This window comes from Biomphalaria glabrata, chromosome 9 (assembly GCF_947242115.1).
Source record: "Biomphalaria glabrata chromosome 9, xgBioGlab47.1, whole genome shotgun sequence".
NCBI classification, from domain to species: Eukaryota; Metazoa; Mollusca; class Gastropoda; family Planorbidae; genus Biomphalaria; species Biomphalaria glabrata.
In genome coordinates, this window is record NC_074719.1 from 3,772,971 (window position 1) to 3,835,718 (window position 62,748).

Consider the following 62,748-nt stretch of genomic DNA (forward strand, 5'->3'; position numbering starts at 1 on the left):
TTTTTCTGATGCAGTGTTGACATAGACTCACAACCCATAGAGACAGAGCTGGATCATGTTGTTGACACGTTTGAAAATGATGATCAGTCTACTGGAAATTTCAATGATTCAGCCAACATATCTGCAACTGAGAGAAAATTAGGCTACAAACAAAATGTTGCGCCACTAGCAACTGATAAACTTCTTTATCTTCTCCTAGTTCATCTTTATGCTGCATAAACTGTTTAAAAAGCACTCTATCTTTGACATCTAAGAGACAAAGAGGCTTTACTAATCCCTTTGAAGTTTATTGTACTCAATGCGACGAAGTTGTTTGGTAGGATTAGACGTCACAAAAAGCTGCAAATGCTTTTTTTTTTCACGTCAACCCAAAAAGAAGTGTTCTTGCATGTAAAGAGAGTGGTATTAACTTTGCTAAATCGTCCTCCTTTTGTGGAGGTATATCAATTAATCAGCATTTGTACCTGAAAACATTTTTGAATTTATCAAAAAAAAAAAAAATTAAGCACTTCTTGAAGCAGCAGCAAAAAGCATGAATAAAGCAGCTTATTTTGTCAAAACCAAAGTAACTAGACCTTTTCATGATAGGGCTAGTTTAACAGGCAGTACTTTGATAACTCTCTCTTTTGATGGCACCTGGTGTCGTGCGCGCGTAAAGTTTTCTTTGTATTTAATATTGGTGTTTTAGCGAATAGGAAGTAGTTTCTTGTAAGTGTGTTTTGTTGTCTAGAATATTGTGTATGTGTGTGTTTACGTCATCCTTAGTTCCCGCAAGAGAGAAAGAGTTTTTTTTTGCTAGCTGGGTAGCTGTTTTTTTTTGTTTCCCCGTTGTAAGGGGTGTTAGGCTTTGGGCTATGGGAAAGTGTGTCGCCTTTCCGCCCTTGGAGTTGTATAGTAACTATTGTTGTTGAGGTGTAGGGAATTGATGTTCTTTAGGGCGCCGAGATGGAGTGTGAGCGTGATAGGTGTGTTATTGAAACTTATTGGTGTGATATTGGACTAATTATTAATTAAATGCTAACATCAATGAAAGTGATTTATATGTAACTATGTTGTTAACTTACAATTATGTATTATTAAATATTGTTCCTGTTGACAACTGGTGTTATTCACTAAATGCTCAGTTGAATAACTTTTATTCAATGTTCGTAGTTTACATGCTATTACCTTTAGGTTCTTGCGTTACACTGCTCAGGCTAGGGATACGGGACCGTAATATCATACCCTAACCAATCTGTTATTCCACCCTTGCACCTGGCACAAAAGAGGACACTCATCACATTTTGGTATCGAAGCCGTCATTGAGTTTGACACAGGACTTATGCTTGATGTGGAAATTATTTCCAACTATTGCAAAGGATGCGAATATACCCCACATCATACATTACCATACTATACTCAGTGCAAAAATAACCATAAAAACTATTGGCAGAAAAATGTTGAATGGTCTTCAAATGCAAAAGGAAGCAAAGGCTGCTAGCAAGATTGTTCAGCAATCAGTGGACGAACATCAGCTTGTTTACGGGACAATGATTTGCGGTGGTGACTCTAAATCACACACTTCTATAAACAAGCATTCAGGATATGATGTTGCAAGTTTGAAAGAAGACTGCATTAACCATATATCCAAGTGCATGTTTAATGCCTTGAAGTCTTTGAAATACAAACACAATAAGGAGCTAAACTACAAATTAACAAAGCCAAAAATAGAAAAACTTACCAACACGTATTCAGAAAATGTGTAACTTTATGCTCCTGACGTTGATAAAATGAAGCTAGGTGTGTTAGGAGTTTTTTTTTTACTAATTAGATGCCAGTGCATAGATACTGTCAAGATGGAGAAACCTCCTGGTGCCATTATAAAAGAGCTCTGGCATTAAAAACAACAGCCAAGAAACCACACACCGACTTTTACTCATGAAGCTGGAGAACTCATCTACCCAATAGTAAAGAGACCTATTGATCCTCAGCTACTAGAGCGATGTGCTGAAATGAGCACACACACACTATGCCAATGTACGTTTTCACTCTACAATACGGCGAAGATGCCAAAAGTCTAACTTTGCATCTTTTCAAACTGTTCTGAGGGCATTCTTTCTGGCAGTGTTAACATTTAACGATGGCCCTGAAGGACTATGTTCATTATACCAAACACTGAACATTGACTGGACTGTTAAAAATGAACTGTTTGATGAGAAAAAAAAAAAACAAGCAGAAAAGATCAACTTAGCTCAACGCAAAATGTCAGGAGCTATGAAATGGAAAAGGAGACATTTTTAAAAAACACCAACAAGAAACGAAACAAAGGAAAACGTTTGCAAGCGGACAATTTAATGATTAAACAAATGTTTGTCTATCTTTTTATTAATTAAATTTAAGAAAAAAAAAAGATTGCCAAGTGATCAGATGATGAAATTAATGTATTTTATTATGATTAAATCTTTATTAGCTTTTTTTCTTAAAATGTACTTTTTGCTGACTCCCCCCTCCCTGTAGAAAATAAAAGGCTGGATGAATACCTCCCAGCTAGAAAACTAGTGAATGGTTGGAGATGCAGAAGGCGTATTCAGATGCAGTCTTTTATGCATCATGCCACTAGACTATCTGATAAAGCTGGCCTCTCCACCAACCGACAAAACATTCAACGCTTTCATCCCCTTCACCTTGGTGTTGCCCAACGACCCCAGACATACGATTGAAACTAGTAGACCCTAACGCCAATAAGCTAAATCGTTCATCTAACGATCTTCAAATTCTAGCATTGGAAACCATTAATACCTTCAAGCCCAGTGCTATTTTCGCATACACTGATGGGTCGGCATCGATAGATTCTGGAAGAGCAGGCTATGGCTCTCACTCAGTCAAAATCTTTGGACCATGTGGTAGTGTTTACAGTTTTGATGCGGAGACCATGGCAGTCTGTGAAGCCTTAAAGGTCATTGACTCTCAACTCGGCGAGGGACATTTGAGGGTAACACAGATTGTTGAGGTCACTGACTCAAAATCTGTACTACAGGCTTTGCAAAGCCCCGGACCATGGCCCCCCAATATCGACACTGTCATCATGGCTTCAAATAACATTAAACAACACTATGGCACCCCTGTAATAATGCAGTGGGTGCCGAGTCACATAGGTGTGACTGGCAACACTGTTGCAGACTCCTTGTCCCACCAGGGAGGGCAAATTCCACCCACTGAACAGGATGTAAGTTTTCATCATGCCCTGGCTATAATTAAAAAAACAGAAATGGAAAAGTGGTTTGAGTGCTAAGACAAGTCCCAAAAAGCCCGTGGAGTCTGGGAGCGCATGAGGCGCCCTGACCGCACTTCCCCGTGGTGGAGGCTCTCCAGGCCTGAGCAAGCTATTATAGCACAGTGCAGGACAGGCCATTGTCCTGTTGGCTCATATTTCTCACGGCTATGGCCAAAATTTGATCAACGGTGCTTCCGCTGCGGGGAAGAAGAGGAAACCGTGCCTCATATTCTGTTTGACTGCCCCAGACTTGCTGATCTCCGTCTCGACAGGTCTGGGAAACCCAAAATTCTCGACCTGTATGGCGACATTTATGCACTACGCAAGCAGGGTTTCGGTCCAGGGCTTTTGCAAGAGAGGATTTTAGCCTCTCAAGCCCTCACTCAAATGGAGTTTGATGATGATGATGATGATTGAAAATCTTATTAAAATTTTAATTTCCCTTCCGAAACATCGCAATAGTTTTAAGTTTCTATAATCGATTGAATCGGATGTTTATCTATTTATAGTGAGAGAAAATAAGAATTCCAGAAAAATTAAATACCGTTAATTAAACTTTTGGGATGGTCTCGTATGAAAATTAGATGTACCATAGCCTTGTGTAGAGATTTTCAAACCATACTTTGGTGTTAGGAAGTTGTTTTCCTTAAATTCGGAACATATCATTAACGAGCATTAGATTTTCTAACGTTTAAGCTAGAAAACTAAATGTAGTGTAAGAGAGAAGTGTGATTTAACATAAATAGATTTAAAATATTTTTCATTAAAATCTAAAACAACCAAATTTTTGTAAATGAGAAGAAGATTATTTGTTTTATTTATTAGAAGTGGGATTTCAAACAGTTATTTGACGTTAGTAGATTTTTCCAATAAAATTCGGAACATTTTTGGCGACGATTTGTAAGAAAATTAAAGTAATGTAGGTCGATTTCTTTTTCAAAACAAAACAAAATCTGGAACATTCTTTACAAATTAAAAAGCTTTGTTATAATTCGGCAAAAAATTAATTGTAAAATAAGTCTAAAAAGCGATTTTCAATAATCGTATCTTGTAAATTAATATCTTATTTTAAAACTCTAAACAACCCATTGTCGATATTTTTGAAAAAATAAAGTCCTTTGACATAAATTTGTTTTAAAGTTGAAAATACGGAACAATTTGATATCGATAATAAACTATAGTGAAGTATTGTCAAAGACTATAAGTGTAATATTAGTCAATCATGCAATTTTAAACAAACATTTGACATAATTTATTTTTTATAAAACAATATTTGTAACAAATTTATTCGTTAATGAACTATAAGTCAGTATAGAGATTTTCATTTAGCATTTATATACTATTTACATTTAAAAAAACGGAACAACTTATTAATGATCATGTGTTTTTGCAACGTTTATGCATAGAAATTAAATGTAATATAAGTTAGAAGAGCAAACAAACATTCGTTGGCATTGATTTGTTTTTCACAAAATATCCGGAACAATCTAACACAGATACTTAAAACTATTGCAATATTTCTGAAGGAACATTAAAGGTTAAATCAGATTTTCAATAGCCTTTAGTGTTGTTTTTTTTTAAATCTAAACTTCACGGACAGACCGACCGACAGACAACACGCACATAAGCCTCTTTTATTCTGATGGGGGCACTAAACAAAAATATATAAAATCTGATTATTTAAAAAATTTTGAGATAACTGATAGCAACATATCTTGCAGACACTTGTCACGCTACTGCACGAAAGTCGCTGCATAAAAAGTCCATTTCCAAAAATGTCTTAACATAGTGTAACATTGCCTCCCTTGCATTTACGTAATTGTTTTAGAATCGGTGTAATTTTATAAAAAAATCACTTGCATAATTAATTTTGTAAATTAAACGGTTTGCTTTTAGAAAAGCAAAAGTAGCAGTTTCACCTAAACTTTTCAAGTCCCATCGCATGGTGAAATAATATTTTTCATTTTTCTTCTAGTTTTCGAGATCTCAGTGGGACAGACAGACAGACAGACATATAGCACAAACCTACTACGTGGACCGCTAATACTGAAGACAAATCTTGTTGAAATTCAATGTTGCTTTATTGTATTCTAATTTTGAAATATTATAAAGACTAATGCGGCATAGATTGCACGTACAAGGTGTGTGGTTGATAAAGACCTACGACTAGAGAGTACAGAGGATGTGGTTACATTACCTTCTCTTCGTTGCTTAGTTCTTTGTTTCTATAATGTTTTACATGTTTTCGGATGTTCCTTCAGAGTTGAAGATAGTTTACTTCCTAGTCCAAACCTCCCGCAGGACGACGGGGGATGGGAGCGGGCAGGGTTTGAACCCGGGACCATCGATAAATCTGAACGACAGTCCAGCGCGCAAACCGCTTTATTCTGTTTAATCTTTGCTAATAGTTTTTGGATCCCCTTTTTTTATACTTATATATCTCATGTGTTGTCAACCCTTTCTTCGTGCTCCATCTCAGTTCCTTGGAAAATGACTTTTGATAGTGAGTCATGTCTTACAATATGACCAAACCAGCTCAGTTTTTTTGTCTCATCACAGTATTGAGGAGATCCTCCTTTTCCTTTTTCTCTCTATTTCTTGTTAGTTTGACACTAGGTATTTCAATGAGTCAACTTCTTCTACTTTTAAGCCATTCAACTGTATGCCACAACTCGTAAATCTCCACCATAAGACTAGTATTTAGCTATTTTCTGCACTGATTTTCCATACCAACTGCTCTAGCTGCAGCATCCAGTTTTAAATTAAGATATTCTACTTGGTCTGAATTTTCTCCAATAAGGTCTATATCATATGCAAACCAGAGATTGGAAATAGACCGCCCATTTATGGTCATGCTAGGAGTAAGTCCTTTTAGAGTTTCCATCATAATATGCTCTAGAAATAGGCTAAAGGAGGCGGGGGGGGGGGGGGGGAGAATGCATCCTTGCCGCAGTCCCATGGATGTCCTAAAACTTAATCATTTAATAACAATAAAGAATGTTCATATACAAAATGTACTAAGGTAAGGGGAGATAAGTCTTGTGTAGTGCATTCGTCGATATGAAATGTAACTTTAATTCATGCACATGTCATTTCTACCTTTTAAGCTAAGTGTGTACTATAAAACTTTTTTTTCAAGTAGAAATAGAGGTGGAGATTATTATGTTTAAAACACAAGAAGAAGCACTGGTAGCCACGAAAGAAGTGGGACTGTAATGATTGACGACTTAATGTTGAACGCGAAAGAGTAAAAAGTCAAATCATGTCAAATCATAGTCTCCTCGTGGGGTGGAGAAATGATGACGGTGTACTGGGTTATTGAGGTCTGTGCATATTTATGCTGTCAGCTGACTTAGCCTATATATGGCGTAATAAGTTTCTACTTTCCACAAGAAAGATTTGGGTAGCCAAAGTCACTCGGGTTGTCTAGTGAGAGAAAGAAAAGTCTGAAGTGCAATAGATACATTGACACAAGTGTAAGCTGGTGTTCATTTAGCTTGCTTCATCTTGGACTTCAAAGGCTTTTTGTGGTATAACTCTAATACAAACACATATATCTCTAATACAAACATGTATACCTCAAAAACAAACACGCATATCTATAGTAAAAACACATATGCCTGTAATACTAACACATATATCTCTAGTACAAACACGTATACCTCTAATACAAACACGTATAACTTTAGTACAAACACATATACGGTATACATCTAAGAAACACGTATATCTCTAGTACAAACACATAAACTTCTAATACAAACACGTATACCACTAGTGCGAAGACAGATACAATTTTATGACGGTGTTAAGTTGAAATTAAGCTAGAATTTAAGTTGTTACCAGGAGTAACAAGTCTACTACTTGTTCAGCCTCGGTACGTGACGTTCTGATGCAGCGATTTTTGGCGCGACCGTCTTGGCGCATCTATATTGACGCAAGGGACTTTGGCGCGAGATATTCTGGTTCTATTTTAATTTAAAAACACGTAACTTTCTAATAAAGTTTGTTTTTTTCACAGTACAATATTATTGTATGTATAGTATGAGCTCTATGATCTATCCCCATCCACCCAATTGTATTTTGATAAAGGTTTTGATTATTTCATAAATATATAATAAGTCTGATTCCTACCTGAGACAATAGTAGTGACATGCTTCCCTCTCCACCCTAGATTATATGTGACATCTGCCAAGTGTATAATGCATAATGTTATCAATGATACATAATGATATCAATGATAAATAATAATATCAATGATGCATAATGGTATCAATGATACATAATGATATCAATGATAAATAATAATATCAATGATGCATAATGATATCAATGATACATAATGATATCAATGATACATAATAATATCAATGATACATAATAATATCAATTATACATAATGATATCAATGATACATAATAATATCAATGATAAATAATAATATCAATGATGCATAATGATATCAATGATACATAATAATATCAATGATACATAATATCAATGATATTAAATGATATCACTAATACATAATGATATCAATGATACATAATTGTTTCAATGATACATAATGATATCAATGATACATAATGATATCAATGATACATAATGATATCAATGATACATACATACATATATATATATATATATCCTCCTTCGTAATCGAAGATGAGCAGATTTCTCATTTCCTATGGACTCGAAGATGGCTATAAAGTCCAATCCTCGCTTTAAAAAGCCGGCAGAATATGTGGATTGGGTGGTTTTTGTCAGTTGCAGATGGACCTGCTTCTTCGCTCTGCTTTCTGTTGGTTCGGTGCTCTTTCACCCTGGCCACTCTTCTTGCTTCAAATCTCGAGACTCCGAGACTCACAGCTTCTCGCCATGAGCAGCGATCTAGAGCTAGTGCTTCCCAGCCGTGAATGTCGATAACATTGGAGATGAGAATGTGGCTTGCGCGATGAAAATGCTGGATCCAGTGTCCAGACAACTGGAGCTTGTTTGGGGTGCAGTGGATGACCAGTGTGCTCTACATGTCCCACAATGCTCCAAAACGTTCCACGGCGTTTGCTATGTGACGGCCTGAGCTAGTATCTGGTGAAACTATGGTCTCTGTCCACCACAGAATGATATCAATGATACATAATGATATCAATGATACATAATGATATCAATGATACATAATGATATCAATGATATATATTGATATATAATGATACATAATGATATCAATGATACATAATGATATCAATGATATATATTGATATATAATGATACATAATGATATCAATGATATATATTGATATATAATGATACATAATGATATCAATGATATATATTGATATATAATGATACATAATGATATCAATGATACATAATGATATCAATGATACATAATGATATCAATGATACATAATGATATCAATGATACATAATGATATCAATGATACATAATGATATCAATGATACATAATGATATCAATGACCTAGAGAAACCAGAACGAAACGGAATAGAATAGATGACGATGTAAGATAAACTAATATGATATTGTTTTTTGCTTTATGAAAATATATTTTACTTACATTTTAACAAAATAATAATAATTGAATTTTTCAAGTTTTTAATTGTGTATGTTCAAACTAGCTAAAAAAGTTACCAATCAAAATGTCGGCACGGTTGTGACGCAGTACTTGGGGAACAGAAATGTGTAGTGCCCTGGTACACTAAATGGTGTACATTAACACATTAGTTTCTTGTGTCAAAGTTCGAATTCGCGCCCCCTCCATGCGAGGAGAGAAAGAAAAAAAAAATCTTTTGGGCTAATAAAATTAACAATTCAAAGTGTCTCTGATGATGTGGTCGTTACAATACCATGCTTTAGAAGGGAGGGAAAAAAAACATCATAAGTCTACAACATTTTAACCCAGACTAGCACGGGAAATGAGCTAGTAGGCTTATAAAATAGAATTAAAAGCAACAAATAATGTATGATCGTTCAAAACATGCTCGATTTCTTGTTGTAAGGAAACATGTGTGATTGGAACACGAAACAGAGAGATTGCAACGTCTCACTTCCTGGAGACTTTTTGAGATTACTGGAGCATTTAGAGATTACTGGAGCATTTAGAGATTACTAAGAGTTTAAAAGACTACTGATAATAACACTTGATTGAAAATATATTATGTTGTAAATATCATTTCCACGGGAGATAACAGCTCTTCGCATTAATTTTCGCGACTTAAAGAGAAGATTTACTGTTACCATTTCTATTAATTACATGAACATTTTGATATGAGAGGTATTTGGAATTGTGAACATTAATCTGGCTACTATTGGCTTCCTTTCAAACACGATGTTTCGTTAACATCGGTCATAGACGCCATAGATAATCCTCAAACGTAACATAACTAGATCTAAGCTTTGTCTTTTTTTTAAATAGACTGTTAAAACAAAGATTTGAATAGACTCTTCTAGAACGCAAGATTTTAATAGCCCCTAAACCACAAAATTTAAATAAACCCTACTAGACCAAAAAATTGGAATAAACCCTGCTAAACCATAAAATTTGAATAGACCCTGCTGGACCACAAAATTTGAATAGGCTCTTCTAGACTACAAGATTTGAATAGGATGGCTGCCTGGTCGTGCAGTTTGCGCGCTGGACTGTCGTTCGGATTTATCGACGGACGAGGGTTCAAACCATGCCCGCTCCCATCCAGCGTCGTCCTGCGGGAGGTTTGGACTAGGAAGTAAACTATCTTCAACTCTGAAGGAACATCCTAATTATGTAAAACAAAAACAAAACAATAGGCTCAGCTAGACTACAAGATTTGAATAGGCCCTGCTAGACTACAAGATTTGAATAGGCCCTGCTAGACTACAAGATTTGAATAGGCTCAGCTAGACTACAAGATTTGAATAGGCCCTGCTAGACTACAAGATTTGAATAGGCTCTGCTAGACTACAAGATTTGAATAGGCCCTGCTAGACTACAAGATTTGAATAGGCCCTGCTAGACTACAAGATTTGAATTGGCTCTGCTAGACTACAAGATTTGAATAGGCCCTGCTAGACTACAAGATTTGAATAGGCTCTGATAGACTACAAGATTTGAATAAGCCCTGTTAGACTACAAGATTTGAATAGGCTCTGATAGACTACAAGATTTGAATAGGCTCTGCTAGACTACAAGATTTGAATAGGCCCTGCTAGACTACAAGATTTGAATAGGCCCTGCTAGACTACAAGATTTGAATAGGCCCTGCTAGACTACAAGATTTGAATAGGCCCTGCTAGACTACAAGATTTGAATAGGCCCTGCTAGACTACAAGATTTGAATAGGCCCTGCTAGACTACAAGATTTGAATAGGCTCTGATAGACTACAAGATTTGAATAAGCCCTGTTAGACTACAAGATTTGAATAGGCTCTGATAGACTACAAGATTTGAATAGGCTCTGCTAGACTACAAGATTTGAATAGGCCCTGCTAGAATACAAGATTTGAATAGGCCCTGCTAGACTACAAGATTTGAATAGGCCCTGCTAGACTACAAGATTTGAATAGGCCCTGCTAGACTACAAGATTTGAATAGGCCCTGCTAGACTACAAGATTTGAATAGGCCCTGCTAGACTACAAGATTTGAATAGGCCCTGCTAGACTACAAGATTTGAATAGGCCCTGCTAGACTACAAGATTTGAATAGGCCCTGCTAGACTACAAGATTTGAATAGGCCCTGCTAGACTACAAGATTTTAATAGACTCTGCTAGACTACAAGATTTGAATAGGCTCTGATAGACTACAAGATTTGAATAGGCCCTGTTAGACTACAAGATTTGAATAGGCTCTGATAGACTACAAGATTTGAATAGGCTCTGATAGACTACAAGATTTGAATAGGCCCTGCTAGACTACAAGATTTGAATAAGCTCTGCTAGACTACAAGATTTGAATAGGCTCTGATAGACTACAAGATTTGAATAGGCCCTGCTAGACTACAAGATTTGAATAAGCCCTGCTAGACTACAAGATTTGAATAGGCTCTGATAGACTACAAGATTTGAATAGGCCCTGCTAGACTACAAGATTTGAATAAGCTCTGCTAGACTACAAGATTTGAATAGGCTCTGCTAGACTACAAGATTTGAATAGGCCCTGCTAGACTACAAGATTTGAATAGGCTCTGCTAGACTACAAGATTTGAATAGGCTCTGCTAGACTACAAGATTTGAATAGACTCTGCTAGACTACAAGATTTGAATAGACACTTTGAGTTTAAAATGTTTGAGAATAATAAGCTAGAATGATGAAATTATCGGCATTTGTTTTTTTTTTTTTCCACATCATCATTCTAATGTTTAATGTCAGCGGCTTCATCGTTATCTTCACCATTATCTTCGTCAAGTAATATCATCAGCCATATTCACTTAATAGAAACAACTTTCAAGCAAAAGCAGTAAGCCTGAACTAAAAGCAGTAGACCTAAAATAAAAGCAGTAGACCTAAAATAAAAGCAGTAGACCTAAAATAAGAGCAGTAGACCTAAAATAAGAGCAGTAGACCTGATCTAAGAGCAGTAGACCTAAAATAAGAGCAGTAGCCTGATGTAAGAGCAGTAGACCTAAAATAAGAGCAGTAGACCTAAAATAAGTGCAGTAGTCTGATCTAAGAGCAGTAGACCTAAAATAAGAGCAGTAGACCTAAAATAAGAGCAGTAGACCTAAAATAAGAGCAGTAGACCTAAAATAAGAGCAGTAGCCTGATGTAAGAGCAGTAGACCTAAAATAAGAGCAGTAGACCTAAAATAAGAGCAGTAGACCTGATCTAAGAGCAGTAGACCTAAAATAAGAGCAGTAGACCTAAAATAAGAGCACTAGACCTAAAATAAGAGCAGTAGCCTGATGTAAGAACATTAGACCTAAAATAAGAGCAGTAGACCTAAAATAAGAGCAGTAGCCTGATGTAAGAGCAGTAGACCTTAAATAAGAGCAGTAGACCTAAAATAAGAGCAGTAGACCTGATCTAAAAGCAGTAGACCTGATCTAAGAGCAGTAGACCTAAAATAAGAGCAGTAGACCTAAAATAAGAGCAGTAGACCTAAAATAAGAGCAGTAGCCTGAAGTAAGAACATTAGACCTAAAATAAGAGCAGTAGACCTATACTAAGAGCAGTAGACCTAAAATAAGAGCAATAGACCTAAAATAAGAGCAGTAGACCTGATCTAAGAGCAGTAGACCTAAAATAAGAGCAGTAGACCTAAAATGAGAGCAGTAGCCTGATGTAAGAGCAGTAGACCTAAAATAAGAGCAGTATACCTAAAATAAGAGCAGTAGACCTGATCTAAGAGCAGTTGACCTAAAATAAGAGCAGTAGACCTAAAATAAGAGCAGTAGACCTAAAATAAGAGCAGTAGCCTGATGTAAGAACATTAGACCTAAAATAAGAGCAGTAGACCTATAATAAGAGCAGTAGACCTAAAATAAGAGCAATAGACCTAAAATAAGAGCAGTAGACCTAAAATAAGAGCAGTTGACCTAAAATAAGAGCAGTAACCTGATGTAAGAACATTAGACCTAAAATAAGAGCAGTAGACCTATAATAAGAGCAGTAGACCTAAAATAAGAGCAGTATACCTAAAATAAGAGCAGTAGACCTGATCTAAGAGCAGTTGACCTAAAATAAGAGCAGTAGACCTAAAATAAGAGCAGTAGACCTAAAATAAGAGCAGTAGACCTAAAATAAGAGCAGTAGCCTGATGTAAGAACATTAGACCTAAAATAAGAGCAGTAGACCTATAATAAGAGCAGTAGACCTAAAATAAGAGCAATAGACCTAAAATAAGAGCAGTAGACCTAAAATAAGAGCAGTTGACCTAAAATAAGAGCAGTAACCTGATGTAAGAACATTAGACCTAAAATAAGAGCAGTAGACCTATAATAAGAGCAGTAGACCTAAAATAAGAGCAGTAGACCTGATCTAAGAGCAGTAGACCTGATCTAAGAGCAGTAGACCTAAAATAAGAGCAGTAGACCTAAAATAAGAGCAGTAGACCTAAAATAAGAGCAGTAGCCTGATGTAAGAGCAGTAGACCTAAAATAAGAGCAGTGGACCTGATGTAAGAGCAGTAGACCTAAAAAAAGAGAAATAGACCTAAAATAAGAGCAGTAGACCTGATCTAAGAGCAGTAGACCTAAAATAAGAGCAGTAGACCTAAAATAAGTGCAGTTTACCTGATCTTAGAGCAGTTGACCTAAAATAAGAGCAGTAGCCTGATCTAAGAGCAGTAGACCTAAAATAAGAGCAGTGGACCTGATCTAAGAGCAGTAGACCTGATCTAAGAGCAGTAGATCTAAAATTAGAGCAGTGGACCTGACATGAACATACTAAAATATAGTCCATTCATTTTATATTTTAATCAAATTAACCTTCAAATATGTTTTTTTTTTTTCTTAAGCCTTTTACTTACTCTCGTTCGCTATAGCTGCGACTTAGCAGCCTACAATAGCTCGATATCGCGCGTTTATTACATTGGACACTACCGATATGTTACGCATGCGGCGAACAGAAAACTTACATGTCTTAATTAGGGCGATGATCTACAAATTAGCTCCATTCATAATATTTTTATATTCACGCATTCTCTTTACTAATAACATTATTTTGTTTAATTGTTTGAAATACACAATATCATTGATACGCAGATTAAGACCCGCGGGCCTATTTGGCTAGTCTAATATAAAATACTGAGACTAGGAGTTTACCAGATTGGTTAAAATGTTTCCTTCTTTATTAGAGATATAACTAGGTAATTTTTGTCTAGTTTTAGGGCCCATTGGTTGTGGGAGGGACATTAAGCATACACTACGGTCTTGGCCATGATCTAAGGAACATTTATGCCAAGTTTTATCAAGATTGGTCAAATAGTTTTGATTTTTATTCCGGACATGCCACTAGCGGATCCAGAACTTTGGAGTGGGGAGGGGGGGATTTTTTTCAAAACCCTAACCCCTAACCCCAGTAAACTCTAACCCAGCAGGGCCGGTCTTGGGCCACTGCCACCTATGCGGTCGCAGTGGGCCCGGCGCTTTCATAGGCGCCGCGCTAATTCAGGGTGTAATTGTTTAATTGCAAAATGTAGGCTATACGAAAAATTTATGGAAATCTGAATTTATTAAAATCTCACGAAAACTCATAAAAATCTCCTGAAAATTAGACAAAATTGGCGGAAAACGCCAATCCTATGCGCGATATAAGAAAAAAAAAAGGCATTGTCAGCTTTCATGTAATAAAATGTAATAATCGGGCTAATTTTCACCTGAATCGGAAGTTCCAATACTTTATTTACTTTTATAGTCACTGACATATAAATATGCCATAGGTTGCAAGGTACGTAAAGTAAAGTTAATTTGATCGCAATTTTGTACTTAGTAAAGAATGAATAAAATTCAAAGTCGATTTTTTTTCTAATACAAAATCTTAATTTTCACTTATTATCCTTACTCCCACTCAGACTAGGCACCGCGCAATCAGTTTTGCATAGGACCCGCAATTGTTAGGACCGGCCCTCTACCCTCGCTGGCTGGAGAGTTTGTGGACCTTCTCAGAATGTAAATCCTAAACTTAGAAATAAAGGGCGATTTTTATATTTGTTTGTCTAATTGTTAGAAGTTTTCAAAAGGTACACTGGTTATTAACTCTTTATCTCCGTAATTATTTTCCACGTACCTCCTGACGGAATTATTAATTTAATCCGATTGCAGTGCACTAACATGTTCTAATTATAATGGCATAACTTTTTTATTTACAATCATAGAATAATGTTTTTGATATTGAATAAAAGGAAAATGAATGTTCTTTTTAGATATTACAAAATCAAGTGTATAAATTGAAGTGTTATTTTTTTTTTGTTTTACGAAAAGTAAAAATGAAAATCTGAAAACTCACCAATGGACGACAAATAATTTAATCCAAGTCACATAAAAAGATCATTTCTATTCCAAACTGAATTAAATGCTATTGTTTTATAATCAAATTACTGAAGCTGGCCGTGACCAACCAGTGGAGAATCAAGGGGAAAAAAATTCTTTTGAAGTCGCCTTGGAGGCTTGGACACTAGTCATTGAAACTCCCACCTGAGGAAAGGAAAAGGTATTACGTAACGGGAGACAGGGCGGAAACTAATTGGGAGAAAGATGAAATATAGGTCATTACGACGTACGATATTCCAGGGGAGTGTATCAATGAGAGAATAAAACTTATACCAGACTCGAATGACTCGAATACATTTTTATACGCACTTTGTAAATTTCTCGGACATTTTTCACTACTATGGATTGTTTTGTTGAAAGATTTAAATCATCATCTTCTGGTTAGTTAATAATTTGAAAAATCTTTTGATAGTTTGTTAAATATACTCTAATTTTTACTATCAAAGCAAATAACTAGTCATTTTCGTAAGAATGCTTTGGCGTCCTTGCAATAACAGAATAATAAAATAAGCAGTGAATCATTAAACAAACAGTGAAATTGCGACATTATATTATATATTTCTATTAAAAAAAGCGATATTTTAGCAAAGTTTATCGGGTTTGTTTTTTTTGTTTTTTTTTTGTTTTTGTTTGTTTTTTAGCCTCAATCAGTTGTGAAACGTCTAGTGTTGATAGTTGTACTGCTAACATCAGTGAAGTCAGAGTTGATGTTAAAGAAAAATGCAGCGCAAGTAGTACTTTAAACATTGTTGAAGACCGAGTTACTACTATGGAAAAAAGTTCTAGCATACACGAAAATGACATCGGACTCCATATTGGCTAAAAAAAAAAAAAAATCGGCCCCTGAAGTGGTCCACCCCGCAGGCTTCAATATTTTCAGAAAGAACATCCAAATGAAATTATATCAAAGACAAATGAGAGATTAGAATTGAGAAAGAAGGTTGATCTTGTGTAGTGCCCCAACGGTACAGCAGACCAAAGGATAGGTGCAAGTGAATGCAAAGTTAGATTTGAACCTGGCCTAAATAGTTCCCCTTTCAGACCTTGTGGTCTATATGGCAGATGATGTAAAGATCATCTTTTTTTTTGGCCTACGGTTAACGAGGGTGTCATGTAGCCAGCACAACGACCAACTTTTCCCCAACTAATATCAGGTACCCATTGGAGCTGAGTGGACTCAGAGGCTCCTAAGGATTCCGAAGTTGAAAATCCCAGTCTTTACCAGGATTCGAACCCGGGGCCCCCGGTTCGGAAGCCAAGCGCTTTACCGCTCAGCTACCGCGCCTCTCCTGGCCTAACTGAAGTCTTATAATTGATGTTATTGTTTTGAAAATGCTCAATGTCTTATTCGAATGCTCAAAAAAAAAAAGGAAACATTTTCACAATAAAAAGAAAATTTACGAAAATGAAGTTTACAAGATTACTATTCGTTTTAATTACTAATTAGCTTTTTCTCTTTAAAAAACTGCTTGCATAACTGATTTTAAAAATTAGATTTTTCGCTTTCAGAAAAAAAAAAGTAGCCGTTGCATCAGAACTTTGAATGGTCTAAAATATTGTAATGTCGGATTTTCAATATATTTTCTAGTTTACGAGATCTAAACGGGACGAACGGACAGACGGACAAACATTTCACACAAAACTAATAGCGTCTTTTCCCCTTTCGGGGGCCGCTAAAAACAACCTTTGATGACAACAAGAAATAAAATTCTTTGGAGCAAACCTTGGAAGCCAGACAGAGACTATCCGTTTCTGTTTTCAGCCCACAACAAAAACAATAAAACTGAAAAAAAAAAAACGGTATCTTTTTAAAGCCACCTGAAAAACTGGTTTAACTTTTTCACATGTCGAACAAGGTTTATATTGTAAATAAATTTTGAGCTTTGAAGACCGACTGTGGAGGCATTAGCCATCAAACGCCACTACAGAAACTTGTGAAAAAAATTCTGATAACTTTTGCTGAACTTTTAGGCAAAGACGATGACCTCATTACTCACGAGCAACACAATTATCAGAAAAAAGCTGTGCAAAGGGGACCTTATTTTATGAGAGCATATCTCAATCCCTCTGTTGATGTTGTAAATTCAAATTAACTCAGCACGTCTTGCACAAATTAAAGAAAATAGAGAAAGGTTAAAACCTTATCATCCAAATCCATCATTCTGTTAGGAAGACAAAATATTCCTATACGTGGACACAGGGATTATGGGAAACTATTATGTGATTCTGACAATGAAGAGAGTTTAGAAAGTGTGGATGAAAAACCTGCAGATCATCAAACAAATTTTAATAAAAATGAATTTAATAGAGTTGCTGAAATTCCGGGTTGATGCAGGTGATCAGGTCCTTGAGAAACATTTGAAATCATCAGCGTCAAACGCCACAATCATTAGCAAGACCAGTCAAAATGAACTACTATCACTTATGGGAATAAACACCATCGTACAAAGGGTTCAAGAAAACATTTTGTTTTCCGTTTTGCTGGATGAACCCACGGATGTTTCAGGCTTTGAGCAATTGTCAAGGAGCTTCGATATATTTTAAACGGAGAAACTCGCCGCGAATATTTCGTTGCGTTTGTAGATGCCTTAGAATATGCCTACAGTCAATCAACAGTTGATACAGAACCAAAATTAGCTGGAAACGTTTTGTCAGAAAGGGTATTACAATTATTGAAAGATTTATCTTTGGATATAAGATTCTGCATTGGTTGTGGAACTGCTGGATGTTCTGTCATGTCTACCCAATCATGTGACGCTGCTGCAGAGATATCAAAGCAGGCTACATCATGTACCCATTGCATCTGTGCCAATCATTGCTTAAACCTGAGTTTGTCAAAAACGTCTGATGCTCAGGCAGTGTGTAATGCAATGGGTACAATTAAACAAGTCGCTTCTTTTTTTTTGTTTTTCGAGCTTGGGCAAAAAAGAAGTTTTTTTTTACAAAGACAACTCTTTCAAGTCGACAATGAAAGTTCAAGAAACACATTAATGCCACTTTGTGAGACACGTTGGGTTGAACGCCATGATTCTGTTATTAGCTTTAGACAGTCGTTAGGTAATATTGTTGCTGCTTTAGAAAATGTTGCCAAATGGCATGAGCGAGACTCAGCATCAAAGGCAAAGAATTTAGCAACAGCCTTATTAAGAGTCAGAATTTATAATAACATTATACTCCATTTCAGATATCTTAGTTTTAACCAGGGCCGGTCTTAGCCCACTGCAACCTATGCGGTCGCAGTGGGCCCCGCTCTTTCACAGGCCCCGCGCTAATCGTAAGTGTACATTATTAAATTAAAACATTATAACTTATATATAATAACAGGGTTGCCACGGCTTCCTGATTTTTATGAAATCTCCTGAAAAGGCAAAATATACGAAAAACTCCTTGAAATCTCCTGAAATTATTAAAATCTCCTGAAAATGGACGATATTGTCATTTTGGGGGCGCCAATAAATAAAAGCAGCAGTGCGGGCTTTCATTTATTAAAAATTTATTGCAAAGACGAAAGTATTTTCTAACTAAAATAATCTTAATTTTGACATTATGCTTATCCATACCCAGATTAGGCCCCGCGCAATCCGTTTTGCTTAGGGCCCCGCAATTGCTAGGACCGGCCCTGGTTTTAACGCAGCCACTTAGTTAAACATTTGCAGGCAGAAAATGTTGATTTACTGCAAGCTGCCGAACATATCAAAAGAATTGTAGAAATTTAAAAGAACGAATGCAGAATTTCATGCACTGTTTGCTAAAGCTACGGTAGCCGCGATGAAATTAGAAGTGGAATTTAAAATTCCAAGACAGGCCAGCAGAGAAATAAACCGTGTTAACATTGACACCCTTTCAGTAGAGGAATACTACAGAATAGCAATTTATATTCCTATAATTGAAAGCATGATTTCTGACTTGTTCTCAAGGTTCGTCAAACCGCAAGTTTCAGCCAATATGCCTTGGTCGCTTAATACCAAAGGTACTTATAATAACAGATGTCAGTGAAACATCATTCTCATTCATAAATGATTCTGTCAATCGGTATTTTGGTTTAATCCCAGAACTGAAATGTACATGATCTTAAAGCGGCAACAGATCTTGTACACACAAAAATACAACTATGGAAACAGTATTGGGTAACGAGCTCACATAGGATACATAAAACAGCTATAGAAGCCCCTCAATTCGTGTAGCCGTCATCTGTATCCATGTGTTTATAACTTCTTAGTTATTTTTTTGTGTGCACTTTGCCTGTTTCAGTGGCGACGGCGGAAAGATCATTTTCAACTTTAAGACATTTCAAAACATGGATGCCTGGGGACATGCTAACCGGTCTGATACTAATGCATACACATCGTGACATTGTTACAGATATTGATTCTATCATCACTATTTTCGTGGAAAAAAAATCAAGGAAAAGAACTTATGTCTTGTAGATTAAATGTATGCATACATGTGAAGTCAAAGAATTTATTCAGACATAATTTTTGCATTGAACATTTTTTATTTTGTAATTATGTATATACTATATAATACTCTTTACATTATTTTTTCCCCCTACCAAAAAAAAAAAAGAAATATTTATTTAGTTTATTGCAAGTTGTATTATTTCAATGTTCGATTTTACTTTAACTCTTTCTCTCCTAACTGACGATACCAACGTTGATTCCATCAGAATGTGATAAATAATTAAGGAGAGAAAGAGTTAATGAGAAAAAGAAACATTGAGTTGTTTTGAAAGGACATAAAATCTTATGAATACAGTTTTTAAAACGCAAACTCACTCGTCTGTGCCGTTCTTTTATTTAACGCACTGTGAAATATAAACTATGGATATTATGAGCACATCATAGACATGAGCTATTATAACATTTAGTGTAAGGAGATACAGAGACGAGGGTTAAATATGACAGGCGATCACACCTTAACTAGTCTAGATAATACCAAAATAACTTCACGTCTGATCTCTCGCCCTATGCATTTCTTCTTTTTTTGTAGAAGAAAAACATTTTTTCTGTGTTGGTAATGAACACAAGGTTTACATATATTTTTTGTATATTAAGTAGTGTTTCATTTTTAAAAGACATCTTTTATTACTCCACAGCCCTCTCTCCGAGGATTCTCCCTCATCGCTCTTAACCTTTTTCTCCAATGTAGCATGACGGAGAGATTCTCGCCTCTCCCCCCCCCCCACCACCACCACTACTTTGATCTGAAGGTGGCTAATGGGCTGGTAATCTGCTACATATTCATCAGCTATACACGATAGTTGTTAGAAAATGGAAAGTAGTGAATCATGAGAATGGACTTTTAAAATTACAATACCATACTTCACATTTTTTTTTTTAAAGATTTCTAACTAAATATTTCTATAAATTGCAAATTCTGCCATTTTAGGCCCGAAAACAAACAAAAAAATCTCCTCCTTTAGGCTTCAGTAGGTAGAAACGTACAATTGCACCTTTCCGCCCCCTCCACCAAACCCGCCAGTTAGAGGAAAGGTTTGCAAGTCTGCCAGCACGGTATTTTTATCCTAAAGTACTTTTAATTCACAATGGAGAGTAATCAGAGCGGGGCGGTGCAGGCCCTCTTTTTTTATCTTTATCAAGGACTCCTTCATTTCTTAACACTTTGTAGTCTTGCAGATATGGTCCACACAAAGCATTCATGATCTGGAGGGGCGGGGTTGATACATACTACATAGAAAAGTTAAAATCTAGTTAAGTAGTGTATTATATTGTCGACCATATTTACTTACATTTATACATAGAGTAAAAATTTTCCAAAAAAAAAAAAAAAAGAAATTTCAACGATCGTCCCCACCCCAACAGTGTTACAGACACGGCCAACATACTAGAACGGAAGGGACAATATAAGAATAAGGTAATAGATAGACAAGTTGCAATATCATATAGATAATGGAGTCATTTCGTTAACAAACAAGGATTTCTGCACAAAATTAAACCGCCCCCTCCACCCGAATGTTATGGTTGGGGGGGGGGCGATATATGCTTACCATAAAGGGGGAAGGTGCGGCATAATATAAAATTGGTAACAATAATAATAACTAGTATGTATAATTAAGAATTCAAAAAAATTTTGAAAACAATTCTTATTATTTTTCTATAAAATCCGCGGGGTCTGCCGAGGGGGAGGGGGAGATACATTTGGTATAAATAAGGAGTTAAAAAAAAGAAAGACAAATATAGAAATATTTTTTTAAACAAAGCTTATATAAAAGAAAAGAACTCCACATTTACAGCAATATTTATCTTTCATGCTCTTGCACATTGTTCCTAGCTTCATGTTTTTACACAATCCATATATCTATATTTATTGCAACTAAAATATTGCCACTATACAGCAGATGTGTAAAATTAATAAGCTTCAGTTGGAATTTAAAAAGAAATATATATATATAAAGTATCATTAGTACGACTATAATAGACCCCTGTTACTAAAAGTCAGTTACAGAGAAATTGTCGGCAGCAGAGACTCCTCGAATTCTGACTCTATCAGACATGATTGCCACCTTGACGAGGAGGAAGTAATGTTCCAGGTCTGTCAAAGTCTCAGTTGACATTGCATGACCTAAAGTTCACGTCATGCTAAGAGTTTAAAAGACACGTGGAATTCCTGATGTAGAAAACAGGAAGTAGAATGAATAAAGGTGACTTTGAGTCAAGTCAGTCAGTCGAGTGGTATACTTTGGACCGGGTGGTCAAGTAATATTTTGGTCCAGGACGGACAGTAGCGACTTAGAAAAGTCTGTAGTAATTTCAGTTAGAAAGTAACTTGTGGGCAGTTGTTGCCAGTGGTCTTTTTGAGACATGTATTAGCTAATCTTTTGTTATAAACCTGGTGGTGGCACAGATGGGGGTAGTGGTGTGCGTGTGTAGTCAGCCGACGTAAATCGCCCCAGGGCAGCGCTAGAGGAGCGCTCAACCGTGACGAGTTACGACGGTCAGCCGAGACGAGTGTCAACATGACGGTTCTAGAGGGATCGGCGTCGTGAACAGAGCTCAGGAGCGTCACGAGGGATGTAGTCGTCTGACCACACAGAATGGTCGAGCGACGTTCTGTCCGGTTTTAGAAGGCCAGCAGGGACCCTATATAAAGAGCGAGGGTATCAGAGACGCGAGTCAGTCACAACTTCCCGATCTACAGTTCGGTACTACGGCTCAGTACAAGTCCGAGACGAGACAGAGAGACCAGTCGGTACGGCTATTAACGGAGAGATATTTGTACAGTCTTGGTGTTACGTGCTGCCAATTGTACAATATTGGCTGTTATTTATTGACATTAAACTATTACGTTATTTTGAAGCCCGGAGTAGTCAAGTTCTTTAACTTGTGGTGTCGCGTGGTGCACTTTACAGAGAGCCTGGATAGGGAGATTCGTAACACTATATTTCTGCACAGTGTTACCCAATGAGATGCGGACGTGATTTGTAATCTTGAAGCTTTTACGTGTTAGATACATTTGATACCGCTGTTATGCGGATAGGATAGTTTATTATTTCTTGACTTGTAGCACTAACAAGGAGTGCAGTATTATTATTATGTTGTAAAATAAACTTTATATTTATCTTCTGAAAGGGACTTAAGCATGGGCGCAGCCAGGATTTTTTTTCGGGGGGGGGGTATTTGGGGGGTGGATTTTTTTCTCTCCCCCCCCCCTAGAAATTTTTTTAATATGTATTTATGTGTGTGTGTGTGTGCACATAATCTTTATTACATTCTTACCCTTCATTCTTTCGGAAGACGTTGCATCTTTGTGCCTTAGAATACGTTCTTCCATGAGTTAGTGGAAAAATTGTAGATTCCCTGCCATTACTAGCAAGGAGGTCTGGGGAGCGCTAGCGCGAGGCGAAGCCCCGCCGCCAAGCACTATTTCTGGTATTGAAAGCCAACAAAATGCATATTCTGAGGTATCTACAGTGCATTTTCCTGCTATTAAAAAGTTTTATTTCAAAAACCTAATGTGCTATTCTTACTTAGACCCTCCCGCGCCGTTCGGCGCATTTGCTGTCAAGCTGTTTCCATAAAAATCTGTTACTGGTAAAGTTTGAAGCCTCTTCCCACCTGCCATGAGGACCTCCATGAATGAGTGGCGTCAAGTTGTACTAGGATATCATTGCAATTCTTCTTATGCGTAATTCATTTTGTCGGAGAACATGTCCCGCAAACCTCATGCGTCGTTCTCTCACAATCTTACTAAGGGGTCGACTACCAGTTCGGCATAGGATTTCCTTGATTTAAACCCGATCTCTAAAACTGACTCCTAAAATCTGTCTTAGCCATCTTTGTTGAGCCACATTTAGTGTTTTTCAATTTCGGCAGATGACTATTCACTGCAGTTTATTAATGGAGCCCTGCCACTGGTAAAAATGTGTAACCTCTCTTGAATACGCTCTTGGAATTAAGTGACTGTAGTTTGCTTTAGATTTTATATCGAAAAGAGAAGTTTTATCATCAAAATCATCTGTTGGGGGTTTTCCACCTCAAAATGCTTTGTAGAGGGATCTTATACTCAAAACCATCTGGAGGGGTTTTAAACTTTTAAAAAGTCATCTGTAGAAGAGGGGTTTAAACTCAAAACCCCCGATTGTATTGGCTACGCTCAAATAATTTTAGTGTGTAATTTGCTTTTTTTTATATTGAAGAGGTATTTTTAGCATCAAACCCCTCTGCATGGGGGTTTAAACTCAGAACCCCTTTTGGCAACGCTCATAGCATTTTGAATGCGTAATTTGCTTTTTTTCTTACACTGGAGATGTACTTTTTAGCCTCAATCCCCCTGGCGGGGGGTCTAAACTCAAAATCCCTTTGGCTACGCTCATAGATTTTAGAGTGAGTAATTTGCTTTTATTTATATTGAAGATGTACTTTTTAGCTCCAAACTCCACTGGAGGGGAGTTTAAACTCAAAACCCCTTTGACTACACTCATAACATTTTGAGTGTATAATTTGCTTTGTTTTTATTATTAATTAAAGAAGTATTTTTTACCTTCAAACCCTGCTGAAGGGGGGGGGGGGTTTAAACTCAAAACTGAGTCAAAACCCATTTACCTACGCTCATAACATTTTGAGTGCGTAATTAGCTTTTTTTTTATATTGAGAGGGGGTTTATCGTAAATTTTAGAGGGGGTTTCAAAATCAAAATCTTCCTTAACTGTGCTCTTGGAATTAGGGGATATTCGTTTGCATTTTTGTTTGTTTTGTTTTATAGAAGAGGGGGAGTTAACTGCAAAAAAAAAAAGGTAGGGGGTTTAAAACTCAAAACTTCTGGTAGGGGTTTTTAAACTCGAACCCTCTGGTAGGGGTTTTAAACTCGAACCCCCCCTGATAGGGGGTTTTAAACTCAAAACCCCTTTGGTTGTGCTGGGGCAAGTGATGGTTTAGTATTAAAATCTCACCTAGAATAAACAAAATCAAAGCAAAAAAAAATTAGTCACTAAATTCCGATCCCCCCCCCAACCCCCCCCCCCCCCGGGGGGGATTTCATTTCGGGGGGGGGGGGGTTGAACCCCAACCCGCCCCCCTGGCTACGCACATGGGTCACTTAAGTCATTTTGTAGTGTATATAATTGTCACTTGTTAAGAGTACTCCATGAAGCAAGAACCCGGCATTCCACGACATTCGCATTCTGCAACATTACAGCATTCAACGTCATTTACAAGGTCTCAAGGGAGGCAATCAAGACTTGTCAAACAAAGGGAAGGGAAAATAAAGTATGATATTAACCTTGACCTTTCTTTTGGAACGCTTGCTGCAGTCTAACCCACAAACATGCCGGAAGTGCTGGAATAAAGGTCTTTGAAATGTTTCTTGTCGTTCATAAGAAAATGTTGTGTTTTTTTTTAAAGATATATTCATCTAATCTATATTATCATTAGTATCAAATAATATGTTAATTTAAAGAAATAAAATATTTAAAAAAAAGGCGGCAATCTTATATATAACCCAATAAAGAGGCCAATAGCCCTATTATTGTAACAAAGAAAAATAGCAAAAGTCCAAGGATTCCTAGGATGTAAACAACTCCACAGCTGACGTCAAAATCTAAAAAGCTGAGGTATTCTAAAAAAACGAAAACTTGTTTTGCCCTTTGCGATATTAGACAGCTATGGCTTGACTCCCTTTAATAAGAATAGGAGGAGGAAGGGGGTGGGTTGGTTGTTGATAGGGGAGGTAGCCATGGAGCAGAACTTGCGATACCTTCACCATTTTGTCTCTATGTTCCAGGACACAAGATATTTCTGTTCACGGCGTACTACGTCACAGCCTCTCCACCATTTCGCTCTACGTTATCGTAGCATTCGTTTAACCCTAAGCCTGGATGGACAGTTTGAGTCTCAACAATTAACACATTGGAATTTAAAATCGTATTTCATAATGTAAGAAAAAGACTTCATATAATACCACTTTTTTTTTTCTTCATTGTGCCGTTCATTAGATTAGCTTCCGTGTATAATTATTTTTCTTATTTTAGTCCATCTATTAAAGCATAAAATTATAAATGCGGCAATACTTACTATGTCATTATACTGGTTATCGTTATAAACAAATGTTGTTAGCTATGTTATTATTGTTTTCTAGTTAAACTTAGTAGGTCTGTTCAAAATATATTATACAAAAGAAAGTGAGTTTTTTTTTTTATACTTTTATATATGTAAAGACCCAAACCCGAAATCGGCCTATTCTGGATCTGACCATTATTGTTTCACTTGACCGGGCAATAGTGATGGGAAATAAACTAAACTAAACATAAGTTTCAACTATAATAAAGTAGTTTAACCAAAAGTTTATCACCAATTTAAAAAATCAGTTAAACTAAACTAAATAAACAACCTTTCCTAACTTTTTTTTTTTTCTTTTCTGGGGGATGCGGGGGGGGGGGGGGGGGAGAGGGATGTAGGATCTAGACTTTGCTAATCATTCGACATTATTATTAAATCTTTCTCCTTAATAAAGTCAGTTAAGTAGGATTATCTTCATAAACGCACCATAAAATTTGGGAAAAAAAAATATATATCTGAATAAATACGTGTCATGTGTTTGTATTTTGCCTTGATTTAAATTCTTTTATTTTATTATTATATTATTATATAACACAAAAATCTTGCTGTAAGGTTAAAGTTAAAAACAAAAAAGCTCATAAAAGAAATAAATCTAGAACTCCACATTTAGATCTAAACTAAAGATATGAAAACGAAATTCCTTGACTTTAGACAAGACATTAGACAAGACAATAGACAAGACATTAGACAAGACATTAGACAAGACATTAGACAAGACATTAGACAAGACATTAGACAAGACATTAGACAAGACATTAGACAAGACATTAGACAAGACATTAGACAAGACATTAGACAAGACATTAGACAAGACATTAGACAAGACATTAGACAAGACATTAGACAAGACATTAGACAAGACATTAGACAAGACATTAGACAAGACATTAGACAAGACATTAGACAAGACATTAGACAAGACATTAGACAAGACATTAGACAAATGTAACTAGACTATCTTAGTGTAAAGATAGATCTACGTACATATGCTTGACAATAGCAGAGTTTAAGTCATTGATTAACATGTATGACTAGATTGACACATGAAATGCGTTGGACGTAATCATCTTCATTTTTGAAGTCACGTCTGCAATAATGAAGATGATATACTTGATAACCATGCCAATGTGTGTATTTTCTTGTCTGACCACTCAACATACACTACTGCATAGCGCGAAAGAAAAAAACACAGGGTGGTCTTTTCATCATGGACTATACACTACATTAAGGTGGCCCGACAAAATAGCGCCGGTAAAAAAGCGCCGACTAAATAGCGCCGACAAAATAGCGCGAAATGTTCCATCAAATAGCGCAAGACATGTGTGTATGATGTGTATAAAAGTACTGGGTTTTAGTTAAGTGAAGGTCCTAAGCAGCATTTTTCGTTAAGGTCTCTAACTTTTTCAATATGAATAGATCTAATAGTATGCCATATTTGTAGAGAAAATTAGTATTTTATCTCATTTTACTTTTTCATCATTTTTTAAATTGCGTAACAATTATTTTGAAATGTAGTGACCCCGTTCAAGGTTTAAACATATGATGTTATATGTTATAGCATAATCAGAAATTTTGATTATCTGCGGCATCTCTCTTTGATCAAACCAGGGAGTCTCTTTCTGCAACATTGGCAAACTTAGGTGTGTCAGGATTAGTTAAGCTGGCAATCTTTATTCTTATCTGTAAATACTGCCTTCGAAGAACTTAATGATACTCTGACAGATGTTGTAGAGAATTTGTATGACTTTTGGGAGAACAAATATATCGGTCGTCAGAGAGTGACTCTAAGATTTCTGATAGCATAATGGAATGTCAGAGAACGAGTATAGAACAATCAACCAAGAACAAACAATTCAGTGGAGGTATGAAACCAGCTGTCTATTGACGGTCATCACCCTAATGTGTACAAGTTCATCTCTCACTTCCTCTGAGAACAGGAGAACACTGAGAACAAGATTCTGAGGCTGGAGAACGAAGTAAAGCCGCAAGCAAAACAAAGTACCTCCAACTTGATAGATGTCTTGCAGCTATAGTTCAAATGTAGGGAAATAAGCCACTGATGGAGTTTCTGACATTGCATACAATTTAACTTTGTGAAAGTATGCATGTGTATGAGTGTGTAAATCTGACAAGTATGGAAGTATATCAGCGTGTTTTTGAGGTGCATTTATGGAATATAAATAAATGATATATTTAGAAATTATTTCTTTTAGCTTTTACTTTTTGCATAATGTTTGCATATTTATGTTTAAGATATCTAAAGTGTTTCCTACTGAAATATAGCGAGAACATAAAAACAAAGTATTGGCTCTATTTATATTTTACCATACCTAACTAGTTTTTGCAAAGGAATGATTAAATATTTCTCCGCGCTACTTTGTCAGCGCTTAAAAGTACATCCTATTTTGTCGGGGAACACAACAGTACACTAGGTCTACAGGTACACGCCAATCTGACCAGGTTGTTAAAAACAGTCGAACACACAGCCTATTTACTTATCGTCAGGGAGGGTCTGTAACTATTTAGTGTAAAGGTAGACCTAGGTACATTCTTGACTAACTAGACCAATGCGTTATTTTCTTGTCTGACCACTGCGATCGATTGCCTAACTTTTACCTAGTAATTAATAAATAATAAACGTTAAAATACAAAAGAAAAGTAATAATTTTTCCCACATTGAAAAAGGTGCCTGTACACCGTACCGCTGCGTACCATCAGAAAAAAAGCACTTCAAGATAATTGTATGACCATAGACTTATATATTATATCTAGACTGGAAACCGGAAATAAATCGATTCACAGACCTATATATATATAGTTTTTTATGTACGTAAACTCTTTTTTCAGGTTTTAAGGGGAGTCGCCCCAATCAATCTTTTCTGTCTTAGAAAAGTAATGATCTTTAGTTTACAAAGTTTAGAAATAATGCAAAATCATTTCTCGGATATTCACGCAAATATATGAAACAAAGCAAGAAAGCCATTTCCTGTTTGTTTCCATTGAGAAGTTTCAAAAATCCTAGATCGAAATAATTCATGTTGATTTAAATCATCTTATGTAAATTTAAATAGATCGATTACATAGATCTTTACTAGATTATGTATCGAAACATTGCAAAATAATAATTATTAGACGAGAGTACTCTTATTTTTGATGTTCAATTACTAGATCTAGATCTAAAAATTAAATTATATGTTACATAGGTTAGGGTTGAAAAAAAGACAACTTTACATCTTTTAACTACTTTACAAAACAACGCCTTGAACCAACTTTCTAAAAAATTTTCACATTTTTTGTAGTGTTAAAAAATCTCCATGTCCAGTCTAGAGTAGTATATATAAGTCTATGGGTATGACATACTGGCGAATCGTTCAACTTTAGTGTTTTTCTAAATGCCATTTGAAAATAATTACAAGCGTTTCTAAATCAGCCAAGAAAACAATCAATGAATGCGAATAGTACTAGATAGTATACTGTTATGGAATGGCTATTGTAAAAAAATTTAAAAGATTTAAAAGAAAAAAATATTTTAGTTTTTAGAACTACAAAGGAATTTTTCAACATTGCTAATTTCACTATGAAACTAATTTATTAGAGTCCCCGCAATGAGAAAAGTCTTTATTAACGTTGTGTAAATTCCTGTGCTATTTCAAAATGCTTTATTGTGCCGATAATTTTTAGTTTGTTGGCAGCTTTTTACAAAGCTTATTTCAACTCACTCTGTCTGTCTGTCTGTCTGTCTGGCCAAAAGTTTGCGCACGTTATTTCTCCGACACCCAAACTCGGATTAAGCTGAATTTTTTTTACTTTTACCTGATAGCAAAAGAATAGATTAAAAAAAAACAATTAGTTAATTAATTAGTGGTAGTAAATTACTGTATTTGGTATCCCAAACAAGAGAAAGAAATAGTATTTGACTGAAATGCTGATATAAAGTCCCCTTTATATTTGGCTGCCGTCTAAGGCTTAGTGAACACAAACATAAAATAGAAAAAAATAGATAATTATACCATCTTTCATGTTCATAGACTCTTCGCTAGCAGAGTGGTTACCGCGTTGGCTGAATGCTTTAGCCCAAACGTTAGAGTCCAGGTATTTCTCTTTATGAAAATAAAATATTCATTTTAAAAGCGATCACCCAAATACATCGTTTTATTTTCCTCTTTCCAACTGGCCCAGACAAGTGATAGGATCATAGCGTATTGAGAACGCTTAAATCATAAAATTGCGCTAAACAAAAACAATTGGAAAAAAAAATTCTAATCGCGAAGATTTATTATTGTTAGTCTATAGATCTATAACAAATTTAATTACATGACTGATCCAAACCTATATATAATGTAGAAATGTAATCTTTGTTGTTTTTAAAGTATTTTTAGCAGCCCCCGTAAGGGTTTGTGGAAATGCCCGTCTGTCCGTCTGTCACACTCAGATTTCAAAAACTAGAAGAGATATGAAAAATATTATTCCACCATCCGGTGCGGCTTGAAAAGTTTAGGTGCAACGATTACTTTTGCTTTTCTAAAAGCAAACCGTTTAATTTATAAAATTAATTATGCAAGCGATTTTTTTGAAAAAAATACACCAATTCTAAAACAATTACATAAATGTAAGGGAGGCAATGTTACACTATGTTAACACAAAGAGGTAATTTGTTGTGTATTTTTTGTATCATCAAGTCAAATATATTTATAAAATGTTCAAGAAATGTTCACAACAAATATAAATATTAGTTAAAAGTGTTTTTTCTGGTCAACTAGCTGCTAAAATTAGAAGAAAACATTTATGTTTGTTTATAAAGGCAAATAATGTACTTTGTATGTAAATATCATGCACATTTTTTAAAATGGACTTTTTATGCATCGACTTTTGTGCAGTAGCGTGACAAGTATCTTGAAGTCGTGGTGCTATCAGTTGTCTCAAAATTTTTTAAATAATCAGATTGTATATATATTTTTTTAGTGCCATCAGAATAAAAGAGGCTTATGTGCGTGTTGTCTGTCGGTCGGTCTGTCCGTCACGTTTAGATAAAAAACAATTCTAAAAGCTATTGAAAATCTGATTTACCCTTTAATGTTCCTCCCGTAACATCTCAATAGTTTTAAGTATCTAAAATTGATTGTTTCGGATGTTTTTGTGCAAAACTAATCAACGCCAACGAATGTTTGTTTGCTCTTCTAACCTATATTACATTTAATTTCCATGATAGAAAGCTGCAAAAACACATTATCTTTATATAAATAGCATATAAATGCTAAATCAAAAACTCTATACTGACAGTTATATTTCATAAACTGTAAAAATCTTCCGGATATTGTTTTATAAAAAATGAATTATGACAAATGATTGTTTGAAATCGTATAATTGACTAATATTACACTTATATTCTTTGACTATAGTTTGATTACCGATATCAAATTGTTTTGTATTTTCATCTTTAAACAAATTATAAACAAAAATATCGACAATTGGTTGTTCAGGGCTTTAAAAAAAGGAAAGTAATTTACTAGAAACGATTATTGAAAATCACTTTATTTTACATTTTATTTTCTTGCTTAAACATAACAAAATTTTTTTAATCGATAAAGAATGTTCCGGATTTTGTTTTGAAAAGAAATCGAAATTCATTATTTACATTTTCTTACAACTTCCAAATCCAAAGTATGGTATGAAAATTTCTCCACAAGGCTGTGGTACATCTAATGTTTATGCGAGACCATCACAAAATTTTAATTAATGGTATTACATTTATCTGGAATTCTCTTTTTCTCTTACTATTTATACAAACATCCGGAACAAGCTATTATATATACTTAAATCTATTGCGTTCATACTTAAAACTATTGCGATGTTTGAAACGAAAATTATAGGTTAATCAAATTTTCAATCATCATCATCATCAATAAACTCCATTTGAGTGAGGGCTTGAGAGGTCTAAATCCTCTTTTGCAAAAGCCCTGGACAGAAAATTTTCAATAACATTTAGTTTTTTTTTTATAATAACGACGGACAGACAGACTGACAGACAAAACGCACAAAAAAATGCGGCTTTAATCCTATTTAAATAAATTCTATTAGAACTCTGCACCAATGTCTATGAACCCTCGTATAATATCCCGTGTTAATAAAGACATTTTTTTTGCCCTAGCCTATTGTGACGTAATGGATTTTTTTTTCTTTGACGTCATCGGAATGGATTTTTTAAATGTAATACTAAAAAACTCTTTATGTCTATGAACCCTCGAAAAATTGCTTGCATTGATGAAGGCATTTATTAGTCTAACTAGGCCGTGTGACGTAGTGGATTTGTTTTCTTTGACGTCATATGGAATTAATTATTTAAATGAAATGATAAAGGAACTCCTGAAATTATGTGTGAAACACAAACTCAAATTCGGCCCCGAAGTTGTCCTCACCATGATTTGATCACGGGACTTCCAGTTCCAAGTGCTTTACCCCTCAGCCACAGCATTTCCATAGATTCATTTAGCATACACTTATCCATACATTCAAAATTAATAACATGTTACAATGTAATAAAAAGAAACTAAAAAAAAAAAAGATTTATTCTTCTAACAAAATTAGATAAATTGGCAACACGAAAAAAAAAATCTTGAACTTCTTTAAGCTACAATTGCGTAGACAGTTTAGACTTCCATCACTTTAGCCGGATCAGCAACAGTTCTTCTTCCTGTCTTATTGCAACATGGCTTCTCATGTGTTCAATGGTGCTCTCATGCGCACCATCAGTGTGGCGCGGGTGCGAAGTTACAACAATATATAAATAGTTGCAAGCTTTTTTCTGTAGCTTTGTTTTGATTTTTGCCCCTTCGTTTTCTAACCATGGCCACGGCTTCACATATATTTCGTGGAGTCAACAGGTCTTTCAATGTGGTCGAAATTTTCACATCAGGTAACTTTATTTTTATCAGTCGCATATTTTTTGGAAAATGTCATCGATGAAACTGTTGCTCTCGAACTTCGCAAGATGGCTGTAAGCTTTATTTACAAACATTGGGATAACTATGGCGACGCCCTGTCCGTTGTTCTTACAGAAGGACAGTCATACACTCTGCTCGACAATACGCTGCCTACATGAATACTTCCGGCGTTTATGGTGGCGAGGCTGAAATTGTGACGATGTCTCAAATACTTCCCGCTACTATCACTATTCACTTCCGAGAACGTCCGCATGACCCTCCTCGAGCTTGAAATTTGGGTCAAGCGTCTCTCCATATCCCTTCTATTTGGCCGTTGTATTCACCGCAACGTAATGGAGTGTAAAAGTATGGCAGCTGTTACCTTACAAACTGTCCTTATTCCCCGGATATCTTTGACTTCATCAGATTCAAATTTGCATTTAACCTTTACGCGCAGACAATATCCTGTTAGATTAGCCTTTGCCATGACAATTAAAAAAAGCACAAGGCCAAACGTTGAAAAACATATGCCTGTATCTTCCAAAACCTGTTTTCAGTCCTGGACAATTGTATGTTGCTCTCTCCAGAGTTCCTTCTTTTCATTCACTCACAGTCGTTTACCAAAACCCACCCCATTTGGACAACTGTGTTTTTCTGGAAGCGTTCACGCGTCACTAAATGGCGGCGTATGCTACGCCTTGGGTTGACTAGTACGTTTATGATAGATGTGATCGATAAGATATAAATTTAACCGTTCCGACTTATGGAATCGCATTGTCGTAGACGTGTTGAAATGCCAGATTAAATGTAATTTTTTGAATTTATTATTACAGAGACCTCTTGTGAATGTATTAACGTCTAAATCTTAGAGGATGATACGATGTCATTTAATTTTAAAAATTACATTATGGTTATTTGATTTATATTCTAATATGGCTTTATACATTGAATTGAATTGTAAAAAAATGATAGAATGTATAGTTATTAAATTACTGACCCCTATTCTCGAATATCGCGCTTTCTTTGATACATTACTAATCAGTTTGAGAAACGATGGTCTAAAATTAATTAAAACAAAATAGATATGAGACTATTTATGTGTGTGTACATTTAAAAATTCATGCAGAAAGACCAGTTTACCAGCAAAATATTTTAAACATCCTATTAAAATAAAAAAGCTTATCCAAGGAGGATCTCAATAATGAGGAAGTTATTTCCCCTATTCGATATCGAACAAGATATCGAACAAAATAATTAATTGCTAATAATCAACTTACTAATTAATTAATTTCTTATTGATTCATGTTTGTCAAATACATTTTAAAAATTTGTTAAAGTCTCAAATTGTTTGGATAAAGATTACAATCATCTAAGGGGACCACACCCAATATATTTAGCCATATCTGTGAATACTGAAGGATTAATTCCCTTCTTGGTATCAAACAAAATAATTAAATAATTAATTACCAGTAATTTACTGACGAATTATTTGTTTTTTAGCATCCCCCGAAAGGGGAAAAGACGCTATTAGTTTTGTGTGAAATGTCTGTCCGTCTGTCCGTCTGTCCGTCCGTTTAGATCTCATAAACTAGAAAAGATATTGAAAATCCGACTTCACAATATTTTAGACCATTCAAAGTTCTGATGCAACGGCTACTTTTGTTTTTTCCTGAAAGCGAAAATTCTAATTTTTAAAATTAATTATGCAAGCAGTTTTTTAAAGAGAAAAAGCTAATTAGTATGCATTATAAGTTAGACCTAATTTAAAACGAATAGTAATCTTATACACCCGACTCGGGCAGAGTAATCTAAATTTAGGGCACCTATGTAGCACGGAAAACTAACTCCTAGATATCCCTTCCCCCCCCCCCCCCCACTGGTCCACAAATGAAATTGGACCAAAAGCGCTCTGAGCATGCTATAAGCATAAAAAGCTATAATAATAATAATAATTTCATCAAATTAGACCTGATCATTACATCGCTCTCCTTGGTCAGCACAGTCACACATTTTTTAAAACGGTAGTATTCTTTGTTCATGGACTCATTAAATTTCCGAACCAAACAAAACATTCAAACTGCGAGTCTGAAGTTTGCTGAAAGCTAAATCGATAACGACAAGTGACGACAGGAAAAAGATTTTCGCTGAACCAATCGATGAACACCATATACATTATTGATTCGTTTCAATATTATCTCATCTTATCTTTTATATTGAGATCTAGTTTCTAGCTAAACCGTATTGTCGAATTTTCAATTGGGCTTTTTGCATTTAGTATTCTAATGTAACAAAAAGACAGATTTACATTAGGCCTAGAGCCTCCCGCGCCATTCGGCGCATTGGGTGGCAAGCTGTCTCCACAAAGATCTGTCACTAGCAATGTTTGAAGCCTCTTTCCACCTGCTGTTCATTGCTTTTAGATTAACATATGCACCACACAAAAACACCTTGTCCTAATATCCTAGTGACATAAAAAAAAAGTCCACTATTTCCTTTTGAGAAGCTGAATCAGCTGTGATGTCCTATCTGACGTAGACAAAGTTATAGTCTGTTGGTGGTTTATGTATGGTTTTATTTCTTTATGGACTTATTGCTAATGTTACGATTAGTGTTCAGTTTAACAGCTTAGAAATATCAGTTTAACAGCTTAGAAATATCAGTTTAACAGCTTAGAAATATCAGTTTAACAGCTTAGAAATATCAGTTTAAAAGCTTAGAAATAACAGTTTAACAGCTTAGAAATATCAGTTTAACAGCTTAGAAATATCAGTTTAACAGCTTAGAAATATCAGTTTAACAGCTTAGAAATATCAGTTTAACAGCTTAGAAATATCAGTTTAAAAGCTTAGAAATAACAGTTTAACAGCTTAGAAATATCAGTTTAACAGCTTAGAAATATCAGTTTAACAGCTTAGAAATATCAGTTTAACAGCTTAGAAATATCAGTTTAACAACTTAGAAATATCAGTTTAACAGCTTAGAAATATCAGTTTAACAGCTTAGACATATCAAAGAAAACTGGATACCAACTCAGGAGGAAACGAAAGACTTGAGGGTATATGTTAGAAATCTAAGGGACAAACTCTTTAGAATTAATGACTTTGTTTATGGCAATCTTAGAGAAAGCCAAAATAAATCCAAATCTATCTATGACAAGAAGTCCAAACAAAGACAGTTTAAAATAGGTGACAAAGTGTTAATGGAAGCGGCAAGGGAAGGTGATGCCCTTCAGAAAAGGTATGATGGCCCATACGAGGTAGTGGGCAAGGAAAGTGATGTCAACTACACCGTACATGTCCCAGGTAAGAGAAAAGGAAAAACTCGTTGTCACATAAACAGGTTAAAGAAATTTCACAAAAGATCCTCAGATCAGGCAACTGCACTAGCTATTGTAAAGAGTTCAGTCCCCATGGGAAAAGAGAACCAGGTATACGTGGATACCGTTCTCGACAAAGAAATCCCTACAGTTAAGATAAAAAAGCCCTGAAGCCCTGTGTAAGTCGTCATAAAAGTTAGAACATCTTAGTCAGCAAGAAAGGGAGGCAACCGGTGATTTAATCCAATTATACCCACAATTGTTGTCTGATGTGCCTAAGCAGACAAACTTAGTGGTACATGAAGTTAAAGTAGGGGATGCAACTCCTGTGAAGCAACACCCTTACAGACTACCTCTCGCCCAATCTCAATTCTTAACTTCTGAGATAAACTATATGCTGGAAAATAACATTATAGAAAGAAGTGAAAGCCCATGGAGCTCAACATGCGTGTTGGTACCTAAATCTGATGGTACATATAGATTCTGTACCGACTATAGAAAAGTGAATCTAGTGACCGAAGCAGATGCATTTCAAATTTCACGCATTGATGACTTAATCGATCGAGTTGGTCAGGCCACCTATGTAAAAAAATCGATCTCTAGTCAGGGTATTGGCAAGTTTCTTTATCGGAGGAGGCAAAACAAGTTTCTACCTTTTGCACTTCAGACGGCCTATATAAGTACAAAGTCTTGCCTTTTGGTATGAAAAACGCTCCAGCTACTTTCCAGAGGTTGATGAACAAATTTATTGCCGACACTCCAAACTGTTCAGCCTATCTTGATGATTTAGTTATATACCATGATGACTTTGATGCTCATCTGGCTTGTCTAAGGACTTTATTCCAAAAGCTGAAGAGCTCCAATCTCACTATTAATCTTAACAAATGTGATTTCTGTAGAGCAGAAATACAATATTTAGGTTACATTGTGGGTAACGGGAATGTTAAACCTATTCAGGCTAAAGTGGAAGCCATTCAAGAGAACCCTGTAACTAAGTCTTTAAAGGAAGTCAGAAGGTTTTTGGGTATGACGGGATATTATCGTAAGCTTTGCAGTAATTATTCAGTTGTCCCTTTAACTGACCTACTAATTAAGGAAAAAAAATTAAATGGAACACTTCAGCTCAAAGAGCTTTTGAAGAACTGAAATGTGTTCATAGTACAGCCCCACTTTTAAAAGCAATTGACCATTCTAAACCTCTCTTTTTGCATGTTGATGCATGTGACTCTGGGGTGGGTGCGGTCTTGACCCAAACCGATGAAACTGGCAATGAACACCAAATGTCATTCTTTTCCCAAAAATGTAAGTCGCATCAGATGCATTATAGCGTGGTAGAAAAAGAAGCACTGGGTCTTGTTTTAACAGTTCTTTATTTCATCGACTATGTAAATAGTAATCTGTATCCTGTAACAGTATACACAGATCATAACCTCTTAACTGTCATAAACCAGATGAGGGGGAAGAATCAACGGATCCTGAGATGTAGCTCAACTCTCCAACCTTTTGATTTAAATAGTGTACATGTTAAAGGGAAAGAGAATGTAGTTGCTGACGCTCTGTCAAGAGTGTAAATGTAATATTCAAAAGAAAACAACCAATCCATTGATACTTTTGTATTGTAAAGAATGTTAGACTTTTTTCTCTCTCTTTCGTGTTTGAGTTGCTTTATAGACAAAGGGAGATAATGTAAAATTTTCTTATTGAAAAAAACGCTTTTCTTTGGAATCAAGTTGAATGCCTTGTGCATCATATAATTTTCCCACAAGAGCATTTTTAAGGGGGGAGGTGTGACAATAGGGACAACAAGGGTAGCTACTTTTTTATTTCAGATAGAGTTAGACTCCCTTTAAGTCCCTGTTAACTGTATACAGTTGCCACTTCCTCTTGAGCCTTTGAGCTGACTATTGTGCATTATTGTAAACTAAATCTCCATAATGTTTTTATAATACTTGTGTTGTTGTGCTCTAACTGTGTTACTCAAGAGGAGTGTCCCATTTTGCATGTGTGCATTTTTCAATAACAAGCTAAGTAGACTTAAGTAGATTTATTTGTTGTTAATCAGTTGGTTTCTGTAAATATTATAAATCTACTTAGTCTCTTATCCTTTCATGTATGTGTTTTGTTTTATAAAGACCAGATTTGGGTCATATAATCATAATAATAGAAATTAATAATAACAAAAATTGAACATGCTTCCTCTGATTGGGACCCCTCAACTCAAAAAAACATTAAGAAACTGGAACAGACACAAAATAGAGCAGTGAGTTTCATAACAAACGAATATTCACATTTGACTAGAGTAACACCTTTAGTAAAATCACTAAATTTAGAAAGCCTTCAGGATAGAAAACTCAAAAGTAGCAATCTAATATATAAATGTGAGGCGTATGTATGTATGCATGTATGTATGTATGTATGTATGTATGTATGTATGTATGTATGTATGTATGTATGTATGTATGTGTGTATGTATGTATGTGTGTGTGTGTGTATGTATGTATGTATGTGTATGTATGTGTGTGTGTGTGTGTGTGTGTGTGCGCGTGCGTGTGTGCGTGCGTGCGTGCGTGTGTGCGTGTGTGTGTGTGTGTGTGTATGTGTGTATGTGTGTATGTATGTATGTATGTATGTATGTATGTATGTATGTATGTCCCTGTATAGAAATCTAAACCGTTTCACCGATCTTGATAAAACTTGACTGAAATGTTCCTTGGGTACCAACTTAGACCGTAGTGTACGTATTGTAGCCCTTAAACAAACTTAAGACAATAAAAAAAAAATTGCCCAACTCTATAAAAGTATTTCTTATAAATCTAGGCTATGTTTACATGTGTCTTAATGATGAGACAAGACCGAGAGGTCACGCATGCGCAGCAGAGATGAAAATCTCTAGATCTAAATTAGCAATCATTCAAGAAAACATTATTTTGTTATTTTACACATGAAAATGCAAATACGTGTCTATTCAGTTCATTATTTGATGCACATTAACCTTTAAATTTGAGTTTACAAAACAATTTTTTACATAAAATCGTTCGCTCTAAATGTTAATAGCTTTAAACGTCTTGACATACTTTTCCGTAACTTGCGGCTCCATTATATCGCGTAGTGATACAAATGAAATTAACGTCAGATGTCATAATATAACGCATTATAAAGGCGTACTATTAAACAAATAAACTACTTACATAATACAATTTGCTTTCCATTGTTTTTCTAAAGTATTTTACCCTTCAACTACCGATTAGGTTTTAATTTTAAGTCTTTACTTTTAATTGATTTTTTTCTTTCAGATTTACTTATGCGCATTTAGATCTGATTACATAGCTACACACATACATTAAACGTGTTTACAACACGTCATTCATCATGCCTTCAGCCTACAGTATCTAGGGAATCACAACCTCAAAGTGACAACAAAGTGTATAGTCTTTTACTAGAATTGGCTCAAAGTTTTTATTTATTGACTAGACTTGCTGTGGCATTCAAATTGTTTGGATTCTAGATCTACATGAAATTAAACTAACAATGTTATATAAACAATTACATTCACGTGTTCGATTTTATTATAAAATATATTTCATCGCTTTTGGTCACCCCTTCGTGTGTCGTGCACACCGCTATGTAAACATACTATGAATGGACAGGCTACATGAGGTTCTATGTGGGGGATATTATATTTACTAATATACAATAATTAATAAGCTTCGTGGGCCGTTGAATTCACACTTACGATAGTAGGTCTACATCTTTTATAATAATATCTTGACTCTATATCTAAATATATGTCTTCTAATCTTATCTTATATAATACAGACGTTACTTCAAAAAAAGAAGATGATTACGTCCTACGCGTCATGCATCCAGTCATGCATATTAACCAATGATAATAATTTTCATTTTTTTTTTTTACAAATTGATATTCTATCATTGTTTCTTGTTACACAATAAATGTTTTCTTTATATACCCATTTCATATGCTTTTGAAATATTTTTTATATATATTTTGTGCTGTTTTAATGGTATGTTGCATTTTTAAAACAAATGATAAATTTACCCACTTGTGCTCTATGTTGCAAATTTGCTACGAAGCTACAAAGTCAAAATTATACATTTTTTCACGAAAAAAAAATGGTTTCACACATGTTGTAGACCTTATATGATAACATTAATCAGTAAAAAAAAAATTTTAGAGATGTATTTCAAAATCTTCGCAATAGAGGGTTAAATTCTGCCAAGTCACTGGTTTTTCTGGCTAGCTCAGGCAACCCATTCCATGCTCTAATAGCACTAGGGAAGAAGGCGTATTTGTACAAATAGTATGTAAAAGACAAACTTTTGCCTTGATACGAGACAGTTGTGTATCTCATGGATGACGGTCATTTGACTGTTAGGACCTGTATTATATTATTGTAAGCCATCGTTTTGTTGTTGAGATGAGACACTAGTGTGCCTCTGGGATGGCTGTTCTTTGATTATTTTGAACTGAACCTGTCCTACTAGTTTGATTTTTTAATTTTACTTTCTTTTGTTGGCCTTTAGGTCCGTTTTCTTCTAACCCTAACCTTTTTATTTTGGTTCCTAAAGAAACTCATTAGTTGTAACTGAATAACTGAAATCTCATTGTAATAACTTCTATGTCTCAGTAAGTTATATATCTAGAGGATATAATTATTAGCCTAGGTAGTATAATTTGGCACCATGAAGTACCACTGGACTAGCCTGCCAGTACAGCAGAAGTCACTGGTCTTATGACCTAATCATAATCTATATATATATAATTCTCTTCTTCCATCAACAGTTTAAACAAGAAGTAAAGGAAAGATCACTCTCTTATTTCTGTGGATAGTCACCCCACGAAATAACAAGAGGGGGGGGGGGAGGGAATACGTGGGATTCACACGTCGCTACGGATGGCTGCGCGCTGGACTGTCAAACCTTGCCCGCTCCCAACCCCCTTCGTTTGGCGGGAGGTTTGGACTAAAAAGTAAACTATCTTCAACTCTGAAGAAACATCCAAAACATGTAAAACATTTTACAAACACTAAATAGCAAGGCCGGACTTACGCATTGTGAGGAGTGTTCGAAACAAATTTCGCGGGGCCAAGTTTGGGTAGGGAAGCGGACAATAAGTGAAATTTAAGAGTTTGTATAAGAACATAAATTCGTCTATGCATTTTATTCATTCTTTAATATGTACATAATTACTTTACGAGCCTTGCGTATAGCAAAGTCATACAGTATATCATCAGAATTCTGTTGCCTACATAGATCCCGCTCAATAGCAAAAATTACCAAATGTTTCAATCTATCTTTGAGAATTGTTGATCTCCTGGTAAATCGACACGAGGGCGCGGGATATGTTTTAAGTTAAAAAATGGTTTAATTTAATAATTTATACACCTTGAATTAGCGCGGGTCCTATGAAAGTGCGGATCCTTTGAAAGTGGGGGCCCACTGCGGTCGTATAGGTTGCAGTGGCCTAATACCGGCTATGCAAAATAGAGGCGTAGAGAGAGAGTGTTTCGTGTGTGAATGTTGTTCGTATTTGCATCTATAATGTTATTGTTATAGTAAATACGCTGAGGTAGTCAATTGTAGTCAAACTGAATTTCCATTTGATTGGATCAATAAAAATTATCTTATCTTATCTTATCTTAAAGGGGCTGTAGCAATGTTTCATGAAATACAATATATGTATATGTTTGAAACAACAATTACTAGCTAATTTTTCACACCTTGAAAACCTTGGTTTGATTATTATAATTTTACTAAGTTACATTTATCTAACGTTGACCCTTTGTCGCTGGCTTACGTGTAGTCCCTCTCATGACTTATATGTTTGTATTCAATCGTCTTCAATGAGGTGTAGGGCTGAATAAATAAATACGTGTTCGTGTAAGTTTTGCGCTCCGTCTTATGTAGCAATTAGCTGGATAGTAATTCATTGAAGAAATTCCTTGAGCTGACTGGAAAGACTCCTTGCTATATTGAAGCATGACAAGAAATACAAGATTGAGAAATTGTTAAATCTACGTTTAGCCTCACAAAGGAAGTATCAATTTTAAACATCTGATTTTCTAACATCAGATTTTCTAACATCAGATTTTCTAACATCAGATTTTCTATGCCACTTTGTTTTTATTGAAGACATATGCAAATCTGAAGAAAAATGCAAAAAGGACTGAGAAAAAGAGGGGGGGGGGAACAACGAAGAAAAAGTTGAACTCTTAAAAACACTAAAGGAAACTCCGATGTTTTTTTTCAAATTTGAGTTATTAACATATTTAAATTCTAAGTAAAAAGTTGTAATAGTAAACATTTTACCATTTTGTATTTAAATGCTTAGAAACATTTATATTTAATAAATTAGACAGTAAATTCCTGACATCTCCAAAAAAAAAAACGGGGCTCTTTAATATTTTGTTTTTAGATTAGGCAATTGTCACTTCCCTCAACAATACTGAAAGGGAAACTAGATTTGACCAATCGTATCTCTTCATTCTTACAGTAGCTGTTAGGCTTTTATGTTTATTGACGGCCTAGTCATGCGCTATGGTACTGTTATTTATAGATAGATAGATTTAAAAGCATTAGGACAACCAACTCGAGAAAAAAAGTAACATGTCTATACCCCTCCTTGTCCCAAGAAATAAAAAGATGGCAGGTCTGACTGATTCGAACAAACTGGTCAGTGTAAGGCTAGTCTAGACTACGTGAAGTCGATCATGACAAGACAACCAAGCGATAGTGTTTGTTGTGAGTGGAGCGGTCAGGCGAGAAAATACAGACTGTCGTGGTTAGTCAAGCATATAAATCTCCTTTAACATGCATTTTTTCCTTTCCTTACAAGATCTAGATCTAACTGCATAGACGAAGATATATTTCTTTTACGAGAATGTAAACGTTACTGTAATGGTTTTCCGTTATACAGTAAGCCAAAAGATTAAATTAATAGGCATGTGTAACGTTACATAGAAACCAGGTGAAAGTCTGACCGTTTTGGATGCGCAGGAAAATTACGTCAGAAAAATATTAATTACTAAGTTATTATTACAAATAAAAACAAAATAATAATATATTCATTATCTGTAGATCAAAACACATATTATATCAAATATTGTCAAAACCATTGGAGTTTCCCTTTAAAGAAAAAAGCCTAAGCCGTGTACATAGTGTCCAGACTTAGGTCAGTCAGACTGATATTAATAAGATTTTTATATTGATGAATACGTTTTGCGAAGTCTCCTTGCTATATTGAAGCATGACAAGAAACACAAGATTGAGAAATTGTTCAATCTACGTTTAGCTTCAAAGTGGAAGTATCAATTTTAAACATTAGATTTTCTAACATCAGATTTTCTAACATCAGATTTTCTAACATCAGATTTTCTAACATCAGATTTTCTAACATCAGATTTTCTATGTCACTTTGTTTTTATTGAAGACATATGAAAATCTGAAGAAAAATGAGAAAAGGACTCAGGAGGGAGGGGGGAGGGGGGAAGAACGAAGAAAAAGTTGAACTCTAAGAAATCATTCAAACAGCCTAAGCCGTGTATACAGTGTCAAGACCTAGGCCTGACAGACTGATATTAGAAAAGAATTTTTATACTAATGAATTCTTTTACTTATTTTGCGGTTTTTTTTTTTCAATGTAGCGAGCTAAAAATTTCTTTGGTCTTTTTTTTATTTGTTTAGGTCTTTTCTTCAGTCACGCAGTCGACTGGTGAAGTTGTGTGTGGTTTCAGGGGCAGTAACTCTGGTGACATTCATGGTCTACTACTACACGCCTGTACATAAGTTTAAATCGTACTGTGAGTTGTGTCCCTTTTTTTACTTCTTAACTTTCGTCGTCTCTGTAATTTAGCAGGGGTAGAAAACTCTAGCTACTTATACACTTAGAGCCATAGAAATAAAAAAAAATCTAGTTTACACCTGAGATGAACTATGGAATTCGAGCAATCAAATAACAAAAAACATTTCTATATCTTTGATGTAGTAAAGAAGTACATTCATATCAATCTTCAGTACCAATACTTTATAAACTTTAATATTGTTAACTATTCTTTTATCTGGGGGCGCCGTGGTTGGGTGGTTAAGCGCTTGGTATCCGAACCTGGGGTCGAATTTCGGTGAAGACTTGGATTTTGAATTTCGTGATTTTTAGGGCACCCCTGAGTCCACCCAACTCTAATGGGTACCTGACTTAAGTTGGGGAAAGTAAACGTGGTCGTTTAGCTGGCCACATGACACCCTACTTGTTAACTGTAGGCCACAGAAACAGATAATCTTAAGGTCGCAAGGTTCGAAATAGGAATTTTTTAGCCCCTTCTCTGGAAAAACAAATATATATATATATATATATATATATATATATATATATATATATATATATATATATATATATATATATATATATATATATATATATATATATATATATATATATATATATATATATATATATATATATACTTTTCGTCTAACTAGCCCATGGTGACGTAATGGATTTTTTTTCCTTTGACGTAATAAGTAGTTAATTATTTATTTAAATGAAACGCTAAAATAACTCAGTGCGCCAATGTCTATGAATCCTCAAGAGCCTTCTCGTATTGATAAAGACATTTTTAGTCTCATTAGGCATTGTAACGTAGTGGAGTTTTTTCCTTTGATGTCATATGGAGTTAATTCTTTAAATGAAATGCTAAAAGAACTCTTTTGGTGCACCAATGTCGATGAACCCTCGACAAGCTGTTCGTATTGATGACATTTTTTAGTCTAACTAGGACGTGTGACGTAGTGGATTTTTTCCTTTGACATCATATGAAATAAATTCTTCAAATGAAATTCTAAAACAACTCGGTATAGTAATGTTTATTAAACCTCGTAATCTGACTCGTATTTAAAAAGACAAAATAGCTAGATTTAGATCTAATCTAGATTTCTTACACTAGATCTAGATTTTGTTTACACCAGAGCTAGATTTTGTTACACCAGAGCTAGATTTTGTACACAAGATCTAGATATTTTTTACACCAGAGCTAGATTTTTAAACTAGATTTAGATTCATATTCTAATTAAAATCATTGTAGATTCTAGATCTAGAATCTCTTGGTCTTGTTCAGAATGTTTGTTGTTTTACATGTTTCGGAAGTTCCTTCAGAGTTGAAGTCCAAACCTACCGCAGGACAACGGGGGATGGGAGCGGGTAGAGTTTGAACATGGGACCATCGATAAATTTAAACGACTGTCCAGCGCACGAAACGCAGGACCACGCAGCCATAATTTCCATTTCTAGAATTAAAGTGTAGATTTTTATTTCCAAATGTCTAGATCAATATTGAAATGTTATAAAATACTATTAGTAGATTATCTAGGCCTTTTTTTTACATAAATCTTATCTTAATTGCGTTTACACAATTTCAAATTTACATTTAAATCTAGATCTAGTAGATATAGATTTTAAGAGTGCTAAATATGAATTTTAATTTAGGCAGATCTACATTCTCATTTTAGTTCCATTTAAATAAAAATGCCAATAGCTCTGTCATTGAGCAGACGTTGCCGAAATACAAGCTCGATGCCTTGTTCTTTTTTTTTTCTTCTTTTTTTTCAATTACAAATCAATACCAAAAGATTATCCAAAATCGCTCATCTGACATATTGTACATATCTGGTAGGTGTCATGCCGTAATGTGTAATATATTTCTTCATCAATAATAGACTATTGGTTTGTGATTAAGTTAACCAGGGCCGGTCTTAGGCCAATGCAACCAATGCGGTCGCAGTGGGTCCCGCGCTTTCATAAGCCCCGCGCTAATTCTAGCTGTAATTATTAAATTGAAAAATATATACGAAAAATTCCTTGAAATCTCATGAATTTATTAAAATCTCCTGAAAACTCATAAAAATCTCCTGAAAAATATACAAAATTGTCATTAGTGGGCGTCATTTATTGCTGAAAACGCCAATCCTAACGCGCGATAAAAGAAAAAAAGGCATTGTCAGCTTTCAAGTAATAAAATGTAATAATTGGGTGAATTATCACCTCATTCGGAAGCTACAATACTTTATTTACTTTTATAGTTACTGGCATATAAATATGCCATAGGTTACAATGTTCGTAAAGTAAAGTTAATTTGATCGCAATTTTGTACTTAGTAAAGTCGATTTTTTTTCCTAATACAAAATCTTAATTTTCACTTATTATCCTTTTTCCCACTCAGACTAGGCCCCGCGTAATCAGTTTCGCATAGGTCCCCGCAACTGTTAGGACCGGCCCTGAAGTTAACAGCAATGCCTGGTCGTGCGGGACTGATTATCTCGACATCGTCAAGTTTTCATACCCTGCTCGTCCATTCACCGTCGTCCAGCAGGAGATTTGGATAAAGAAGTAAATTATCTTTAACATTTAAAGGAACATCCAAAATATGTAAAACATTTTACAGAATAAAAAACACTTTTTACAACGCCAAATGAATCTTTGAAACATTATTACTTTTGACAATCAAAACAAAATCACGCCTTGAATATTTCTAGCGAATAGGCGGATCCGACAGGGAGCCGACTCGGACGGGGGCCGCCTCTTCGTAATTTTTTTTTTTTTTTTGTTAGCTTTGCAAGGACAGTGGCGGAAGATCAATGGGGGAATATGAGGCTCCCAATTTCTCGACATTGTTTTAATTTGACAGTCTTACTTACTTCCACTAGGAGCCGCGGTTGCTGAGCCCTTGGCTTCCAAACCTGGGTCCAGGGCTCGAATCCTGGGGTTTATAATTTCCGTATCTTTGGGCGCCTCTGAGTCTAACCAGCTCTAATGGGTACCTGACATTAGTTGGGAAAAGTAAAGGCGGTTTGATCGTTGTGCTGGCCACATGACACCCTCGTAAACAATTGGCCACAGAAACAGATGACCTATAGACCACAAGATCTGAAAGGGAAACTTTACTTTTTTTACTTACTTCGCGTGCAAGTGAATACAATGTTTGGTCTATAAATTCGATCATTTCCGGTTGTATTCTTACTACCATAATAACAGGGGCGGACTGGCTATATGAGCTACCTGGCAAATGCACGGTGAGTTGGAGCCTAAATGGGCTGGTGAGACTTCTGAATGGGCCACATTGAATGTCAGCAAGTCCCGTAACCGTGATTGGCCTCGCCTTACCGTTTATAAAGGTTCTTGACATACTATATTGAGTAGACTAGCCACATATTCTAAAATAATGGATTCGCTTAGTCCCATAAAACGCGGGTTTCAATTCTCTTTACACACTAAGAGATTAACAAACAACATAAGACCTACATTTTAGTCTAGTCCTCTTGAAGTGGAAGCTTTTTAACATACCCATGTGAATCTAAAACGAGGCCATAAACTTTAAATTTAATATTTCCCTAAGTTATGATGCAGAACTGTTTACAGAAATCATCATCATTGGCATAGACAAGACATGAATCAATAAAAAAAAATTAACAGTCAATAATTTACTAGTTTATTAATTGTCTAATTTTATATCAACAATAAAATGTCATCCTTCTGTATTCACGGATACGGCTAAATATATAGGGTTTCGTTTCCTTAGGTAATTGAACCTGTCATTTTTCCCACACCCATTCTCGGATCAAGTTACATTAAAGAATTATTTTATTTGACCTAACATAAAATAAATTAATTTTAAAAAATTAACAGATCAGTGAATTAATTATTGGTAATTAAGAATTTTGTTTAATATCGAATAAGGAAATAACTTCTACATTATTGATACACTATTTGTAAGGGCGTAGTTCTTCCCCTTACATAGTTTGGGTATATAATATAAGGATTATTCATGTTTTTGTTTATTTATAAACATACATATCATATTTTAAATTTAGTCTTATAAACTGTGAATAAAGCATTACATAATTAATTTAGAATATTATTAGATCAATATTGCAGAATGTAACTAAGATTTCATTTCCCTACAGCCAGCACAATAAGGTTACAAAATTTTACAAAAGGTTCACAAAATGTCGACGAGCCACAAGACCTCGTAACAACAATGACCGCCACATTAATCAAAATGTTACAAGGATCTACAGACATGAAGCCACACAATGTTACAGCAGATTGTAAAAATATATGGAATCGTATGTAAACATTAGCATTGATATAAGTTAATCTTTTCTCTGTTTTATTATTCATAATAGTAATTATAATAATAATAATAATCTTATTGTCGTAAGGAAATTTGTCTTACAATTTGTGCATTACACCAAACAAAACATTGTAACTATAAAAAAAAAAACAAAGTGTACATTCACTCCAGACTCACTCATAATTTACATGTGAAAAACTTTATATCGGATTGTTTCTATTTAATGATTTGATTGTTAGGAAAACAAAAGAGTGTTTGTGTCTGTTTGTCTTTGCTATCGGTGTCGTGTATAAAATCTAGTGGGACGACTCATTTCCCTATGACAAAACCTATCGTCACTATGACAATTAGATTTGTAGGTTTCGATGGAGAATATATAGTGGTAATTAAGAGAGAGAGAGAGAGAGGGTTTTGTGCCTCTTCTTTATATGAGATGGCTATTATAACAAAAAGAATCAATAGTAACAATGCTTCCTTTGCAGCTACTAGTAGCCAATAATTTTTTCTTCTTAATTAAATAGATCTTTTTAAAGAAATGAACTTATTAGTTATTATTCCATGAGATATAACTTAATTGCAAACAAATGTATTAGTAACTACTTTCCGTAACATGAATCTTCATAGAATATACAATTGAAAGTTCTGTTCTAACGAGTCTTTACAAGAGTAATTGATTTGTTATTAATTACTTCCTTTAAAAAGATCATTAAAGCAAATATGTTATTGCTTCTCAAATAGTGTAGCTCTAAATCTAATCTATAAAGCAGAATGTTAGGCGTATGTATGTATGTATGCGTGTATGTATGTCCCACATAGAAATAAAAGCCGTTTGACCGATCTTGATAAAACTTGGCATAAATGTGCCTTAGATCATGGCGGACACCGTAGTGTAGGCCTATGTTTAATGTTCCCCTACAACCGGGGATGGAGGGGGTTAAATATAAAGAAAATACCTACAATTATCTCTATTCAAGAGCGAAACTCTTGTACAAATTGGGCAATCCCCACCGGCAGGCCGCTGGTCATATTTGGCTAGTATTCAATAAATGTAACCTTTCCAGTTTTGTAGATGTATTTTTTTATCAAACCTGATTATTGTCTCAGTATTTCTCTACTAAAAATAGCTCCTGTGTTACAGCCTGCCGTCCTGAAAATTGTTCAAAGTATATAAGTCAAAGTCCTGAAAAAAGAATACGAGATTTATTGTCACCTAAACTGACCCTAAATGACCAAGATCGCCAGCTTATATCTTACTTATCATACTTGATACCGGAAAATGACGTCATATTCGCAACCGCAACGTCCAGTAACCACTATGATGAGACGCAGTCAATGGTTCACAGTCTTCACACAGTTGTCTACCCTAGAGTTCAGAACATGAGTTTTGTTTTGTTAGATCTAGGACTGACACAGGAACAGAGGCAAAAAGTAAATTTTAATTTAACAATCTTTTAAAAAGATAAATAGGAAAACAATCTAATATATATAATTGAATGTAAGATGCGTGTGTGTGCATGTCTTTTCTGATGTATACATGTATGTGTGTATGTGTGTATGTATGTATGTATGTATGTATGATGTATGTATGTATGTATGTATGTATGTATGTATATATTTAGGTATGTATGTGTGTGTATATGTATGTATGTCTGCATGTTTGTATGTGTGTGTGTGTGTATGTATGTTTGTATTTATTTATGTATGTATGTATGTATGTATGTCCTGCATAGAAATTAAATCCGTTTGACATATCTTAATACAACATGGCATAAAAGTTCCTTAGATCATGGAAAATACCATAGTGTATGTTAAATGCACCTCCCACATACGAAGTGCTCTAAAATTTAAAACAAATACCTAAATTAATCTATATTAAAAGATGAAAGTTTACACAGATCGGGTAAACCCATTTTCATAATAGTTAATATTTGGTATGAATGGTAGGCTAATCGGGTAAACCCATTTTTATTCTCTACTTTTATTTTCGTGAAAGGAACAGTGCCATGTTTCATATAGATCTAAATCAAATGCACTTAATTAGTAATTAGTAATATCCAAACTAAGACCCGCGGGTCATATCCGGCTGGTAATTAAAAAACAAACAAAACTTATATCAACTCAATCTGTCCGTCTTGGGAGACACGTTTATTACACGATAAACCTTGCAATATTTAGATACACGGCAGCAATAAGACAGTCCTCTCCCTTCACTCCAAAAAAAAGTCTTTTATTTATACATCAACTCTGTCTGTCTGGTAAAAAGTTTGTACACGTTATTTCTCCCACATCCAATCTCGGATGAGGCTGAAATTTTGCACAAAAAAAAAAATTAAATAATTAGTCATTTAAGTATTGGTAATTAATTTTTTTTTGTTTGGTATCTTGAACAAAGGAAATAAATCATAATTGAAACATGTTTTGATATAAGTTGAATTAGTCCCCTTGAGGAATCTTAAGCCTTGGGTGAACATTTTTTTTTCACCAAGATACCTCCCTTCTTCCCTCCAGACAAGTGATAGGTTCATACTGTGCCGCCAACTTTCATCTTACTGAAAAAAGTGCTGATGTATATCTAAATTTATGTTATAGAAATGGTTCTTGGTAAATGTTTGGTCCCTATTTTTCTCGGTATTTCATTTTTCAAGTTTGCTTATTTTTTCTTTGCATAATTTTTTAAAAGATGTTTGATGGTTTGTTTTTTTTTCATCTGAAATCTGCATGATTATTTTTATGTTTACACATTTCATGTATTTTTATGTTCCACTGTTCTCATTGCTGTGTTCCACTGTTCTGCTCCGCTGTTCTGTTCCATTGTTCTGTTCCACTGTTCTGTTCAATTATTCTGTTCCATTGTTCTGTTCCATTGTTCTGTTCCATTGTTCTGTTCAATTATTCTGTTCCATTGTTCAGTTCCATTGTTCTGTTCCGCTGTTCTGTTCCATTGTTCTGTTTCACTGTTCTGTTCCATTGTTCTGTTCCATTGTTCTGTTTCACTGTTCTGTTCCGCTGTTCTGTTCCATTGTTCTGTTCCACTGCTCTGTTCCACTGTTCTGTTCCATTGTTCTGTTCCTTTGTTCTGTTCCATTGTTCTGTTCCATTGTTCAGTTCCATTGTTCTGTTCCATTGCTCTGTTCCATTGTTCTGTTCCTATGTTCAGTTCCATTGTTCTGTTCCATTGTTCTGTTCCATTGTTCTGTTCCATTGCTCTGTTCCATTGCTCTGTTCCATTGTTCTGTTCCATTGTTCAGTTCCATTGTTCTGTTCCATTGTTCTTTTCCACTGTTCTGTTCCATTGTTCTGTTCAGATTGTTTGCTAAATTTTCTATGTATGTTACGACATTTTAGAAACATTTTTTTTGATAATTCTGAAGGTGCGGTCCTACAATTTTTGGATGGCGACAAATGGCAAAATGAATTTAAATTACATTTAATAAATGTAAACTAATGTTTAAAATAGATTTGGTTATAAATTTAAGAACCTGATTCAACTTATGATAAAAATCTGGCCATGTTATGGGACATCTTAGGACAGCGAAAATAATTTAAGCGATGATCTTCTAAATTTACAGATATTCAACTATAAATGAGGTTCACTCTTTAAATCTTCTCAAACTTGTTGAATACTATGATCTTCGTTAATAGATGAAGGTCAATATTAATAGTACAAGATAACAAATAATAGAAACATATCAATAGAAAACAAAAGTGCATAAAATATACGCAAACATAAAAACAAAGAAACACACACACACGCACACATGAAAAAAAAAAGTACATAGGGAAGAACTACATAAACATAACTTAATATGTGTATTTATGTTCTTGTTGTGTGTTATGAACTGATATGTTCATGTGTGTCAAAATGTCTCGGTGTCCAGGACAGCTTGTGTGTGTGTGTGTGTGTGTGTACTGTGTTATCATGAACTGCTTTGGCATTCATGTTCAATAAAGCCTAGGATCAAGACATGTCTTTTTGTAGTGTTTCATTAGGTTACTACAATATGCATATACCCTTTTTAAAACACATTTTTAAACTTATATTAAACATCCAAAAACCGTATACTGATTCTTACATGATCATAATTTACAGACTGAAAAGTCGTGTCGATGTCAAGTGATCTCATTACCTTTCGACAAAGTGCCCAGCTACTTCAAAGAGTTAGGCTTCTGTACTTGGAAGCCAGTACTGATTATGGTATATCACTTTAACTAACATTTATTGAACTAATTGTTTACATTGAAATTACCTTTTCATAGGTCATACAAACTAATTACTGTAGTGACAATTGACGCCCAGAGGTGTTTCTATGAACGCAGCATTAGCTTGAAATATAAGAAATTTAAATGTACACTATAAAATAACAATATGAATTAGTTATAACAGTTATGCAAATTATAAAATTAAATATGATGTCAAGTATCAATTTAAAATAAACTCAAGTCTAGGTTAAGGTCAACCTCGGAATTTCATTTGACGTAATATGGCATCTGCTATTCCTTTTTTGAAACTTGCTAGAAAATTATTTGATTGGTTGTAGGAAACGATTTCATTGGTTAAGCCGTGTGTCGGGAATTGAAATTTAGAAAACGGCGCGAAGGGAAAGTCAGTCTTGACGAAAATTTGGTAGAAATAGGACGTACTTTAGTTTTGAGTTAGAATTTGTAGAGACAAATCTTGTATTTTAGTAGATCTAGTAGTAAACTTGAATATTTCTATTATTGTATTATGAAACAGAGTTACTCACCCAATACAGTTTTATGTCTGTCCATTCTGTTTATGCAGTGATTCACCTAAGACCGTCGAAAATGGGGATTGTTATTGTCTACTCTTCTATTGCTGTATGTGTGTGTGGGGGGAGGGGGGTAGCGGCAGAGTGGGGGATTGTAAAAAGGGGTTGCCGATATTAAAAGGTTGAGAACCGCTGATTTAGATCGAGAGATATACATCTATAGAATCCTCTGCGTCACAGCCACAAGATAACAGCGACCCTGGCGAATTCGGCCAAGAACAACAACTAGTTGAACTAACAAGAGAAAAACTTACAAATAGTGACAGTCAAAGTCTTTAACTGTGATATCTATTGACCGTGATATATACTGAGCAAACAGTGAGCATTACATCCAAAATTGTTCACCTTAACTCATACCAACTCTCTCTTCTTTACAATACAGCCATAGTCAATATACAGAGCTTTAAGACACACTAAAAGTGGATAGACGACCAGAGTTTCCAACACCCAACATCTGATATAGGACCAAACAGTACTTAAGACAATAACATGGCCTCATCATACACGTTAGATGGCTACTTGCCTTCTATACGGATGACTGCCTGGTCGTGCGGTTTGCGCACTGGACTGTCTTTCAGATTTATCGATGGTCCCGGGTTCAAACCCTGCCCGCTGCCATTCCCCGTCGTCCTGCGGGAGGTTCGGACTAGGAAATAATTATCTTCAACTCTGAAGGAACATACAAAACAAACAATTTTTATATACACATTACACACTGGTCATTCTTGCAAATCAAAACATTCAGAAGTCATTCACAACAGAGGTCAAATGGAGTTATCCAGAAAAAAAGGTCACAATATCGAGACTAAAAAAAAATAAGTATGAAGATACTGATACATTTTAACTGTTAACGCAGATGTAGATATTTTGTTTATATATCACTGTCTGTATTTATCTCAAGGCTTGCATGATGAAAGCGAGAAAGTCAGTCGTGTACCAAGACGCTTCAATCTACTGGAAAGACACGATTGTTGATTTTCTAGACAGGGGAGATAAACTTGGTCTACAAATATGGGGAGGTGTAGGCATGCACAACATCCCTGTGACCACATTGAAAGGAGTAAGTAATCAAAATGTATTGAAGTAGATTTTTTATTATAGTCACCCATTGGTTTCCTGATATATAAATAAATCTAAACCTTTTAATTATTATTTGTGTTTGTTTTTTGCGAAACATTTCTTTGAACTACTTATTACAAACACCAATTTTTTCTATTTATTTACATTATTCAAAATCATAACAGTAATACCGGTACGCCAGGGAGACGCCCCCATTTACCCTCTCGTCACCATATCAGCAGTGCATATGTCCGCCATAAAATAAAACAGCCAAATAAGCAACTGTGTTTGGATAGTCTCTGGATAGTGACATGTTTGTTGGGGGCCTTCATCCATCCCCGCCAGTGCAATGAACTTGGTCCTTAGACACACTAACGTAGGTTTTGTTTGGCTTCCCTATTGGCGTAGTCGTGTCTTCTAATGACCGTTTCCGCCCGAGCGCCACGGTAAGGCTGCACAAAAGAGATTAGATCAAAGGGCTCTAAACATGCTGTAAGCATGAAAGTTGCGTTTTATAAAACATATTTTAAAAAAAAACCTACTTTTCAAACCCAATTACCATTTATGAAATAACACATTCAATCTCACCATACTTTTAAAAACATACCATTTTTACGAGAGGCGTGCACCAAAAGATCGAGTCGAAAATTGTTTTTCTTTTATTTCAATACGTCTCCGCTAACGTGATTCTTCTCGATTTTCTCTTCTCAGAATAGTTGATTTAGTACCGACTATCTGTTGATGACTTTTGTTTAACAAAAACAAGCTCTTTAGACGAAGTTGTGCTTAAAACAAGAAGACGATTGTATGTAGTCTATGCCGTAATACAAAGTTTTTACACTACATATACCTCGAGTGTCATTTCGCTTTTTGTATCTGTGAGTTTCGCTACTTTCCTTGCCTAAATCGACTATACAATTCTAAGTTACCACTGAGCCATTGATCAAGAGATCTCTTAAACAGTCGTACAGATCCGCATGAAATTTCGTAAATAGGTTCCTTTTAGCTCTCAGACGCTCCTAAGAACCGGTTTTGACTGATTCGCAACCTTTCGATATTTTCCAGTAAGCTTCGAATAGGTGAGGCTCGTTAACCATGACTGGCTACGCACCTAGTAGAAGGAAAACTCTGAATTCAAACCTCTGTTGCCTTGCAGCTGTACCAGAATCACTGGAAAGGCTTCGGTAGTCAGTCCTGAGGAAAAATCAGGAGCTGGCGACCCTAAGGTAGTTTGCAGCACCCAGTGCTACACCCTGGTAGAACCTACGACAGCGCTGACCACAAACTGTATCGGCACAGCCATTCCTTTGGATATATAAGCTGCTAGGAGAATGGGGAACTAATGTGTGGGCGACATTGTTTTGACCGCAGCTAATGCCCAGGCATTTATCTCATTTCCATGAGATAATTCATAGTCGCTTCGCGACTGAAGGAGGCCATATTAATAAAATATCATACAAATTAATTTTCTTTAAAGCAAGGGCTACAAATGTATGTAAGGTTGGTCGTTAAAATATGGCCGTTTATTAAGAAAAATATGGAGGTGTTCCAGCCATAATAAACAAAATAAAGCGTTGAAACAAATCAATTGGCATAGCCCGTGTGTACTGCTAGTTGAATATGTATCGTTTACTCACATGAATACTGCAAAAATAGACGCTAGGGGAATGCATTTTAGCAATTCAGAATACAGGAAAAGGCATGAACTTGTGATCCTGTAACAGACCCCGTGGCGCGAAAGTATTTTTATTTTAACTAAGGGGAGTCAGGGTTAAACTGTGAGAACTACTGACATAAATAGTTTCGTTTGCATTTACAGATTTATTTTCAATAATTAACTCTAGTCATTTTAATAAATTGCAATTATCTCTATCTAGACGTTTGACTTCTTTGGGGAAGAGCCTTGTGCCTACCTGAACTATACGTCCCTTCAGGCTGGGATCAATGTATTTAAACAAACACCTTTTGTAGTTAGAACTATACTGGAACCTTGGGCTAAATGTGCCCTAGAACCTGATTGTATATGCCCAGGATGTACAAGAAATCACATCAATTGTTTCAAACCTAAACAAGAAATACATATGTGTCATAGGTAAGTATAAAATACAAGTATGTAGTTTCCCTTTCAGAAAATAATATAAACATACAACGTTTCAGGCCTTGTGATATATAGAGCAGATGATGTATAATAGATACAATAAATACATTATTAAATTGTCCAGTAATCAACAGTAACACAAACTACAAACTTCAAATAACTAGGTGTTATAATGAATGAAAAACTATTATGGAATCTCCATACTGATGAAACTATAAAAGTCCGTATACCATTAGACAAGAGGATCATGCAGTCATATATCACAGAACTATATATACTATATGTGAAAAATGAAAGCAAATTGAAAGCAAATATATGTTTTTATTGTAACCCATTCTGTTTCTGCAGGCTCGCAATATTATCAGATACTATTGTTAACACTTTTTGTTTCAAACTCATGGACTGCAACCATTCACCCAACACATATATATGGCTCCTTTTGTCTCGAAAGGCAATGGATGCGCCCAAGTGAGTCACTGGTTTTGGCTTAATCTTGAGACGGGGCAGAATCTGGTGTGGCTAATCAAGCCAATTCTAGAACGGCAGACTTTGCCACAATTCGTACATGTGTATGCCTCTGATTTAGGGCTAGCAGACAGGGCAGCTTTCTTTTTTTCCCTCTTGATTAAAGCCGCTTCAATTCTTTTGTTCTCAGCAAGGGTTGTCCCAGCACGCACAGTCTGTCTCCATGCACTCCGGTCTTTGGCTATGTTTTCCCACATACTTTCACTGATGCCTGAGGCTCTCATGTCTCGCTTGCAGACATCTCTATATGTTAGTCTTGGGCGGCCCTTGGGTCTGACTCCTTCCACAAGCTCAGCATATAAGATATCTTTCGGGATTCTACCATCTGGCATGCGGGTGACATGTCCGAGCCAGCGTAATCTTCTTTGTGTCAGGAGAGCATACATGCTGTTCATATTGGCCAATCTCAAAACTTCCTGATTGGAGACATGGTCCCTCCAAGAGATGCCCATTATGCGTCTCAGGCAGCGCAAGTGGAAACTATTCAATCTGTGCTCTTGGTACCCAACACATACACCTCAGTTTTTATATCACCTCATAGCATACACACACTCATACACACTTTTACAAAATAATTACTTAAAAAAGAAGTTGAAATGCGAATGTTTTATTCTTTTTTTTTTGTTCGCCAGATTTGACCAATCAGTGTTGTCCATCATAACGACCAAATTGTTTTCATACGAACGTTACAGATTCCACATGCCTGGCAGTGACGCGGAGAATGGCCGATATGTGAACATTAACAGGGGACAGAGAAACCCAACCTACTTTAACTAACCTCATTAGATTTTCATTGATTATGTTTAAATGTTTTATGAAAGTGAGTGTATGTACTTTATATAATTATACAACACATATTTGCACATAATTTTGTGTAAATATTTTTTAAAATTATTTTTATTGATCTAAACATCTTTATATTGATCTAAACCCCTTTATATTGATCTAAACCTCTTTATATTGATCTAAACCTCTTTATATTGATCTACACCTCTTTATATTGATTTAAACCTCTTTATATTGATTTAAACCTCTTTATATTGATCTACACCTCTTTATATTGATCTACACCTCTTTATATTGATCTAAATCTCTTTATATTGATCTAAACCTCTTTATATTGATCTGATCTAAACCTCTTTATATTGATCTAAACCTCTTTATATTGATCTAAACCTCTTTGTATTGATCTAAACCTCTTTATATTGATCTAAACCTCTTTATATTGATCTAAACCTCTTTGTATTGATCTAAACCTCTTTATATTGATCTAAACCTCTTTATATCGATCTAAACCTCTTTGTATTGATCTTAACCTCTTTATATTGATCTAAACCTCTTTATATTGATCTTAACCTCTTTATATTGATCTAAACCTCTTTATATTGATCTAAACCTCTTTATATACTAAACCTCTTTATATTGATCTAAACCTCTTTATATTGATCTAAACCTCTTTATATTGATCTAAACCTCTTTATATTGATCTAAACTTTATATTGATCTAAACATCTTTATATTGATATAAACCTCTTTATATTGATCTAAAACTCTTTATATTGATCTAAACCTCTTTATATTGATCTAAACTTTATATTGATCTAAACATCTTTATATTGATATAAACCTCTTTATATTGATCTAAACCTCTTTATATTGATCTAAACCTCTTTATATTGATCTAAACCTCTTTATATTGATCTAAACTTTATATTGATCTAAACATCTTTATATTGATATAAACCTCTTTATATTGATCTAAAACTCTTTATATTGATCTAAACCTCTTTATATTGATCTAAACTTTATATTGATCTAAACATCTTTATATTGATATAAACCTCTTTATATTGATCTAAACCTTTTTATGTTGATCTAAATCTCTTTGTATTGATCTAAACCTCTTTATATACTAAACCTCTTTATATTGATCTAAACCTATTTATATTGATCTAAACCTCTTTATATTGATCTACACCTCTTTATATTGATCTACACCTCTTTATATTGATCTAAACCTCTTTATATTGATCTAAACCTCTTTATATTGATGTAACCTCTTTATATTGATCTAAACCTCTTTATGTTGATTTAAAGCTCTTAATATTGATCTAAACCCCTGGCAACTTTTTCGGCCAATGCCTTTGAACTATTTATACACCGTCCTGATTGCCTATGTTTGTGTTTGAAAAGTTTTAATTGACTCACTCCGTCTGTCTGTCCGTCTGTCCGTCTGGTACAGATTTTGTACACGTTATTTTCCCTGTTCCCTTTCTTGGATCTATCTGAATGTTTGCACAATTATTCCTTGTTCCCAAGAACATATATTTCGCTATAAAATAATTTGGAATATTTATTTTATTTTCTTCGATATAAAAGGGATATAAATCTTCAAGTATTGAGACTTATGGCTGTAAATGTATAGTTATTTCCTTTACAAAAGCTTTGTTTAACGTGGTTTTAGTACCAGTAGTGTGGCTTGATTCTATACAACCGGCCCCTTCCCCCAGATACCGTTTTATTTAACTGCATCGCACTTTGTTCCCAAGTTCCTGTTTCTGTGATTCTCAATTTCATTTTTCATGCTAAGCAAATTTATTGTTTTTTTTTATTTCTTTTAATGCTTTTATGTTTGACGTTAATAATTATTTCATAAAATTCAAAGTTCTTCATTATTATTACTATTTTAAAAAAAAAACATCAACAAGTAAACAATCTCTTTTAGACCTTGGGATACATGGGGGAAGATAGTGTTACTGTACCTATTTCAGGTACCTACTTACAGTTGCGCCCTAAAAATCCCGATATTCGAAATCCCAGTAATCACAGAGATTGGAACCCAGGACCCTCGGTTCTGAAGCCAAGTGCTCTACCACTCAGCCACCACACTCCTAAAGAGGAATATATCTATGGTTTACAGACAGAGGAAACGAAGTGAACAATAAAAAGATTACATTAAAGCAGAGACGTAGTCAGCAAAACGTGCGCACAGGGGGGCAAGGTACTTTATTGGCGCACCCACCCTCCCAATTGTCCAAAAACATCCCAAAGAAATATAGTAGCATCGTGCTCCTTTTGCCACCCTCACTACGCCTCTGTATCACAGTCACAGACCTATATATATGTAAATATATATATATATATATATATATATATATATATATATATATATATATATATATATTATACTATAAATTAGAATGTAAGGCGTATGTATGTATGTATGTGCTGAGTAGAAATCAAAACCGTCTGACCAATCTTGATAAAACTTTGCACAAATGTTCCTTGGGTACTAACTTAGACCGTAGTCACGTAGTGTATGTGTTGTAGCCCTAAAACAAACTTAAGACACTCAAAAATAAAAAAGTTGACCGACTCTATGAAAGCATAGTATCTTATAAATCTAGGCTATGTTTACCATGTTGACATTAGAAAAGATGGAAAGGATTTAGATTTAGATCTAATTTTAAGAAATACACTTTGCTCATATCTTTTTTTACTTTGACACATAAAAATTACAGAATATAGTCTGTTGATTTCATTATTTAATAAAATTAAGTTTCAGATTTGTGATTCAAAAGCATTTTTACATAAATTCGTTCCTTATATCTGTGAATTTAGAATTCCTGACGTACATTCTTTAATTAGACAATACCCGAAAGGTTACCCATCTCTCTATTCCTAGGTCCAAAACTCTAATTCAACTCTTCACAAAGATAGTTTTATACTTTAACACATGAACATACTAATTATAGTCCATTAATTTCATATTTTAATCAAATTAACATTCAAATTTGTTTTTCTAAAGCATTTTTCATACATTCGTTCGCTAAAGCTGCGAAGCCGTGTTGAGATATATTCTGATAGTTTCATTCTGGAATCGAGTACATCTAATAAAAAAAGGTCACGCATGCACAGAGCGAAGCCTTCACACACGCGCAGAATGAACTCTTTCCAAGATTAGTCTAGATCTAGATCTATGTCTAACTAAAGGTCTACTTTATACTTTAACACATGAACATACACATTTGGTCTATTCATTTAAAATTTTAATCAAATATATGTAGGCCTACAAGCAAATGTTTTTATATGAAAAAAAATGGATTTAAGTCGATTAGACATGTCTTATTATCTCTGTGAGTGGACGACTTTGAGGGCCAAAAAAAATTCTAATTTTGGTCATATTAGGTCATATTGGATCATATTATGTCATATCACATTAGGTCACTCGCAGAGTGTAATTAGAAATCGATTACAAGGTGGCTGCGTGTTATTGTGGTATGACCTTTCAAAACGGTGGAACTGAGTTCGAGCCTTGGTCGCTGTCCTTTGCCAAAATAAAATAAGTTGCCCAAATAGAATAATTTGGCCATTAGAATAAGTTGGCGAAATGCAATACATTGACCAATAATAATAAGTTGGCGTATAGAATACGTTGACTAATAAGAATAAGTTGGCCAAATAGAAAAAGTTGGCCAAATAGAATAAGTTGGCCATTAGAATAAGTTGGCCAAATGCAATACGTTGACCAATAAGAATAAGTTGGCCAAATAGAAAACGTTGGCCAAATAGAAAAAGTTGGCCAAAAATAATAAGTTGGTCAAATAGAATAAGTTGGCCATATAGAATAAGTTGGCCAAATAGAATAAGTTGGCTAAATAGAATAAGTTGGCCAAATAGAATAAGTTGGCCAAATAGAAAACATTGGCCAAATAGAAAAAGTTGGCCAAAAATAATAAGTTGGTCAAATAGAATAAGTTGGCCATATAGAATAAGTTGGCCAAATAGAATAAGTTGGCTAAATAGAATAAGTTGGCCAAATAGAATAAGTTGGCCAAATAGAAAACGTTGGCCAAATAGAAAAAGTTTGCCAAAAATAATAATTTGGTCAAATAGAATAAGTTGGCCATATAGAATAAGTTGGCCAAATAGAATAAGTTGGCTAAATAGAATAAGTTGGCCAAATAGAATAAGTTGGCCAAATAGAAAAAGTTGGTCTAATAGAATAAGTTGGCCAAGTATAATAAGTTGGCCAAATAGAAAAAGTTGGCCAAATAGAATAAGTTGGCCAAATAGAAAAAGTTGGCCTAATTGAAAATGTTTGCCAAAAGAATAAGGTAGGCAAACTAAATGTGATTCAACAGAATAGTTTGGACTCGTAAAATAAGTTGACCAAAATCAAGGTGATAAAATGTAATGTGGCCAATTAGAATATGGCGGCTAGATCGAATAAAAAATTTAACTAGAATTAGGTGATTGAATACACAAAGTTAATGGACTCATTACATTTCCAAACCAAGCAAGCTCTCGGAGCTCAGACATCGAGTCTGAAGTTTGCTGAAAGCTACCTCGATAGTGACTCGTGTAGACAGAAATAGGATTGTGCAGACTTAATCGATGAATGAAAATTGTAGAACTTTACCCGCCCTATACATTATGGGTTCATTTTTTAAATTATGTTGAGATTGATGTTTCTCAGTGAGATCTTTTATATAGGATGTCGTCACGATGCGTGAGAAAAAATGGCAATTGAGGTGCAGCTTTTTCTAGCATGTTAACCCTATACTCTTAACCGAACAATTCGTGTATGTATGTTTATGTATGTATATATTGAAAACGGCTCTAACAATTTTTTTATTTAAATGTTTACATGAGAACAAATTCTCGACTCGTTAGCCACATCACGGAAACTCGAGGTCGACCGTTAAACTAGTTTAAACAGGTTTCATTGTCGTAAAATTAATTTTGACTACACATATTTTAGGAATGAAAATGTTTCGAATGACGTCAAAGGACAACCTTGACACCGCTTACGTCACTAGGGCACACAGAAAGAAAGGAAAAAAAAAACTTGACACCACTTACGTCACTAGGGCACACAGAAAGAAAGGAAAAAAAAACTTGACACCGCTTACGTCACTAGGGCACACAGAAAGAAAGGAAAAAAAAAACTTGACACCACTTACGTCACTAGGGCACACAGAAAGAAAGGAAAAAAAAAACTTGACACCGCTTACGTCACTAGGGCACACAGAAAGAAAGGAAAAAAAAAACTTGACACCGCTTACGTCACTAGGGCACACAGAA

General features: G+C 35.0%; 1 protein-coding gene across 3 annotated transcripts; it reads left to right on the top strand.

Moving 5' to 3' along the window:
• Positions 1–25,442: 25,442 nt before the first annotated feature.
• Positions 25,443–60,234, top strand: LOC106052196 (uncharacterized). Of its 3 annotated transcripts, XM_056042420.1 has the most exons (8): positions 25,443–25,630; positions 43,751–43,866; positions 48,020–48,181; positions 49,328–49,617; positions 52,280–52,384; positions 53,881–54,039; positions 55,916–56,130; positions 57,294–60,234. In XM_056042420.1, the coding sequence occupies exons 1-8, from the start codon at positions 25,470–25,472 to the stop codon at positions 57,436–57,438; spliced, it is 1,353 nt and encodes a 450-aa protein (XP_055898395.1). In that variant the 5' UTR covers positions 25,443–25,469; the 3' UTR covers positions 57,439–60,234. The 3 variants fall into 3 exon arrangements, with proteins under 3 accessions (XP_055898395.1, XP_055898396.1, XP_055898397.1); XM_056042421.1 differs by lacking the exon at positions 48,020–48,181; XM_056042422.1 differs by lacking the exon at positions 43,751–43,866 and having other exon boundaries at positions 25,490–25,630.
• Positions 60,235–62,748: the final 2,514 nt, after the last annotated feature.

What these genes read in the sequence shown, in the direction of transcription:
- LOC106052196 (XM_056042420.1), top strand. Translation starts at nt 25,470, where the DNA reads ATGTTCCAGGACACAAGATATTTCTGTTCACGGCGTACTACGTCACAG. An exon ending in ACATAAGTTTAAATCGTACT is followed by an intron (nt 43,867 to 48,019) that starts GTGAGTTGTGTC and finishes ATTTCCCTACAG; the next exon opens with CCAGCACAATAAGGTTACAA. An exon ending in CTGTGACCACATTGAAAGGA is followed by an intron (nt 54,040 to 55,915) that starts GTAAGTAATCAA and finishes ATCTCTATCTAG; the next exon opens with ACGTTTGACTTCTTTGGGGA.